Source organism: Uranotaenia lowii, chromosome 1 (assembly GCF_029784155.1).
Source record: "Uranotaenia lowii strain MFRU-FL chromosome 1, ASM2978415v1, whole genome shotgun sequence".
NCBI lineage: Eukaryota > Metazoa > Arthropoda > Insecta > Diptera > Culicidae > Uranotaenia > Uranotaenia lowii.
In genome coordinates, this window is record NC_073691.1 from 182977449 (window position 1) to 183049537 (window position 72089).

At 40.2% G+C, this 72089-nt stretch overlaps 2 protein-coding genes and 1 long non-coding RNA gene across 3 annotated transcripts; 2 read left to right on the plus strand and 1 right to left on the minus strand.

Annotated features, from left to right (window-relative positions):
- Window positions 1-26413: 26413 nt before the first annotated feature.
- LOC129738205 (uncharacterized protein K02A2.6-like) lies at window positions 26414-30290 on the plus strand. The gene is made up of 3 exons (XM_055729396.1): window positions 26414-26717; window positions 26809-28854; window positions 28903-30290. The coding sequence occupies exons 1-3, from the start codon at window positions 26414-26416 to the stop codon at window positions 30288-30290; spliced, it is 3738 nt and encodes a 1245-aa protein (XP_055585371.1).
- A 1814-nt stretch (window positions 30291-32104) lies between these two features.
- Window positions 32105-33093, minus strand: LOC129748330 (uncharacterized). The gene is made up of 3 exons (XR_008737712.1): window positions 32835-33093; window positions 32531-32776; window positions 32105-32473 (listed from the first exon to the last, which is right to left on the minus strand). It is a non-coding gene; the product is annotated as an uncharacterized LOC129748330 (long non-coding RNA).
- A 30145-nt stretch (window positions 33094-63238) lies between these two features.
- On the plus strand, window positions 63239-64297 carry LOC129738207 (uncharacterized). The gene has a single exon (XM_055729397.1). It carries the CDS (start codon window positions 63239-63241, stop codon window positions 64295-64297), a length of 1059 nt encoding a protein of 352 aa, XP_055585372.1.
- Window positions 64298-72089: the final 7792 nt, after the last annotated feature.

Consider the following 72089-nt stretch of genomic DNA (forward strand, 5'->3'; position numbering starts at 1 on the left):
TCCCGGAAAAGCCGTTTTCGTCCATGATTTTCCATAGCTCGTTACGGTCGATCGTGTCGTATGCGGCTTTGAAGTCGATGAATAGATGATGCGTAGGGACTTGGTGTTCACGGCATTTTTGGAGGATTTGCCGCAATGTGAATATCTGGTCCGTCGTAGACCGTCCCTCCATGAAGCCGGCCTGATGACTTCCCACGAATCTGTTTGCTTGTGGCGTTAGGCGGCGGAGTAGGTTTCGGGACAACACTTTGTAGGCGGCATTGAGGACAGTGATCGCTCGGTAGTTCTCACAGTCCAATTTGTCGCCCTTCTTGTAGATGGGGCATATTACCCCCTCCTTCCACTCCTCCGGTAGCTGTTCTATGTCCCAGATCCGGATTATCAACCGATGTAGGCAATCGGCCAACCTGTCCGGGCCCATTTTGATGAGTTCAGCTGCGATGCCATCCTTCCCAGCCGACTTGTTTCTATTCAGCTGGCGAATGGCTTCCTTAACTTCACTCATCGTTGGGAGTGGCTCCCCTTCGTCGTTGGCTACGCCGGCGATGTACCTTCCCCCACCGTCTTGATCTCCTGCATGTGCGCCGTTCAGGTGTTCATCGAAGTGCTGCTTCCACCTTTTGATCACCTCACGATTGTCCGTCAGGATACCCCCGTCCTTATCCCGGCACATTTCGGCTTGCGGCACGAAGCCTTTGCGGGATGCGTTGAGTTTCTGATAGAACTTTCGTGTTTCTTGGGAACGATGCAGCTGCTCCAGCTCCTGGAGCTCCTCCTCCTCCAGGCGGCGCTTTTTCTCCTGGAAAAGTCGGACTCGCTGCCTCTTCCGCTGTCGGTGATTTTCCACATTTCGACGGGTGCCTCTTTGCACTACTGCCGCCCGCGCGGCATTTTCTTCGTCCATCACCCTCCTACACTCCTCGTCGAACCAGTCGTTCCGTCGAGATCGCTCCACATAACCGATGACGTTCTCCGCCGCACTGTTGATGGCTGTTTTGATGGTATCCCAACAGTCCTCGAGAGGGGCTTCGTCAAGCTCGCCCTCTGCAGGCAGCGCTGCTTCGACCGATTGCGCGTAGTCTGCCGCGACCTCAGGTTGCTTCAGTCGCGCGATGTTTAACCGAGGTGGGCGCCGGTTTCGCTTGTTGTTCACTACGGAGAGTTTTGGGCGCATCTTCACCATCACCAGATAATGGTCCGACTCGATGTTGGCGCCCCGACAGGATCTGACGTCGATGATGTCCGAAAAGTGCCGGCTGTCGATCAAGATGTGGTCGATCTGTGATTGCGTTTGGTACGGTGATCTCCAGGTGTACTTGTGTGGGAGGTGGTGCTGAAAAAAGGTACTACGTACGGCCATTCGTTTGGAGGCGGCGAAATCAATAAGTCTGAGGCCGTTTTCGTTGGTCAGCTGGTGCGCGCTGAACCTTCCAATTGTCGGTTTAAATTTCTCCTCCTGGCCGACCTGAGCATTGAAATCCCCGATGACGATCTTGATATCATGTTTTGGGCAACGGTCGTATTCACGCTCCAGCTGCGCGTAGAATTCGTCTTTGTCGTCACCGGTACTTCCGAGGTGAGGGCTGTGCACGTTGATGATGCTGATGTTAAAGAACCGGCCCTTGATTCTCAACCGGCACATTCGTGAGTTGATCGGCCACCACCCGATCACGCGCTTTTGCATCTTTCCCATCACTATAAAAGCTGTTCCAAGCTCGTGTGTGTTGCCGCAGCTCTGGTAGATGGCACGACCATCGGGATACGTTCGTACCGTGGAGCCCTTCCAGCATACCTCCTGCAGCGCTACGATGTCGAATTTGCGGCTCTTCAATTCGTTGGAGAGCACGTGGGTACTGCCCACAAAATTTTGAGATCGGCAGTTCCATGTTCCAAGTTTCCAATCGCTAGTCCCTTTTCGTCGCGTGGGTCTTTGCCGATTTCCATCCGAAATTTGTTGTTCATTGTTCGTTGCTTATGTTTCTTTGTAGTCACAGGCTCGCAAGGCCCGCAGCTAACCCCACTATCTCGCAGGAGGACCGTCGTGATGTTGCTGTTTTGGGTCCCGAACACCACCAGGACGTTGTTGCACTCCGCACGCCGCCCCTAACATGGAGAACAGACGCGTACGAAGCCCCCTAACTCATTCTGCATGCGACCAAAGCATCCACCGGGGTTGGGTACCCGATCTCCGCTAAGGTTGCTCGCACCCCAGCTAGTACCACGGGGAGGTAGAGAATCGGAGTTGCAGACAAGAGGTGATATGACCACTACCCGAGGGTTGGGTGTATGGGGTCTCGAGTTGCACATTGTCTACTTCACTAGCCAAAAATTATCTACGTGAAATCAATTATAATGCCACACTTTGATTATTGCGCTACAATATTGCTTCATGCATCAGACACGCAGACAAAGAGGCTGCAAAGAATACAAAACAATATAATGCGAGTGGTAATACGATGCAACCGATATACTTCTAGTGCTCTTATGCTTGATATGTTGCAATGGATGTCAGTAAAGCAAAGGATTGCTTACAACAGTATGATTTTTATCTACAAAATGAAAAAAGGAATGTTACCATCCTATTTATTGGATGGATACTTCCCGGCAATGTTATACAAACCGTGTGGAGCACATCTCTCAGATTTCCCCTCAGATTTCCCCTTTTTTGACAGATTTAAGCTTTTTTCTTCAGATTTCAGCTTTCATCTCCTATACTCTCAAGGCAAAAAAAGCTCAAATCTGAGGAAAAAAAGCTTAAAAACGAGATTCACCAAGACTTACTCAAAAGATGTTGGTCACACGATACATAGACAAATCGTGTAACGTTGCAGGGATCTGTCTGCAGTACGGAATTGACATACACGGATACAATACAAGGAGAGCCCAAGATTTCAGACTACCAAATACAAAAAAAGAGATGACCAAACGATCTGAGTTCTACAATGGACTGAAACTGTATAACAGCCTACCACGGAGCATCAAAGACAGTTCAAACTTGAATATTTTTAAGAAGCTGACAATAAATTACATAAAACATACAATTTGAAACAAGGACTAATCCTAAAAAGGATCATACAATAGTGATGAAGATCTGACGGAACATCAGATAGAAATTTGTACGGTGATGGACATACGCGGGAGTAAGACGAACAAGTCGTACAGAAATTGACAACATAAGTAAACAATACATATTATCCTAAGGATAAACTGTCCCTCCTTCTTCAAAAGATGCGTATGGGGTGGAGGAAGGACCCAAATGGGCCTGTGTGACCATCACTGATAAAAAAAAACTTTAAGTTAAGTACCTTCTGCGAACTCAAAATTGATCCCTTTTTTTCCTTCAGCGAGGGAGCCAAGCTGAGCTCGACCTTATGAACTAAAAATTAAACTTTCTTTGTTGAACTGAAAACACTTAGCGAGTTCACTTTGAAGTTCGAACTGGAACAGCAATCAACGAACACGACGCAAAATTTTGCCGTTTCGGAAGACTCTGAAGCAACTTCATAATGGAATGTCCACTGTTTCAGCATAAAATTCTGTCCATCATTGTCATCATTATCATATTGTGAGCGGCCTGGAATGTCCGGAAACTTCCGGATGTTATTTTTACTTCCCGTGGGAAGTAACATCCGGAAGTTCTCTTTGAGTGTCAAAACTGTCTGAGGGCTGCCACTGAAGTGCTGTTCTGTTTTGAACCATAACTACTCAATTATGAGTTTAAAAAAAGGAGCGTGTACTTTTAACGCAATACTTCAGTACACGCTAAGAAAATCCTACACAAAAGTAAGTGAAAAGAAGTCAAAACAAACCGTAACTGCAGGAAGCCACTGTTAAAATGATGTAACGAAAAAGTATGTAGGAAGTACTCCCAAGTATGCTAAAATCACAAAGAGTAGGAGAATCATATACAGTAGAAAAAATTCTAACCAGAAATTTAAATACAAGGAATTCTTTCAAATTGAGGATGCTCTATGTATACATTCAAAAGGAAGTTTATTATTTATCGATAATGAACGATAGAATATTATCAACGAGATTTCGCGATTCTTATTTCACTTTTTCCTTCCGGTTTGTTCAAGAGATTCAGCTTTTTCCATTCGTTTGTCTCCGAAATTTCTGTTGAATGGTTGTAGAACGATGGAGGACATGAAAGCCACATTTTGATACCATATCGATATCACTGATTCGTTCACTTGAACTGGTGTCCATGGGATAAAACATGCTGGCCAAACATGAAGTGGATATCCTAATGGATCGAAGAGATTGATATTGAAATTAGTTTTAATTTTTTCGGAACAAGAAGAAATATTACCTTATACTGTCAATGTACTTTATTTTGAAGCCCATAGCTTTAACCGCTACGAATCCGGTAGGAGCAAGACGAGCGGGGGCGCAACGAGCAAGTGGAGCGTGATCTGGCGAACGTGGGGTGCCCGAGAAATTGGAGAACGGTCGCCATGGACCGATTGAATTTCAGGAATTATGTTCGTCAAGTTATGTCGTGAGACGGAATACTATGTAAATAAATAAATAAAGCTTTAACCGCATCAGGTTACGGATTCCCTATACTTCGATACCAATCTTTGGATTCGATGATGAAGTAAATCGGGCTGGCGGTGGACATCAACAATCAAGAAATAATAAAGATTCTGATGAAACACAAACGTCGTAGAGCTTAGTTTCTCATAAACTTACCTAGAGTAACAAAATTCGAAGCAATTCTTCCGTTCGTAAAGTTTTCGTTCATATTTATAAAAGTTCAAAACTTACAATAGTTTAGTATAAAAACCAATTTTAAGTATGTATTAAACTAATAGCTTTATAACTATGCACTGAATAGAGATAAAGCTCTTATTATTTCTGCAAAGTTTCATATTTTAATGATGTCTACAGTTTTGTAGAACAAATTTAGTCTCTATGTCCTCAAACATAAAAGTTAGTGTTTTTATTTTTATCGTAGTTGGCTGTTACTTATTTTTATTTCTTTCACTTTATGGGGAACGGTCTAAGAGAAAGTTCACTGGTGTTGGAAGAAAGTGGTAGAAATTTTGACACTTCAAGCACATTTTGAAAATTTTACAATGTCAAATTTTTTTCAAGATCTGCGGAAGTCAATTTTTCTTACAACACTGCACACCGGTACAGAACATCAATCTAGCGGAACTAAATTAATAGCGCCCAGGGATGAAAAGATAGACTTTTAATGTCTTCGCCAACATTGCATAATTTTGTTAAGCATTTTAGAGCTTTAGTTTCTTCTACAAAACTGTTTATCTTAACAAATTACATAACTTTGCTGAACAAGTCAAAGTCCTACAATTTCATTCTAAGGAGTTACAATGAAATTAAAAAAACCTTGAAAAATATTTTCAATATTAAAATTGGTTCAAGTTCCACCGAGTTCCACGCTAGTTTTATATGGTAATGATTCCTCTTAATACCAAAAATAAAATCCACATTGGCTGATGGTGCGAAATTTGCGCAAACTTTCTTTTGAAAATCATTAATATATTACACTAAATGCTTTCTACAGCGCTTCAGCAATTTCAAAACACATCATAATGTACTAAACGATTGTAAATCTTAACTTTTATCAACTTTGTTTCGAAGACTGAAAATTGTTTTGTCTTACATACAACGTTTCAGATTTAAAAAACTGATTTTTCAAGGTTTTTTTTTATTTCATTGTAACTCCTTAGAATGATATTGTAGGACTTTGACTTGTTGAGCAAAGTTATGTAATTTGTTAAGATAAACAGTTTTGTAGAAGAAACCAAAGCTCTAAAATGCTTAACAAAAAAGTTAGCCTTTTTATCGTGCTATTGGTGGACCCCTCGACTCTATATTTTATTTCAAAGTATGCGTCTTGTAAAATTATGCAATGTTGTTGAAGATTAATTATGTTTTCAAAAATTCTTCAAATTTTTATTGTTTTGTTGGCATTATTTTAAATCAAATTAAAACATAATTCAAAAGCAACCGCAATAAAATGAGACCTGCAGCTCCAGTTTCGATTCGTAATACAGAGATCACTTAAACTAATATCTTTATCTATAAATTTGTGTTAAATCTGTTAATGTTAATCTGTTTCTTTAAGCTTGATAAGTTCTTTGAATATTGAATTAATACAAATTCCCCGCAATTTCCTCCTTCCTTTGCTAGTGCGGACTACGAACTATACCATGAAATATTTTAAGTATCTAAAAAATGTCACATGCCACATTTGGCTCCATTTGTTTGATAAGAGTTTTCGAGTTATGACAAATAAAGTATGGAAAAGAACCAACCTCATTTTTCCCGATTCCCCCCTTGAAAAAGGAGGTTCTCAAATTTTTCGTACGCAAACGATCTAAATTGTAAAATCGTAGAAACATATCACGTAACCAAATACCTTTCCATGCCATATTTGTTCCCATTTGTTGGCTTCGTAAGCATAAATTGGAACTTATACTAACAATTAGTATTGGGCCCACCTCCATCCTCCTATGTACCTACTCACTGGAAGGAAGATGTTGTGTTAAATAATCATAGAATCACACCAAAATGATTTTCCATATTAAGTATGGTCCATTTCTCGGATGATGTAAAGCTTTACGCGATGGTATGAAAAAGGATGTGCTATAGAACCCCGCTTATTCGAATTAGATTGAGGAGGGACCACCTCGTATATATGAAACCTCGGATTAAACGAAATCCCCTCTTCCCGTTGGAGAGAGGGAGTGGTCTCGCAACAATCAAAAAAACATTTCTCATACTCGCATATACCTTCATGGTAAATTTGTTTTTTTTTTTTGTTAGAGCAGTCCTCTAGTAACGCAAAAAACTGTATGGAAGATCTCTTTCATCTTCTTATCCTCACAGTGGAAAAACAGATGGGTCTCAAACATTGTGGAAACTTGACTCGTAGCCTTAAACATGAGAAATTTTTATTATCGAATAATGCAATAAAGTATATGGAAGACCCCCTCCTCCAATCGAAGAGGGTGGAGTCCCAGATAATCATAAAATCATTTCTCGTACCCAAAGAACCACCCATGTCAAATTTGGTTCCTTTTGCTTGATTTGTTTTCGAATTTTGCAAATAATTGTATGGGAAGCCCCTCCTCCTTTTCTATCTCCACACTGGGCGGAAAGAGGAGTCTCAAACCATCTTTAAAATTTTTTTTTCCTACCTATATATGTACCTTCGTTTGCCTAATTTGATTCCATTTGCTTGATTAGTTCTCGAATTTTGCAAATAAGTTATGGAAGGCCTCTCCCCTTTTCTATCTCCACACTGGAATTAAGGAGTAGTCTCAAACCATCTTTAAAATATTTTTTTTACAGATATACATTTGCATGCTAAATTTGGTCCATTTGCTTGATTAGTTCTCGAATTTTGGAAATAATTGTATGGGAGGCCCCTCCCCCTTTTTTATCTCAACACTGGAAGGAGGGAGGAGTCTCGAACTATCTTTAAAATATTGTACCTACCCACATACCTTCGCATGCTAAATTTAGTTCGGTTTGCTTGATTAGTTCACGAATTGTGCGAAAAATAGTGTGAGAAGGAGAGAGGAGTACCAAACTATCATAGAAACAATCCTGGTACCGCAATACACTTCCATGCCAAATCTGGTTTAATTTGCATGGAGATTTTTCGGGCTATGCAAACATTTGTCTTTTACTTGAAAGACCCCCTCCCCCCTTCCAGTGAGAGTGAGGGGTCTCAAACCATAATAGGAACCTTCCCAGGCCACAGAATCACCCATCTGACAGACAGAAATTCATTTTTATATAGATACGCCTGAAATAGAAACAGTGTTGTAAAGAAATTTGACGGCAGCAGATCTTGAAAAATGTTTTGCATCGTAAAATTTTTAAAATGTGCTACAAGTGTCAAAAATTCTACCACTTTCTTCCAACGCGAGTGAACTTGCTCTTACAAGTAAATGTTGTTAATACACCTAGCACCTGTGCGTGTTTAGGTGATTGATCGATGGCAGAAAGCCTATTACAAATATCCCTCGCCCTCTATCTGCTCAGGTAGTACACTGGTTAAGATGTCGGATTGGCAGGACGATAGTAAAATAGTATTGTGAGTTCAATTCTCATATCCGTACGACACTTAATTTGTTTTTTTTTTAAATTTTCTTTTATCTGGGATGAACTATCCATTAGGATGAAAATCCAATAAAATGTTTTTCTTTTTTCGCTTAAATGTAGCCGTCATGCATCATTCTGCATGGGAGCTCGAGTCTTTAAACTGTTTTTAAACTGTTTGTTAACTCCTGAATATTTTTAATTTCTTCGCAGAATACCCTTTGACTAATCTCATGGCAGGCCTATGGCTGGGTAATTGGAGGGGAACGTGGATAAAATTTACGAAAAAAACTGTGGATTTTCTACAGCCAATAAGGATTAAATAAAACTTTAAAACAAAATGTTTTAGTAGGAACATTATTCAGCAAATTATCATTCATTTGACGAGTCCTTTGAATGGAACCAAAATCCCATCGGTTATCTAGAAGATCGGATTAGAACGTATTGTTCCACTGCAACAAAGATTCTCGGCTCATCTCGCTTCCAGATCAATAACCTCGCCCATTACTCATACCAAGCCAAGCAAACCGCCCGCCGCCACGCTCAGACAGTTAATTTTTCGTTCGACAAAATGCAATTATCCACTTTGCAATTGCACGCATCGGCTCCATGCATCAGACAAGGGGAGCGCCGAGCTATGAACAGCTCAAAATACATACAGTTGAGGGTTATGACACCGGAGACGAGGAACCAGGAGGACGACAACAATGCATTACTGGCTGATTGAACGATGATTGATTCCGTGTCCGATAGTAATGAGGAAAGTACACAGAAAGAGAGAGAGAGAGTGAGGGTGAGAGCCAGAGGACTACGACTGGTTCAGGGACTTCACAAAGGTCTTCGGTAGCACCGTGAGAAAAATTTGGAAATAATTTGTGGTGAAAACAATACATATCGGAGTTTCCGCTTATTCCGAGAAAACAAGCTTTTAAATTGATTTGTTTGGCCATTTTCCATATATTTTTTGAGAATTTGCCTTTTTCTATCGAATATAAAAGTATGTAAGAAATTTCTAAAAATCCGAAAAAATCACCAAATATTGTTTGAAATGTGAAGTATCGTTTGGCATCATTAACTCAAAATCGAACATTTTGTCACTTGTACCCCTTAGGCTCTAAGAGCCTCACATGCAATGAGGTTGCGCTGGGAAGACAATGCCAGTTATTAGAAAGCTTGTTCATGAAGGTCCGGCAAAGAATCTTATACCGATAATTCCACCTGCAAGGAAGTTCATTATTGGAGTAGAGTCTGATATATGGGTGAAAAAACCAATGTTTTGATTTCTCAGAAGAAAATTTTGTACAGTGCTCCCCTGACACTTTCGGTAATAAGCCTGCGAATAATGGTCAACTCATATCCGAGACTCTTGGCAGAGAGTTAATGCAGTTTCATGTTCTTGAGTAAGCTGCCAGCTATTTGCGTGGTAATTAACAGGTTGAACATTTGTATTCATGGTATGCAAACGACGCAGTGAGCCGGCAGTAAAACTGCTAAGCAGAATAAAAATTTCTAGCTCTGAACAAGATTCGATCAACTTTACTTCACAACTAGAAAAGTATGCCTAAATCGTAGCGTCGTCGTTTGAATATTTAAGGAATCGCCGTTATCAACCACAGCATTATTGTGAATTTTCAGTTTTTCATTCATTCCATCAGTTATAATTAATGGTTCCTTCGAATAAACCGATGAGAGACAACTGGAAGGGAGACGGCAGCGTGGAACTCATCAATCATCGTTGGCTCTACCTTCGGAAAACATATTTTGAAATTTCCCCCCTCTCCCCTTTAGTCAGTTTGTTGTGTCACTTGCCCGTCACAAATTGCCTCGGATAATTAATTTGTCGATTGGTGTCGATGCAGATGACATTTGAGGGAAGTTCTATTCTAGAGTCAGTAACAAAGCCATTTCCCGGAATGAATTTGTTTGATTTCAAATTCTCCCCTGAAAGCAGGGAAACCGATTCAATTGCCAGGAAAAATACGTCGCGGTCTTTTCCATGATTCTTCAGTTACACCTTACATCTCGATTGATTTCGATCTCCGAATTATGATGGTCTCTAAGGCCGAAACAAATTTCATATAACTTTTATTTTACTCGGAGTTGGAACATCGCGAGGGGAGGGGAGGGGTTTATAATAAAAAAAAAATGAGAAAAACAAATAAATTTGAATAAATTTCACGAAAGCTTGTATGAAACAAAATTGCCTACTATATGATTGCACAAAACCTATAAATTAAGTAATTTTTTATCGAAAAAATTCAACAAAATTAAGAATACAAAAGGTGAAATAACCCTTATTTACCAAATTTTGTTTTTTGTTGTTCTTGTAGTCTTTCGGATATTTGATCATTTTTTCGAAATTTACATAAAATACTTCAAAATTTATTTATTTCCCCCTTCTGGTTTTTTGAAAATTTCGAAGGGGGGGGGGGGGGAGGGTGACAAAAGCTGAAATAGATATTTGTTCCAGCCTAATTTACGAGGACTTTGTGCTACATCATCGAAGTTTGTCAATATTCCTGTCCAGCATGGAGAAAAAAGTCGACAGTTTTTTTAGCTTTTTATACCAATCATCAAAGTTTAGTTGATTTTTCGCATTCAACTATAAACACAATAGATTCAACTACAAACTTCTGATTGACCTTACGCAATCAACTATGATTATAATAGATTCAATTATAATGGTATAATTGATTTAACTGTAAATATGATAGATTTAACTACAATTGGAAGATAGATTTAGGACATTCAACCACAAATATAATAGATTCAACTACAAACTGCTGATAATCTATGTATAATTGAAATATTTATATAGTTGATTTTATTTACAGTTATTTTTTAACTAAAATTTGAGTATCCGTGCATTAGACTGTAGAGTGTGCCCTTGGTAGAGAAAAATAACGTGGTTCAAATTCGCTGAAACGGGTGGAACGGAACAGACGGAACACAAACATGGATCAAAGTCGACGAAACCGGACTGGTGTGAAAAACATAGAAGCTAACAGCTTAGGAAGAACGACAACTACGAATCGACCAAATCCATGGAAACGCATTGGAAAACAATCCTCCAGCTCCACAAAAACAATATTCGTATTTGTGTCCTTTTTCTTCACCTGTTCTCTGGTGAAGAAAAAGGAACACAAGTTACTCTACCACCGCCGAAAAATGGCAGAAACAATTCATGATTTTAGTGAAGCAATGACAAGCGATTCAAGTTCATAGAGTTGTAAATTATTGTAAATCACTACTAGCCATATGTATGTAAATGTGTATGTAGATTGATGTATAAAAATTTAATTGTGATAAAATCAAACGAATACAGAAAAAAAGAACTGTGAATACAGTGCACAGTGGTGCAGAACATCAATCTTGCTGTACGAAATTAATAGCACCCAGGGATGAAGAGATAGACATTTGATGTCTTCAGCAACATTGTTCAGTTTTACAAGGAGCATATTCTAGTATCAAAATTTTTGCCGAGGGGTCCACCGATAGCGAAATAAAAATGCTAACTTTATATCTACTATATCTTTAGTTGAATGCAGAAATTCAGTGATAGACTATAGTTGAATCAACCTTTTTTATAGTTTAATGTAAAGAATCAATTATACTAATATAGGTGAAATTACTATACTTATGGTTGAATGCAAGAACCAAAGGTCATGAGCATATACAAATCAAAGTATACGCGAGTATACAAAAGGCAACCTGCCTAACTATCTGAAATGCCGTTAGATCCCGTTTCCAGTTTCCAGTTTCCAGTTTTCGGTGGTTTTCGTAGGTTTTCTAGGAAATAGAGGTGCACTTAAGCTTCCTAAAATGACAGAAACTTCTTCGATCAATTAATGTTATCATCCGTAACGAAGTTGGAGACACAGTGTCGAAGTTGATTCTGCTGTTAACACCACTTCTTGAGATAGTCAGATGGGCCGCGGAATAAGCTGAGCATGGCGGAGAAGTATAACCTTATGGGTTTGTTAGCCTGCCCAGCACCAATGAGAACCCCCCTCTAGAAGCCTCAGGGCCGGCTATCCGCGTTCTAGCTTGCAACAAGAAAACACTGTGCTTAGTAGAAACGAACTTTCCCGTTTATTGTAGTATTGTCGACAAAATGGTTTTATTTCACCCGCACTTTCAACCGAGACGAATCAGGGATTTTTCAGTCCTACCTTGGTTAAAGCTGATCGGGACACCTTGGGCTTCTGACTCCGTACCTTCCTCGCTTCCGCTCTCCTTTCCGGACTGTACAGCGCGCAGCGGCGCGTGGTATGTTGTTCGGTCGGTCTTCGGCGCAACTTCCTCTTCTCCTTCCCGCACGTTCTGCAACCTTCGGGCCACACGGCGTTGACGGCTGCCTGGATGTGGTAAGTATCGTTCCCGGTTGAGCTGAGGCCTTCCGGGGCTTGCCTTGTGCAGCGGTAGGTTTGCCTCCGGTTTCTTAACGCCTCACGTCCTCCGAACTCCAACGAACCAATCGGTAAAACAAAAAGGGGTCCTGTTGGCGCAATGGGACAAAATAAGAGCGGATTAGGTTTTTATTCCGGAGGGCCTGTCCATGGTTCTATGGATTCCGGGGCAGCGATCTCTTCTCACCTGGTTACAATGTGCTAGTCACTACATATGCACTTACGAGAACACAGTACCGTATCGTTTGGTTGTTCTTTGTGGAGTGATCGCATTAGCTGTCGGCCATTGCCCCGGATCCGGACTTTCGGCTCCATCCTGGAATTCCGCCCCATTGCGCCTTTTTCGAAGCCCGCCTATGGCTGCCCATTTGTGCGTTCGATCAGCGTACTGCCCGTCCATTATTTGCGTATGGCGTCGGTGATTTAAGGTACGGTCCGCCTCCACTCCACACAGCGCTTCCTGTGTACATTTATAACTACTACGTTGATTCTCACTGATCTTGGGCTTCTCACACAACGCACTGGTTACAGAAGGTCGAGATCGGTTTGTGACTTTGAGGAATCACCGTCTGCCACGAAAAATGCCATTGCAAAATAGGGGTCGACCGACGAATCAAGATCCGGGACCATCAGAAAGTTAAACGACGATTCTTTGGGGACCCGGGAGAGGACAAGTACCTGTCGAGTGGCGATGATGACGAAAACTAGATTGAATCCCCACCCCAATCCTTGCCAGACAAACGGGGAACTAGCTGATTCAAAGAATCCGGTTCGAAGGACCATGGTAGCTTAACGTCGACCCTATGAATTAGTTGGTTAACATGAAGAAGAAATCCGAACTGGAAATTGGAAATGTTGAGTTGAGTTGAGTTGTTGTAAAAGGAGATTCTTCAACATATTGGATATATGTACACATATTGATTGAATTCAAGTCGTGGCTGATGACCTACCAGAATCCCCTAGTTGGTTAGCGTGAATATGCGATTGATAGGAAGGTAAATGTCTGACTGTTTCTACCGGTTGGAAAGGTGAGTATGAAGGATTTAAAAAAAAATTCTCACAACTTGTCCTGCTCCTCCTCGTTTCGGCCATGATGGTGGTGATAAAAAACGACAAAAACAAACGAATATTTCGGACAACAATTTGCAATTGTGTCCGGTGCCATATTTGACGGATTCGGGTAAAACTTTACCGAACGGCCGGTATCAGACCTGAACCAGACCAGTTAAATCGTGTGCGTCACGGTGAGTTGCGATCCCCCCCCCCCTCCCTCCCCGGAGAATGGCGGGTGGGTGAAAGGAATAATGAACGAAATAAACACAAAAAAAAACAACAAAGAGACGGGTGCAGACAATATCCTGCCGTCAGGATCTGACCCACGACACGGGAGTCCAAGAACGACAATCAATCGCAAATGGCTACCATGGTGGCGGCAGCCCAGAACAAGAACACATTCTATTCGGGACCTGGAGCGGATTTACGGACAAAATTCGCACCGTGGGCCCGGTGAGTGACGGATAATTTTATTAGAAACCCAAATTGAAAAATTGGAAATTTTATTTCAATTTGATTCTTTCTGAATACTCTTAAAAAATCTTAAGGAAAATTCTATTCATTGAAATTTAACCCACTGTGTAATCGTTGGATTCGAAAGGGAGACTATTCAGTGGCGTTCGAGGGAAAAAAAACTTGGAAAAAGTAGACAGAACTCCCGATGAAATGCAATTTAAATTTGCATCCAACAACGCGCTTCCCCACACGGTCAGAATCTGTTCATTTTCAGCAGCAGATCCACCAATCGAACTTTACCGGTTCATATTGACAACGAGGCTAGGCTAGGGGTTTAAATTTTCCCAATCACCTGCTGGAACTTCCGGTACACTTCTCTCTGTTCGAAAATCACTACCAATTGATCAGGACCGATTCCGGATAAAACAATGTAGATGCTTGTTTTATTGAGTTTTGAAAATTTATATTGCTTGTTTCGAATTCGGAACAGCAACACTTACCATGGTAGCCAAAAACAAATATATGTACATACCTAGGAACATTATATACTCGGACACTACGAAGAACTTGACGGGAGGGGACTTTTGAGGATGGGAATGGTTAGTTATAATAGTTAGAAACCAATTCTCCTCTCTGGAAGGGAGAGAGGTTTTCCCAAACAAAATAAGCATGTTTGCAGACTTCGAAAACTGGTCAAGAAAATGTTATCAAATTTTGGCATGGGAAGGTTTTTGGGTATCAGAAATGTGTCTTTAAGAACATTTGTGACCCCACACCTTCTTCCGTTGGGAGAGATAAGAAGCAAAAATTGTCCATTACAAGATTCGGAACTCTAGCGAAAATCGACGGACAAAATTAAAAAGCGCCACCATCAAATGCTGCGGCAGAAATGCAACTATTTTGTAAAACACGCTAAGGAAAAAAAACCAATTTATCTTACACGGTCGGAAATAACAAGCAGTTTGAGGGTTCATTTGCACGACAAACACACTGAGGACTTTCTCTACGTGGTCTTGGCTCTCCAGCATTATCACGGTTTTTCGGTATCAGAGTCTTCAATCGCTATTCAAAGCTTTTTTTCCTTGGGGGCTGTTCATATACCACTTGGACAGAAAAATGAGATTTTAAACCCCCTTCTCCCCCTCCGTGGACAAGCGTGGAAATTTGGCAAACCCCTACCCCCGTCCCCGGATGTGCACGGGGACAGATTTTTATTTTTTGTTTCAAATATTATTTGAGAGTTAGAAAGCACTACTTTTTGCTTTTTTGTTATTGAAATGGCTGATTTGAAAAAAAAAACGAACCTAGCACTTCCTGGTATAACATATGTAATTTTAAAAGTTTTAAATTTCTAAATTATAGTATTTATCACATGCTTTCAAGTGGCTACTTGTTGTTTAAACTTAAACTGAAAAGCTTTGCAAATTTAAGATTTTGATTTAAACATAAAAATTAAACTAGATAAAATTTGTCAGCATTTGAATGGATAAAACTAAATTAAATTAAAATCTTGGGAAAAATCTGTTATATATCATAAATCAGGATCCCAATCAAAATAAATGCTTGACCACGTCATTAAAATCCTTAATCGCAATATCCTCAGCACTGTTCCGTGGAATTTGGAATCAATGATCAGGCTCAACGAGATATGCCATACAAATTTGTTATCTGTTTTGATTGAAGATTTTTTTTTATTTAGGAATCTGAATGCGCAAAAACGAGTGAGGTTCTCAATCAAATTGAGTCGCATAGCTTTTCTTCTAAAGCTTAGTTCTTTTAGAAATGGGACACTTTCATTTGCTAATAGCTCGTTAACTAGTTATTGGATTTTAAAAATTTTAACAACATTTTGTTGCCTGTAAAAAGTACTATTTGACCAATTTTTTCCAAAATTTAAAATTTATGCGTTTTTGAGATATGTACGATGCAAGAGAAAAAGAAAAAAATAATTTTGCACAGTTTCCTTTAAAATTCGTCATTATCAAATTGATAGCTGACAAAACCGTTGATTATTCAAAGAATTACTGAGTTTTTGTGGTGGATAAGTATGCAAACACTGTCAATAATGTCCACAAAGTTCAAATCAAGCAATGGAGTGAAGCAGATGATCGGCAACAACGGTTAAGGATCATCAAGGAATGCAAGTCTCATACCAGCATTTTTAATTTTCAATAAACGAAAAACCAAGGGTAGATCGCTGATATGTCCAAAACAATTTTCTCCGATAAGCTGAAAGTGTTGCCTAGTGATGACTCATTAAAATCCAACCTCAAACAACCATTTTTTGATAGTTCCAAAGCTCTTAAGCTGTAAAACCGGTACCGAAAAAAAAACGTTCAAAAATGTGGTCAAAAATAATCAAATTTGTTCATTTCGAAACAACTGTATCCACTAAAATGCTTCCAGTTTCCAGTTTCCAGAGAAGTATTGGACCAAAAAGTATCAGAAATTGAAGAAGGAAGGTGAAGCCACCTAAAATATAGATTTTACGAAGTGTAAGTTGGAGAAACTGATCAATACCATGACTAAACAAAGTGTGCGCCGGCCAATGAGAGATACCAAGAATAAAGTAGAAATTTCTTTAACAAAAAACGGTAAATATTTTTTTTCAAATTTTTTCATGAAAGATCATAACATTGCCTTCTTTTTCTTCATAGAAAGTATTTCGTTCAAACGAATGGTTTTTGAGATACAGGCATTCGTAACTGTCCCATTTCTAAAAGAACTAAGCTTTATAATTGGTGAAAGTATGTCAGAGTGCATTTTGCAAATGTATTCTAAAATTGAACAAAAGCATATTAGAGTGAATTTTAAACCCCCCTGGAACGAGGGGTACAAGTGAAAATTTCAATTATCGAGAAATGTTGACCTTTTCTGTCAGTAGATGGTGTTAAGGTTTGTTAAAAGATTGTCCGTTGGTATTTATATGCAAAATTTCAAGAGCTAGGTATCTTTGAATATATTATTTTTGTAAGAAGGAAGGAGAGGGGATCCGTACAATTTTACTTCAGAAACTCCTTCCAACGAATAGATAAGAATAAGCGAGTGGGGCTCCCATACAATTCGAGATCTTATCAAGCAAATGGAATCCTGGAAGGGCATTTGGGTAAGAAAAATGTTCCTATGGTTCGATATACATTACTTCTCACTCCTTCCTGTGGGAATAAGGAAAAAAGGGGCTTCCATACATGTGTTTTGGACACAACTCAAGGTACAATCAAGCAAATCAATCAAAATTTGGCATGGGACGGTATTTGGGCACTAGAAAAGTTTCTAAGAATATTCGGCAAAAACTCATGGCATATAGTTTTGCTTATTCATTTCACATACATTCCCTAATACTAATTTCTGAATAATATTCCACCGCAGAAACTTACACTATCCACCACCGAATGCAGGGTCATTCCAGCTTCAAAAAGTTTTCCCCTAGCGCCAAATTCTATTCCGCTAGCTTAAATTTGAAACTTCTAATAAGTGGATGGAAGAAAACGCTAGCATAATCCTATCCCATGTCCTGTATTCTCCAGCTTCCAGCTTCGGCTGCGATGTGCCAAGGTAGCGAGATCAGGAAACAAACAACGTCGGTGAAAATCAACTTTGCCGGTCGAAATTAAATTGCATTACTAAAAGTAGGTACCAACAAAGTTTTCCACTTTTTCCGCCAGCTTTCCGGACTTAACCATATGCCGTATGTTTAGCGTTTCTCTTGTTTGGCTTGAAGGCGGTCGGGAAGCTGATGGTTGATGGCGGGGGCAAAAAACACCAAAAGCTTCCGAAAGATTTCCGCCCAGTTAGCAGCCGCACTAGACGGGCTGTTTCCGGGTTTTCTGAAAGAGGGTAGAACGGCAAAGAGGAATAATATCTGTTACTTCCGGGTGCAGAAAGTAGGAAGCGAAACAATTCAAGACATATGTACATATTAAACACTGTGTTTCGATCTGAAAAATAACTTTTTTTTTTATCTAAATGCATTTTTCGAGATTCTGATTTGTGAATGTTCGCTGCTACCTTTTATTGCCCTTATTTTGATAACTTCATATCAGATCGCTATGTCAAAATTTTCTTGTGGACCAAATTTAAAAAAAAAATGAACTTTATTCGAGCTGTATTGTTATTCAGGTGGATTTTGTATGGGACCCTCCTGTTTTAAATGTAAGAGGTACCTTTCAACTCATTATGTCAAAATGATTATTCTTAGTCAAATTAAACAAAAAATAATAATTTTATTTGTTGAATGCTCTCCCACTTTCTTTGCAACTACAAAAAAAGGTGACAGGAGGAACGTTAACAATTATCGCGGTATTTCTGCCCTATGTGCGATCGCCAAACTGTTTGAGCTGGTTGTATTAGATCCATTTTTCTCATATTGCAATTTTTATTTCTCTAACGAACGACATGGATTTATGCCCAAACGCTCTACGACTACAAACTTGTTGACGTTCATATCTTCCGTGCAAGACAGTTTTGCCAAGGGATCTCAAACCGACGAAATCTACACCGACCTGACCGCAGCTTTCGACAAGGTAAACCACAAAATAGCTATAGCCAAACTAGATCGTATCGGTATTTGCGGCTCTTTACTGGAATGGTTCCATATCTACCTGGTAGGAAGGAAACTTATTGTACGAACAGGTGAATCATTTTCCAATAAATTCCCTGCCTCTTCTGGAGTACCTCAAGGGAGCCACCTAGGACCCATCATATTCCTCATCTACTTCAACCACGTGCTGCTGCTTCTCGATGGACCAAAACTGGCGTATGACGACGACTTGAAATTGTTTCAATCCATCAACAGCCCCGAAGATGTCAACGTTTTGCAGAGAAAGTTTAACATCTTCACCGCCTGGTGTGATGTCAATTGCCTTCCCTTGAATCGCAACAAATGTACGGTAATTTCGTTTTCAGGCAAGCGGCTACCGCTATCGGCTAATTACTTTCTGGAACATGAGGCAGTTGCACGAGTTGAGCATACGAAATACCTCGGTGTGATCCTGGACAAACGGCTGGGTTTCAAGATCCACACAAACTACATCGTCGATAAAGCTTCCAGATGCCTGTGTCTTTTATTCCGCATGACATAAGACTTTAAGGATATTTATTGTCTCAAGAGTCTTTACTGCAGCTTGGTTTGATCGTCCCTCGAATATGCCTCGGCTGTATGGTGCCCCTACTACCAAAATGGCTCGGAGCGTATCCAGAGGCGTTTTTTGCGCTTCGCTCTCCGGAACCTGTTCCGACTTCCCAGCTACGAAAGCCGCTGCCGCGTTATCAACATCGACACGCTGCAGGCCCGCCGGACCGCTCTGCACTGCTAGAAGCACTCCAACTCAGCGTACGATCCCGAGGCTTGAGGAATTGTAATCTCCAGCTCTTTGCTCCTCTCCGACAGAACAACTACGGAGCTAATACAGCGCTAATTGGTACAATAAGGACATTTAACCGCTTCTCCGATCATTTTGATTTTGACGTTTCGAGGGAATTATTCCGAAGAAGAATCCTTAGTGCTTTAAGTATAGTATAGGGTAAATTCTGTGTAATTGTAGTTTGTCTTTAATTTTTAACCTATCATTTGGATCAATATGTGATCTGTTGATGAAAATAAACAAATAACAAATAACAAAAATTGAAAGTAAAAGTATTCGAGTATTCTATTTTTTGAAGAAGAGATTCCATACAGTCCAGAGTCGAGAATGGGGTAAGTTTTATTGCATAGTTTTAAAGAAAAAATATCAAGCTTAAGAAACCATATACTACATGAGAGGTTTTTTTTTTCAAATATTGAGGACCGCTTCTTCTTCCAGAGGACAAACGGGAAGAATGAAAGTATGTATAGCTCGAAAACTTATCAAGCAAATTGAGCCATATGTGAAATGTGATGTTATTTGGTTACGAAAAATGTTTTTATGACATCCCCACAATGCTGGGGAGAAAGAATTATGAAAACGTGTTCTTAATATCAAATTTAAAACCATTATTAGAAAAACAATTCCAGATCAAGTTTAAAATAAAATCATTCCAGATAAACTAATCTTTTTTGGATTCCAATAATAGTTTCATTATGAAGATATCAAGAATTTATTTATAATGTTTTTTTTACAACAATTTATTACTTTTTAGAAGTTGTAGCAAAGCAGACCGGGTCAGCTAGTAGATATTGAATGAATATGAATGTTATATATGATTCTTGTGTTATTATTGTTGAATGTAAAAACCAATTAGAAAAGTATATTTAAGTATATCATATTTTTAAATTGAATTCAAAAATTTAACCATACAAATGTAGATGAATTTATTATATTTAAAATTAAATCAATAATACTAGTATAGTTGAATCTACTATACATATTTTAAAATGCTTATAATCAATTATTCGATAAAAGCTGTTTCTTTTGTATTTATAGTTGGATAAACAAAATCAATCATAGAAGTGCAGTTGAATCTTTTATATGTATTGTAGAATGCACAAGATTAATCAGACGATCTATTACATATACAATTAATAGCTTAATATTTATAGCTGGTCGAGAATCAATCAGAAATATGAATGAATACAAGTGGATTATGGTTGAAAATACTATACTTTTCTTTCCGAGTTAAGTCGTTCAAGTTGGCATCGGGCAAGCAACTCCACCACGAAAACAATCGCTGCCAGACCTAGTCCAATCGCATGGATTTGCCATACCAGTAACAAATCGAGCACACTAATCGAAATCGATTGGTTCGTTTTGACAAACACCGGCTTATATTCTTGGAACGTTTGCTTTAGCCCTGCTTCTCCGTAGATGACGTTGACTAGTTTTTGGAAAAGTTGAGCCTCGAAGATACTTCCTCCGAAATAACCAAGCATGGGACTACGCACCATTTCGACATTCGAAATCGCGTAAGCCAGCAAATTTTCCTTGTACTCTTGAGAACTTCGAATTTGGTCAGCTTCATACTCTCGGGCTAGGCTACACAACACTAGTCCGTAATCCGTATAGGTAAGAACATTGACTGATTGAAGGTATGTATCCAAACAACCGTGATATTTGAAATTGTAAGCCAGCAGCAAATCCCGAGACCCTCGATCCTCCCAACAGCAAGTGTCATTTATTTGAGCTAACGTTAGTTCTGGTTCATCACGAGGAGAGAGCAGAAAGGAAATCACCAACGATTGGTAGCCAGCCATCAAAACCACATTGAGCAGAATGAACCATCCAATGGCATATTGTTCCAGTTTCTTGAAGTACTGTATCGGTTGTCCGAAAACAACGTTGTTAAAAATGTCCATTAGATGGACCAGAATCGAACGGATTGCGTAATTTCGCGATAGGACCACTCGAAATATACTACAATACAGTAATAAAGTAAGATATATGATCCAGGTCGACTGGTCGAAGGGATCAATCAGGACAGATACTAGCGATTTCCGTTCACTTTTGGGAACGATCATATTGATCGAATCGTACTCGTTGACAGCGAGAAGATAGTATTGCGATATGTTCGGCGGACCTATAGACGGATTTGGTTGCATTACGGCTAAAAACATATCGTAATCATCATCGGTAATGTTGATTACAGAATACATGAAGTCCATAATTTTTGTATAAATACTGTTGTATTCTATCACGAATAAGACTCCACGATTCCATAAATCACCTAGCTGCAACTCTCGCGGATCACTTCCGGACGGGATCCATTCTACCAGAAGTCGTTTTTGCCGATTGTAGTAACACCATCGCGTGTCGAAATCATTGTTGAAAGTCAAGTAAAGAGCACTGTACAGATTTTGGGCGAGAAATCGTTCCAGCAGCGTCGGAAACGCGTCAATGGCAACCACTGCCAAAATGGGACAAGAACCCAAACGATGATGCTTCAGCTGTGTGTGTTCCCAGAAAATCAAAAAACAATCAGCACTCGTTGAATTCACCAGTGACGCTGCATCCAGTTGGAAGTTTCTGTACTCAAAACTTGCCAAGGAGAGAGCATTCTGCATGAACAGTTCCATATGAGAGCTCATGTTTGACTCATGCAGTACCCGTATGTTGGGTAGCGTTTGACATTGCATTTGCATGGTTGAGGCAATCTGCTGCGATATTTCACCGATGAATTCCGTGGATTTATCGTAAATTGAAGCTGCCGAAGATGTAAGCCGACAACAGTTTACGAACACTAGCGCGATGAACATCGTCAAACCTGCTGCAGCTCACTTTTTGTACTGTTCGAAGGTTTATCAAAGCTTATTGTAAGTATTATGCATGTGCCATTAATCAAGGGATCTGGGCACTCTAATACTGGTACCATTCATTATTAATTGATTTTGAAAGCTCTTACTTTAAATTAAATTCTCCGGTGGAAATGTTCACCCGGATCCAGACGAGATCTAAACTGTGTGCTAGGCTTTACATTTAATTTAAATCGAAAGTGTACGAAAGGAACGAAAAAACTTTAAGGTAGGAAACAAATTTAAAACAATAAATCGGTTAGTACTGATAGATGTGTTAGAAGGGCTGGAATTAATGACACGATTTCTCAAAGGTTTAACACTAGGTTTACGGTAACCCGTCAACACGAGACCCCATAGTGGTCATATCACCTCTTATTCACAACTCCTATCTCTACCTCCCGGCGGTGCCGGCTGGGGTGCGAGTAACCTAAGCGGAGATCGGGTACCCAACCCCGGTGGATGCTTTGGTCGCATGCAGACTGAGAAGGTGGCCGCATGCGTCTGTTCCCCAGGTCAGGGGCGGCGTGCAACAACAACCGAGCGTCTGTTCTCCAGGTCAGGGGCGGCTCAAACAGCGTCTGTCTTGCAGCAAGCGGCTGAATTTATGAAATGCGGCTCCCGCCAGCTAAGTCCAAGATGGCAGCCCCATCGCGGGATAGGGACTTTAGGCTAACAACCTACTGCTCCCGATTCATAAATTGTTACGGAATCCGAAAGAAATGACCGACCTGGAACTTTGGCGACGACTTTTAGCATGAAAACACGGACACGAATTGGAACTTGGAATGTTTTAACCCTTGCTCAACAAGGCAAGCTGGCTCAACTTGCTAGAGAGGCTAGCCGCCTCAAGCTTGAAATTCTGGGACTGAGCGAAGTCCGTTGGCCTAATACTGGAGAACACAAGACACAATCCGGGCAAGTCCTGCTTTACTCTGGCATACGAGGAGAACATGCTACTCGGGAACGAGGAGTTGGTTTCCTGTTAAGCCCGCAGGCCTACGCGGCCCTCATTAGATGGGAACCGATAAACGAAAGAATAATCGTAGCCAGATTTAGAACACGGGTTAGAAACCTTACAATGGTCCAGTGTTATGCGCCAACTGACGTTGCCGACTTGCAGGAGAAAGAGCAGTTTTACAGTCAACTGAACAGCGTGGTTGAGAGAATTCCGAAGGGTGACATTCAAATCCATTTGGGCGACTTCAACGCAAAGATTGGCTCCGACAATCAGGACCTTGAGCGCATCATGGGGCGCCATGGCCTAGGACAGATGAGCGAAAACGGAGAGCTGTTCGTAGAATTTTGTGGCAACAACAACATGGTGATCGGTGGATCGCTCTTCCCCCATCGACCAGCACATAAGGTCACTTGGGTATCCCGAGATGGCCGAACAGAAAATCAAATTGACCACATCTGCATCAGCCGAAAATGGAGAAGGAGCCTTCTTGATGTCCGCAACAAACGAAGCGCAGACATTGCATCTGACCATCACCTCGTCCTTGGCGAGATACGACTGAGAGTTGCACGTGTCCAACGGCGCGAAGAGAAAGTCGGGTGTCGATACGACGTCCGCCGGTTGGAGAATCCAGAGGTAAAAAGGGCATACGTTGAACAGCTAGAATCCCGAGCCTCGGAGCTGCCGACAGACGGAACAGTCGAAGAACAGTGGTGTGGAATCAAGAATGCCTTTATCACGACGAGCCATGGTACTCTCGGTAAAGTTTGTGGAAGAAGGAGTGAATGGATGTCGGATGAAACTTGGAGGATGGTCGATGATCGGAGAAAGGCGAAAGTCGGAATTGAGCAGGCATGTACCGGGTCAGCCAAAGCAGCCGCCCGCTTACGATATGCGGAGCTGGAAAAGGCAGTTAAACGAGCTTGTAGACGAGACAAGAGAGCCTGGACAAACTCCATAGCCGAAGAGGGAGAAAGAGCCGCCGCCAATGGAGATATCCGATTACTTTATGACATTTCTCACCGCCTCAGTGGTGCTAGGACTAATGCAAGAATGCCGCTAAAAGACCGAGCAGGTCAGTTATTGACCGATCGAACAGATCAGCTCAAACGATGGACTGAGCACTTCGAACAACTCTTCCGAGTCACGAATAGCGATGGCCAACAGAATCTGCAGCTCGAAGCGCCAACAGTAAGTCGCATAAATGGCGTCAACTCGGAAGCGCCTTCGCTGGCTGAAATAGAAGCGGCAATCAAAAACATGAAATCCAACAAAGCACCTGGGATCGATTGCATCCCTGCTGAAATGCTGAAAGCCGACCCTGCCCTATCAGCACAAATGTTGCACCGTCTTTTCGCTGACATCTGGGATACTGCAACATTCCCGGCCGACTGGATGCAGGGTATCCTCGTAAAGGTCCCGAAGAAAGGAGACCTGACAGAGTGCGGTAACTGGCGAGGCATAACGTTGATCTGTACAACCCTCAAAGTACTCTGCAAAGTGATTCTGAACAGGATCCAGGAGAAAATAGACGCTACACTCCGACGGCAACAAGCTGGATTCCGATCTCGACGATCATGTGTGGACCACATCACAACGCTACGAATCATACTGGAACAAATCAACGAATTCCAGGACTCTCTTCTGCTGGTGTTCGTTGATTTCGAAAAAGCATTCGACCGACTTAACCATGAAAACATCTGGGCGGCTCTAAGGCGACGAGGGGTCCCAGAGAAACTAGTCCATCTCATCGAAGCACAGTATGAGGCATTTTCGTGCAAGGTCTTGCACGACGGTGTCTTGTCCGAACCAATCCCGGTAACTGCTGGAGTGAGACAAGGATGTATTCTATCACCGCTACTTTTTCTAATCGTAATGGATGAGATTCTGATTGGATCGATTGACTGTGCACCGAACCGAGGATTGCCGTGGAATCCTTCAATAATGGAGCAACTGAACGACCTTGACCTGGCTGACGATATTGTTTTGCTCGCCCAAACACAACCAGATATGCAGAGCAAACTCGACGACCTCACCGAAAGTTCCAAGGCAGCAGGTCTCAAAGTCAATGTCGGAAAGACCAAGTCGATGGAGATCAACACAGGAAATCCCTCCAGTTTCATGGTAGCTGGGCAACAAGTTGAGAAAGTGGAGTGCTTCCAGTATCTTGGTAGCCAGATTACGCCTGATGGTGGTACCAGAAAAGACATCGAAACACGGATCAGAAAGGCCCGATTTGCGTTTGCGAGTCTCCGAAACATCTGGCGGTCACGCCAGATCTCTCTACGAACAAAAATCCGAATCTTCAACTCAAACGTCAAATCCGTATTGCTGTACGGGTGCGAAACTTGGTGCACATATGCGGTAACGACGCGAAAACTGCAAGTATTTGTAAATCGCTGCCTGCGGAATATCATCCGCGCTTGGTGGCCTGGCAACTGGATCTCGAATGAGGAACTACATCGCCGGTGTCATCAAAAGGCGCTAGAAATCGAGATTCGGGAACGTAAGTGGAGATGGATTGGGCACACGCTGCGAAGAGATGAAAACGAGATTTGCAGAGAGGCGCTAGATTGGAATCCAGAAGGTCATCGAAGAAGAGGCAGACCCAGAAATTCGTGGCGGCGAAGCCTAGCCGCTGAAATCCGAACTGTCGACGAGAATCTTGACTGGGACCAGGTGAAGACGCTGGCTCCGGATCGTCAACAGTGGAGGTCTTTTACCACGGCCCTATGCACCGGAGGATCGGCGCGGGATCATTAAGTAAGTAAGTAAGTCAATCAGTTATCTTAATCGTCAACTTCAATATGATGTACAAAATGTTCCTCAAGCTCCCCCTTTATTGCTGTTTCGAACTTTTTCCTTAAACTGATGTAAAACCTCGTTTTCACTTCAACTTACTGAGTAAGGTCAAAATCAGCATCTCTTGATGGGGCAATTCGGACACCCTCTGCCACATAAGTAGTCCAACAATAAAGTTATCTAGGAGAGATTGTAATTATATGTATGTGCAGTGTATTGTCTTATATATAACACAGCAACCAGCGAGACCGACCGAGGCGACGAAGAGTAAAATGGCATAATCGAGAGAGAACGGCACCAGTATGAGAGAGTATAAATAAAGCATCCCGTTTCCCAATTAGCTCAGTTTAATTCTCATCGTTCAATAAAGCAGTCACTAAATAGTTGTAGTAAACAACACTCGTGTTTTTATTTTGTACACCACAAATTGGCGACGAAAGGGATTTCGAAATGAACGTCAAGCCTCCAGAGTTTAATATTGGCGATTCATGGTCCCTATACGAGGAACGGCTAAGGAGATTCTTCGTGGCCTATGGAGTCGAGGAGGAAGCGGACGAGCGCCGCTCGGCATTTTTGCTCACAGCGGTGTCGATGGAGGTTTACCAGACGATTCGGAACCTGTTTTCCGGACAAGCCGGAAACAAAGCAGTTCGACGAACTTTGTTCGTTGATGCGCCAACGATTTACCCCAACGTTGGTGACTTTCCACGAGCGGACGAGATTCATCGAAGCGCGCCAAGGCGACGGCGAAACGGTGATAGAGTGGTCGACGCGTCTCAAGAAGTTGGCCGCTGACTGCGAATTTGGGAACGACCTTCCGGTTTTTCTCAAAAACATTTTTGTAGTGGGTCTGAAACGTGGCCCAGTATATGAACGAGTGTGCGAGGAGGATCCTGACTCAAATTTGGAAGCCCTGGTTAAGGTGGCGATGAAAAAGGAGTCAACTTTGCGCCAGCGGGAGTCCTTGGAGGTTAACAAGTTCCAATCCGACCAAGGAAACAAGCTGAAGAAATCGGCGAGCCCCAATTTCCGTTGTTATGCGTGCGGAAAGGGGAAACATAATTTCCGAAAGTGCCAGTACAAGTCCTATGTGTGTAAGGTGTGCGACAAGAAGGGGCACCTAGCCAAAGTTTGCCCGAATAGGAAAGATGCAACGAAAGAGGACCGGAAACCGAAAGTTCACCATTTGGCGCTGAACAAGTTGGATGCGCCCCCTCCAATGGTTATTCCTGTCCGTGTGGGCGGACATTTGGTCGAGTTCGAACTGGACACTGGGAATCCGGTTAATGCCATCTCAAATGCGCTGTACAGTCAATATTTCAAATCAGTGCATCTTGAGACTGGCGGAAAGGAGCAGTTCGTCTGTTACAACGGGTCCTGTTTCCAAGCAACAGGAAAATTCGGGGTGGAGATGAAATTCGAAGGCCACAGGTCCAGGGAGGAAATTTTCGTCTTCGAGGGTGACCGGCAACCACTGCTGGGGCGTCAGACGATGCAGCGTTGGGGACTGAGGATCAACTTTTGCCATTTGACGGAGAGCATGAAAGAGTTTAAAGCTCCGTTGAATGTGCTGCTGACCAAGTACCAAGAAGTTTTCGAGGGTGAATTAGGCTGTTATCGATACGGCAAAGTTCACCTACCATTGAAGGATGAAGCTGTCCCCAAGTTTTTCAAGCCGCGCAGGGTACCGTTGGCTTTCAAGGAGAAGGTCGAAGACGAACTGGATCGATTGGAGAACATCGGCATTATCTCCAAGGTGCCATCAACCGAAGCGGAATGGGGCACCCCCCTCGTCCCAGTTTTGAAGAAGGATTCATCAATACGTTTGTGTGCAGATTATCGGCTGACCGTTAACCCGTGGTTGAAGGACGACCACCACCCTTTCCCGATAATTGACGACATTTTCGCAGCGCTACAAGGTGGTAAGCATTTTTCCAAGCTGGACCTGAAGAATGCCTTCAACCAACTGGAAGTGGATGAAGAAGCAAGGCATCTGTTGGCGTGGAGTACTCACCGTGGTGTGTACTACGTGAATCGATTGCCGTTTGGGACCAAAACGGCGTGTGCAGTGTTTCAAGCTACCCTAGAACGAGTCCTGCAAGGTTGTCGAGGAACGATAATGTACCTGGATGACGTGCTGGTAACTGGACGAACAGTGAAAGAAAATTTAGAGAACCTGGAACAAGTGCTTAGTAAGTTGAAAGAAACAGGTTTTGTGCTTAATAAGACCAAGTGCGAGTTTTTCAAAAGTGGTGTGAGTTATCTTGGACATTACATCGACAGTGATGGTCTACATAAAGATCCTGAAAAAGTGAAATCAATAATCCAGTTGGGAGTTCCAAAAGACGTCAAGGAGGTTCGTGCCTTTGTGGGACTGGTCAACTATTATGCCAAGTTTTGTCCCAGTTTGGCACAACATCTGAAGCCTTTGTACCGGTTGCTGCAAGAAGAGGTGAAGTTCCGTTGGTCCAAGGAGTGCCAGGAGGCGTTCAAAGCGGCGAAGCAGCTTTTGGCGGATGACACGATCCTGGCCCATTATAACCGTAATCTGCCGATTAAACTCTACAGTGATGCGTCGAAGGAAGGCATTGGAGCAGTGATCGTACACGTCTTCCCAGACAGCAAGGAGCGACCAGTTTCTTTTGCTTCCCGAGTTTTTAAGAAGCACGAGTCCAACTATTCGGTCATCGATCGGGAGGCGCTGGCGATCTACTACGGTGTCCAGAGATTCAGCAGCTATCTCTCTGGGCGTCGTTTCATTCTGATGACAGATCACAAACCACTGACCGGTCTGTTTTCGGAAAAAGGCATACCGGAAACCGCAGCAGGGCGTTTGCAGAGATGGGCAGTCTATCTGTCCAACTTCGATTTCGAGATCCAACACATCAAAGGTACATCCAACGTCGTAGCAGATTTTCTTTCTCGCTTTCCATGCACAGGTGACCGAGACGAGAAGGCAGACGAGGAAGAAGCCATCAGTTTTCTCAACTTCATCGAAGTCGAAACCCGCTCATTGGTGGAGCAGAAGCAGATCATAATCGAAAGCCGGAGGGACAAGGTCATTAGTCGAGTCGTGGAGTATCTAAAATCGGGCTGGCCTCAAAACCTTGAGGACGGCGAAATCAAGAAGCTGTTCCAACGACGAGACGAACTAAGCGTGGAGGAAGGCGTCCTTCTCTGGGGTTTCCGCATCGTCATCCCGGCAAAGCTTCGGAAACCGTTGCTGTGTGAACTCCATGTCGTACACATAGGGATCGTCAAGATGAAGTCCCTAGCACGGTCATATTTCTGGTGGCCATCATTAGACAAGGAAATCGAAGACTTCGGGAAGAAATGCGAATTTTGTCTCCAATTGCGGCCGGAGAGGAGTGATCCAATTTCACCGTGGCGGTTGACATCTGCCCCTGGTGATCGAGTTCATGTCGATCACTTTTCGTTCCAAGGCGCCGATTTTCTAGTCCTGGTGGATAGCTACAGCAAGTGGTTGGAAGTTTACCCCGTTCGAACGTTAACTTCCAAGCAGACATCGGAAAAGTTGGCCGAATATATTTCCCGATTCGGTCTAATCAGCACTTTGGTGTCGGATAACGGCACTGCCTTTACATCGGAAGAATTCCAGGCATTCTGTTCTTCCCGTGGCATCAAGCACCTGACGACAGCACCGTATAGCCCGTGTTCGAATGGAGCAGCCGAGAACGCGGTCAAGACGGTCAAGGCGGCACTGAAGAAGCTGGCGAGTGACCCCTCGTTTGCAAAGAGGCCGATAAGTGTCCAACTACATTTATTCCTGGAGATGTACCGAGCCACAACACACACGTCGACTGGGGAAAGTCCTTTCAAGCGAATGTTTGGAAGGGAAATGCGCATCAGATTCGACAACTTGAAGTCCAGGTCTACAATCCGGCAGAAAGAAACTGTCGAATACCAAAACCGAACCAAGAAGGATGTCAGCTTCAACATCAACGAAACGGTCTACGTCCGGGACTACCGCCAACCCAACAAGAAGTCCTGGGTTCGTGGTCGCATCGTGGCTAGGCTAGGCTCTGTGCTCTACGAATGCCACACTCAAGAGATGGGAACTATCAAACGTCGCAGCCACCAGATAATGAAGTACCCCTACGACGATTTTGATGGTAACGAAGCTGACGGTGCCACCCCTGGTCCTGAGCCGATTGATGACTCAATCTACGAAGATCCAATGGAGAGCCTACCGGAAGAAGAACCATCATCTGAAGCCTTTCCGGTTCCGTCAAGCGTTGGTCGTCATCAACCGGATGGTACCTATGTTACGAGATACAATCGAGTGGTGAAGCCGCCTCGGAACTAGGAGAAGGAGTAGTTGCAGTGTATTGTCCTACATATAACACAGCAACCAGCGAGACCGACCGAGGCGACGAAGAGTAAAATGGCATAATCGAGAGAGAACGGCACCAGTATGAGAGAGTATAAATAAAGCATCCCGTTTCCCAATTAGCTCAGTTTAATTCTCATCGTTCAATAAAGCAGTCACTAGTTGTAGTAAACAACGCTCGTGTTTTTTTTTTTTTTGTACACCACAGTATGCATGTAAATGTGTGATTTAATGCATGGATAATGTGTAGGGATAAGTGGAAGTATGTATGTGTGCTTGTGCTTTTCAAACACCTAAGGCTAGTCCAGTTTTTTTTTGAAGGGGAGAGCCCACTGATCTATTACGCTAAAGTCTGTTGCACGTAGAATCTGGTCGCATCTTTTCATTTACTGCAGCGCTCCTAGTTGTCACATCGCGAATCTATTGATAGTGTTTTGATCCGGATAGTTTGTTTACTTAGTGGTGAAAATTTCATCAAGATTGAAGCAGTCAGTCAAAAGTTATCGACGATGGAACGCGAAAGGTGAGAGAACCCTTACGGGAGACCCTTACGGTGGATCGAGCAAAACAAACCAGGCATAAAAGTGGAACATATGACCGGAAGCTGCTAGCAAAGGTAATTCGATCAGTTCACAATAATCCTGGAATCTCCTTGCGTGATTTGGCGAAAAAGTTCAAGACGAACCACAGTACAGCTCGACGAATTTGTTTGCGAGAAGGCTTGCGGTCGTATCATGCTAGCAAACACCTCAACAGGACGCTGAAACAAAACCTGGTTGCCAAAACCAGGACAAGGAAGTTGTACGAGAAAGTGTTGACCAAATACAACGGGTGCATTTTGATGGAAGACGAAACTTACGTCAAAATGGATTTTGGACAAATACCCGGTAACAAATTTTACCTTGCGAAGCGTAAAGGGAATGTTGCGGGTAGATTCAAGTTTGTTTTCGCAGATAAGTTTGCTCGTAAGTTGATGGTTTGGCAAGAGATCTGCCATTCATTCGTTCCCACAAAGGTCCGGTGAAGTTCTGGCAGGACCTGGCAAGCTGCCACTTCAGCCGGTATGTTGTTAAGTGCTATAAGGAGAACAAGATCGATTTTGATGAAAAAAGTATCAATCCACCAAACTGTCCGGATTTTCGTCCCATCGAGAAATATTGGGTTATTGGGGCAAACTGAAGAAACGTGGCAGAACCATGATAAAAACCGCTCAAATGGAAAAGTGGTGGAACAAGATGGCGAATGAGGTTACCAGCAGTACTGTGCAGAAAATGATGGGTGGTATCACAAAAAAAGTTCGAAAATTCATTCGAAAAGCTGACGAATGATTTTTATGTTTTTTTTTTCCTTAAAGTGCAATAAAAACCCTACAAAATGACATTTTTACTGTTGTTGTATGTTATTTCTTGGCGGAGAAATGATCTATTTTATCCGACCAGATTCTATGTGAAACAGACTTTAATTACCCCGCGTTACTGTATGCTGTCAGACTCACCTGCACTTTTGACTGGGAAGAGACGACACGCTCTGCTATGTTGAACCATTAATGTTTGAAAAATAACCATAATGGCAGTTTTGTGGGTTAAGTCATTTTATGAGTTTTCCCTGAAAACTCATAAAATGGGATTTCAAGGAGAACTTGCATTATGGTTATTTTTCAAACATGCTCTCGCAGGCAATAATGGTTGAAAAACAACCGTTTTCAGAAAAAAGGGAACCAGATTCAATTTTCAAGGAATATAACGAAAGTTTTTCAATTGAATTTCAATCTTAGACGAAAATCTGTCATATAAATGTTATCAAATTTATTAGTTACTTCGTAGTATTAGTATGAGAAATATTATTTCATAATTAAATGTAATAAAATGAGGATCCGAAATGGAGTCTTTCGTATCCGGCTTGCTCTGAGATCTAGGAAAGGTGTCGACGAAAATATGCATCGATGATTACACTACAGACGTCCAGAATGACTTCCTGTGCACCATCCAAGCCGATCCGGGTGTCGGCAAATCATCAAAACTCGCTTTGCACTCGCCTTTACATTGTAAATTTTCCGGAACAGCTATTCCCAATGTATTATACTACGTAACTGCCGGTTCATGGATAAGATCCAGGTTTAATATAAGCTGACGCTTATCGACTTTATCGGAACGGGTCATCTGGAATTTAGAACGGGGTTAGAATTTGAGACCAGAAATTATTAATTTGCGAATTACCTCAGCAAATGTACCTATTTCCTGGAACCCCACCTCTATCATAATTGTCAAGGATCCGAATTTGTGGGCCTCTTCACTACCATCGGTATACCAACCGGAACCCTGTAGCCTGGATTTGAGCAGCATTTTTCCACAGCTGGACTGCTGGAGCCAATGGTTCAGCAGTTGGTGTATATTTTGTTCTCGGAGATTTTTATTTCCTGTTACCACACGGTTTGTATTGCGATCAGAACTGGAATGTTTGACCTAAATGATGATTAAATCGGTTATGAGAGGTTATGTTAACAGTATTTGTTTTTCTTACCTTCCGATATTAACATTTGTTCCGCCGGATCTGATGGGCTCTCGGATTTATTTCTCGATTGCGAACTTTTTCGGTATCAGCAGCGGGTAGATTAAAAGACGGAAAATAATCAAGCCCGAATATTTCATACGCTATCAAATGTACAAACTCTTTTGAAATGTTTGGAAAACAACAATAGTGAAACTTTTTCCCGTTCGAGTTTAACCGTTTTCTGCGATCTCGATTAGAACTTCAAAAATGGTTAAAATTCAACAATTGGTTATGGTTGAAAAATAACAATTTTAGAAGTTCTTCAAGCAAAACCATAAAACGGTTCAAAAACAGGCAAAAATGGTTAGAAAAAAATGAGCGTGGATGTCCGGTCACGAGACGATGTCCTGTGTAAGTAAATACTTAACTCGTGCTTACTTAAGTTCAACATGTTTTCAGCAGTGCTCCAATTACTTGGCCGCCGTGCCAACTGTTTTCCGATTCGATGATCCAATTCTTGGCCACTAGCAATGTGAAATAGATCTTTACCAACAATGCTTAATTGATAGTTAACAGAATAGTTGGCAATTCTGAACATAGGGCCACTGATAGAATGACGTCAGCTGAGCCTAAAGTTCGATGCGCGTAATAAAGTACAAACAATCATGAAATTCAGTATGCACAGATTTGAAACAAATTATTCTCTTCGTAATGAAAATATATTCAAAATTTTTCAGCTAAATTTGGACCTGAAAACATGAAAAGACATGTTGGCATGCCAAGAAAAGGACCATGCCAAAATAGGGCCCACTTACCTAAAATTTTTTTAATTATCTAACAATTTGCGCCGAAAATTTGGTTTATTCTAACGACTTGAAAAAACAAGTATTTTTCAGATTTCTATCATTTTAATTTTTAGAGTTAGATTCAGTTAGATTTTTTTTGTAAACAAGAGTACTTATCAAGGCAGGTAAAAAAACATTATTTTTACGTGCTTTGTAGAGTGTTTGCAGAAAAGCATGCCCAGTTTGCACCAGGTCGCTATCAGTTCTGTACATTTTTCTGTCATTGTTTTATTTATACGCTCAGTTTTGCATCGATAGTGCCCAAGATTTGACGGTGGAAAATTGAGGTAGCAATACACTGACGACGAATTATGCTCATTTTTTATGTTAGAGTTCAAAGCTGAGCGAATTGAAGAATCGAATACGGTATAAGTATCATATTTTTAATGTCATATTACCAATAAGGAAAAATTTTAATGCGTGTTGATGTGTTAAAAAACATGTGTTTTCAAGTCGTAGAAAGGTACCAAATTTTCAATTTTGGGGAAGATCTGAAGACCCCCGGCGCAAACCCCTCAGATAATAAAAAAATCCCTCCTGAAAACACACATTTTCGTATTTTACCTCTCCCATTATCGGGTAATCTGGCTAATCTAGACGAAAATACTGCTCGATCAATTTTCTGCTCTGGGTCCGCTGGAAAATCTGAAACCCTAACGTATTCTGAAGAAATGAATAGAAAAAGATAATTAAATCGAACTTACCGTGAAATCTGCGGGATTCGTGTGATGGTTAATGAATGAATCACGTTCACTGGTTTTTGCTTTGATTCAGTTGCCTTCATCTAATGATACTGTGTGATGTAGGGACTTTTCTGAGTTTGCTTCCAATGGGACCTAGAAAGACATTTTATTGATCAAATCAACCAATCAATCAAACAATTTCGGAACAGGATCAAAACTCTCCATAAAAAAGTTGTCTCGTAACTGGTGGATGCGGACATCAGGTAATCTTCATTTTCTTGATGTTTTCCTCCAGCGGTGAAGGAACAACAAAATCCTTATTCAGCTGCAGATCTTGTCCTTGCGATGCCGGAACTACCGGAAGAATCTCTTGTCCATGGTTTTTGTTGGCACATAGTCACTGTTTGTTATTGAAATTTTTAGTCGTTTTTTTCTTTTTTCCACTGCTGCTGCTGAACTACACGCTTACGCACAAACACCTATTTTTTGGTAAAGTCTAAAGGGTGATACGGTTAAAATTTGGTCAATATCAACTTACAATTTAGCATTTAAAAACCTGAACACCCCTCATTTTGAAGGTATGTGTGTAGAATGTTGCTCCTATTTTGATTTTGGAATTCACTCTTCAGTTGTCAAAATGCCGTCCAAGGAAGAAGAGCAGCGTATCAAAATTTTGCTCGCGCATCGCGAAAATCCGAACTACTCGCACGCACAGCTGGCAAAATCGCTAAAAATTGCCAAATCAACCATTAAAAATGTAATAAAAGTGTTTGGGGAACGTTTGTCGACTACAGCCAAGAAGTTTGGATCGGGAGAAAATTGAAAACCGGAAGCCGCTGAGACGGCAAAGAGAGTTGCCGGTAGTTTCAAGCGAAACACTAACCTCTCTCTCCGAGATGGCGCAAATAAGCTGGGTGTATCGTCTACAACCGTGCATCGAGCCAAAAAACGAGCTGGACTATCGACTTACAACCCGCATGGAGCAGTATTATACAATAACGATCCCCATTATCTTCTTTCCAAGACACCCAAAAGATTCCCTTAATGGTTTTGGATTATTAATGAACGATTATGCTAATCGTTTTTTCTTCAAATGGAATCGTTTAGACGCAAATAACGATACAGGGAACGGGTTGTTAAGTAAATAAACGATTCATTTTTTTGCTTTTTTCTAGAGAGATTTTTCTCGAAAATGTAGCAAAACGATAGATGTAATCGTTGTTATATCATGCATTTTGAGTTTTTATAACGATAAAGTGTATCTTTCAAGGATCTTTTTTCGATTCGTTACAGAATAAAAAAACGATTCGTGTTATCATACTATTTTATTTTTAAAGTATCGCAATAACCTAAATAGACATAGATTTTAGTCATTGAGACGTTTGGCAATACAATTTCTTACATATTACATATACATATATGTGAGTGTTCGGAGTTCCGCATCCAAGAATCGCCCGATGGTCCACAGCTGGCTTCACATGCTCACCTGACACAAACACAAGTGTTCTCCATCACGGTCCAATGTACAATGCCGCGCGATGCATTTGATGCTTTCAACGGCACCTATAGTTGGCCGTAAGTGAGATAGCATGTATGATAGCTTGCATAGTGGCTGCGTCCTCGTAGCTATACCCGATATATATCTAATCCACCTTGTATCCAAATCCTATATCGCACATCCCCCTTCTTCTCCGGGAAAAAGAAAAGAACGAAAATAATACTACAACGTCGTTGCCGAGGATGAATAAAAAAAGGGACGGCTTTTGAAAAAAAGCGAAGATAATAAATAAGATAAATTCCCAAATTAGTCCTCAAAATTATACTTAAATCATTTTCAATTTCATGAACAAAGGATACGAAATTTTATACTTTCGCTTTTGCCAATGTTTCTTTTTTCCTATTTTGAAAACTCCCTATATTGGTTTATGTTCAATGATCGATAAGAGAATCCCTAAGCATTTGTTCAAATTCTAATTACGAGTGCATCGCAAGGATTGGGGATTCACAAATCAAAGTTTCAACGGATTAAAACAACTTTCTAGAACGAGCTCTGCAAAGTTTTGTGTTTCTTCAAAAATAAAAAAAAATCATCCTATATTTGTTTGGTTACATTGGTGAACATCAAAACTTTATTGAAATTAAACACATAAGCCACTATCTCAAATTTCGCTTGCTAAACATGTTACTTCGATCATACACAAATACAAAATATTTTTATTCATACGTCTGTATATAAACAAAACAGAATTGATGTAAGATTTCAATATTCGTCTTATTTTAACTACTAGCTCACTACTAGTGTGAACTTTAAACGAACAAAATAGTTTAATTTTAAAAATCAATTCTGATAACCTTTTATCCATTTATTTGAATTTTGAGGGTGATTTTTTTTTCCCGTGTCAATTTAATACCACTTTGAGTTAGCTGATGACTATTCATGTTGGGCCTGCTAAAAGTTTAAACCTTGCTGCTCAGTCTAACGGACAGTCCCATAAGAATGACTGCTGATTAGTGTGCGGGACGAGAAGAAGCTGTTGTTATCTCACTTTTACACATTGATATGCAGTGAATAAGAGACGGTCCATCGCAAATCGTGATTGTCGATTTATCAACGTGCAAGTATATATCTGCCGCCGAATTGTATATCTCTGTTTCACTTTCCCATAAATAACCTGTATAAAACAGACTATCTGAGCATTTTTGGTAACTGATATTTGCTCGGCTTTCTAAGACGTTGCTACATCCTTTTGAGTTGGAGTTTCATTACCGTATCTTCATCAATTTAAAGTTGGCCTGACTTGTGGACCTTTAATCACGGTTATAACTTTCCTGCTGCGAGTTTGACACACAATATCGCGGGTTCACTTTGAAGACATTCGCTGCCGCTGCCATGAGAGTCAATAAGAAATTATTATGGTTTAAAAGTTCGGACGGCAAGTAGTTAAATTGTCCTGAATAGTTATTCAGTTTATAATTACTAACATTTCTCTTTTTCATTCTAATTTTAGAAACGGAGATAGAAAAGGCAGTAAGGTGTTATTGTTCTCGCTTACTCCAGTGTACTTAATCATATTCCCAGTCGATTTCGATCACGATAGATTCCGTCTCACGTATCATTTATAGCTATGATGTCACTGACGATTCTATATAATTTTTCAAGTGATTTATTCACAGAAAACCTGCTCTCTTACGGCTAACTTATCAATTGCTTTCCCAATCAAGTCCATTCCATCGTTCACTTCATTTCCCAAGATTCTCAAAGTCCTTAAGCCGATGCACTCTTCGAGCAAGATAGGGCTATAACTTAACGAATTTCAAATCGAGATTTCTAAACCAATGGACAGAAGTCACATCTACCGCCGCAATCCATGTTGGTAGTCTTATCTTCGTTGTATGTTTTCATTGACTTGTATTCATCCTTTCTCGTAGAAGCTAACCAAATGATCCAATCCATTCACTGGTTCTTCTAGAACTTTGATATGTCAATGCAGTTATCAGTTCATTGGATTCAACTGTTTTCAAGATCTCATCGTTCAACCAATAAGTTTCTTATCCATCCAGGTGCCCACAATCAGATTACAGTCCATATTACTTTCCTATTTTTCTCATTTCCTTTTTTGTCAGCCAGTAAAGTCAAGCGGACATCATTCTTTAAAACTCAACTCTCAGAGAATCATCAACTAAATCATGAATAAAATGCACATTTCACTTATCAACGGCAGCTCTATATAGAAAAAAGCTGTGTAAAAACTACATTTACAAAACCTGTCATTCGAGCCAAGCTGCAAGAAATCGTTTTAGTCAATAAATGTTCAAACAAACAATCATCGAAACCGGCATCTATGTAGGTGTATGTTTCGATCCATTGGAAACTATGTTAAGCCGCAGGATAGAAATTAAAAGAAGCTGCATTCCATTTGCAAGCTGCTCCAAGTCGCAACAAGCCGAAATCAGTTGCCGTTTCGTTCAAGCGAGCTGTGCTAAGCCACAACAGGAAAACATCACTTTTTTTTAATTCTTGCAAGCTGTGCAAAGCCGCAATCTGCCGGATAAGGCAATATTAGTTGCCATCGCATTCTTGCAAGCTGTGCTAAGCCGCAACAAGTGAGCAAACATCTACCATCTCGCTCTAGCAAGCTGTGCCAAGCCGCAATAGAAAAAAAACATCGATCTCTCTTTCATTCCTGCAAGCTGTGCGAAGCCGCAAAAGGCAATATCAGTTGCCACCGTGTTCGTAGCGAGCTGTGCCAAGCCGCAATAGGTCAACATCATTTATCATCTCGTTTCAGCAAGCTGTGCAAAGCCGCAATAAAGCAAATGTCACCGACCATCTCGTATTTGCGTGCTGTGCTAAGCCGCAGAAAGGTAGCATCAACTTGCCACCTCGTTCTCGCAAGTTTTGTTGAGCTGCAAAACCTCCATGCACCTCTCATCATCCTCGTATCACCAAACAACAATTCTATAGAATCCTGAAAAACTCACCTTCTATAAAATCACTCAACTTCTATAGGTAACATTGATTTTCATCTAAAATGAAATCAGCCTTGGAAGCAGAAAACTTCTAAACCCGAAATCTGGGAACACCATTTTGATTTTTTTTCACTCTCATAGTTTTCTCACTGTTCGGCGCAATATGTTTTATTTCACTCATATTTTCGTTGATTGCGAACCACCGGGCGATTCCGGAATCTCTGGCCATCATGGCCAGAACCTGGAAGGATCGCCATTGTGAGTGTTCGGAGTTCCGCATCCAAGAATCGCCCGATGGTCCACAGCTGGCTTCACATGCTCACCTGACACAAACACAAGTGTTCTCCATCACGGTCCAATGTACAATGCCGCGCGATGCATTTGATGCTTTCAACGGCACCTATAGTTGGCCGTAAGTGAGATAGCATGTATGATAGCTTGCATAGTGGCTGCGTCCTCGTAGCTATACCCGATATATATCTAATCCACCTTGTATCCAAATCCTATATCGCACAATATATATTTTTACAATTTCGCTTAACTCTAATTATAAGCTTCGGAATCTTTGTTGTAGACAATTCTTTTCAGGTCCTTGACGGAATCCGGACTGGATCGGCACATCGTTCCCATAATGTGCTCGGAAAGGCCACTGTCTGGAAGCTGGAATGGCGGTTGCGGCTTTATCGTTGTCGATCAGCTTTTGAAATTCCTTAAGGACCCTAAGTTGAACAGAAGATGTCCTTTGTAGTGATCCACAACACGTGTGGCAGATTGAATTTTTCAGCAGCCCCGCGACCATCTCCGCGTCTTTTTTCATGAGCATGCTCAAGGAGGGGAGGGTTTTCACCCACCGTTCGCATTCGTGACCTACCGAACGGCCCACCTTAAGAGACGGATGAAGGGAGTCGCAAAACGTGCCCGACTATTCGAAATGGTGCCGTTTGACTTGAAGAATATGTAGAGGTACTTTGCCGGGAACTCAAGGTGCACTGTGTGAGCTGGCGGATCCTTTAGTAATGCAGTGCTTGTTGAAGGCTGGTGCCACACACGAACATCCGAGAGTGTTGCTTTCATGCGTGGGTGCTGTGGCCGTGTTTCCAGTTGCGCCCAGACCGGACAAACGCAGCTTAACTGATGAATGGCTCCACACAAATGTTGGAGAAAGAGGTGTTCTGCCTGTTGCGGTGTGGAGAATTTTCATTTTCGGCGAGCTGCTGCTGATGTCGGTCGTTCTCGACTGAGGGCATGGTGGATCCAGCTCGGTCAGCAGACAGCGTAGCGTTATTTGTTTTAAAATGTTGTTTCAAGTCGGTCGACTGGTAACCGCAGGCTGTAAAGTTACCGAATATTATAAATTACAAATTTGAACCAGGCTATTCAAAATAAAACCTTACCACTATCACTGATGTTAGAAACTTTCAACTCGAGCAAAGAGCAACTCTGTCTGGTGACGATGTTTACAAACCGATTCCTTCAGCTCGATCCAGGTTTGACACAGCTTCTAGGAGTTTGAATAACAGATACGGGAATGGAGCGATTGCTTCAGCGAAGGGAGGGTTTTGCTTCTCCTAGTTGTAAACTCTGTTTTCTGTTTCCTGGGCCATGCCATCGTTGCTGTTCCATCCTCCAGTCATTTCCTGGAAAATACAATTTTTAAGTCAGCACAATTAGTCGAGATGTATGATTAAAAGGTACCCACTATCACGCACCGATCCTCTCAAGTATTTTTTGTTGAACTAATATAACAACCTCAACTGTAGCATCGATGGCTGGCACTTTTTTAAGAGTGTCCGGGAGTTCAATGATGACGCTAAAGCCGTGCCTACAGAGCTTTCTGTTCCTGTTTGAGCCGTTTCAGCCGTATAATTTCGTCACGCCATTTCCACTGGCTCGAATTCAATAGCATGCTGGAATGTTCGGATTCATTTTGATTGTGGCACTTATTTTTCCGGAGTATAATTTCAAATTGAAGACACTGATTCCGTTTGGTCCCAGCCAGAATTTGGTTACTACCACGGCACCATTTCAGCTTCCCAGACAAATAAACAAACCCAGCCAGAATTTGCGCATTTGGTTATGGTTTCTTCCGGAGTGACGGCTGCTGCTGGGAATTTGTTCGAACCTGTTCGAACGAGAGTAATTTCTTCTAGAACCGGCACCAGTATTGGCTTTGCCAATCCAGATTACTGTACCTGCAAAACATCGAAACGAAATTTAAATTATTCTTTATAGAATAGTATGTTATTAAATTATTACCTTGAATCCATAAACGTTCAGCGCCTAGAAGAAATACTGTAGTCTCCATATGGTGGCTTGACAATCGGAAATTTCTCTCTGATTATAGTGGCTTCCACTTTCACACGGCACTGTGTTCACCATGGTTGGCGCTGCTCCGGTGTTTGTCAAGCCTGGTGGTGGAGTTTATTGCATCTGTTGTATTTTGCCGAGCTGTCTACGGAGGGTTGAAAAATTTGAAAATTTTAGCCTAACAAAACAGTTTGTTCACTCACCTTCATCGCTTGCGTTGTTGTCGGCCTCGATACGCTTATTTTCCGGTTCTGATACGGCTATCCATGGTGTTTCTGGCCAAATTCGAAGGGTTTTTTTCGGAACCGTACGGGTTTTCATGCTTACGTGACATCACAGCAGCAGCGAAGACACTTTACATTCAGATGCGCGCAAATTCATATTTTGTCTGAGATGATTCATCGTATATCTTTCAGAAATCATTTTTTATCATTCTCAGCAAAGACGCCATAAGCCAAGTCGCAAAAAAATCATGACTATTAATGTAATCAGAAACAAATAATTCAAAAGATTCAGTGTACGGTATTGGATTATGCGGGAAGAAGGTAGTGACTCCAAATCGCGATGATAAACAAAGTACGACGGCATAAGCGCGATCCCGGAGGCTGTACACGACGATGCTGATGAAGTTTGACTGCGTAGTAATGGACGACGAAACCTACGTCAAAGCCGACTACAAGCAGCTTCCGGGACAGGAGTTTTATACGGCAAAAGGAAGGGGAAAGGTAGCAGATATTTTCAAGCAAATGAAACTGTCAAAGTTCGCGAAGAAATATCTGGTTTGGCAAGCCATCTGTACCTGTGGCTTGAAAAGCAGCATTTTCATAGCTTCCGGGACTGTCAACCAAGACATTTACGTGTAAGAGTGTTTGAATAAACGTCTGCTGCCTTTCCTGAAGAAACACGGTTGTTCCGTACTGTTTTGGCCGGATTTGGCATTTTGCCATTACGGTAAAAAGGCCATGGAATGGTACGCCGCCAACAACGTGCAGGTGGTTCCCAAGGACAAGAACCCCTCCCAACACGCCAGAGCTCCTCCCAATTGAGAAATACTGGACTATTGTCAAGCGGAACCTAAAAAAGACCAAAAAACTGCTAAGGACAAGCAGCAGTTCAAGGCAAACTGGCTTTCTGCGGCGAAGAAGGTGTACAAGGTGGCTGTACAAAATCTGATGGCAGGGGTTAAGCGTAAGGCCCGGCAATTCGGATTGGAAAAGCAAAAGCCTAACTGAATATTTTTCCTGAATTTTGTACTAATTAAACTTGAAAAAGAAATTTAATTTGATTTTTTAAATAAACGATTTCACCGATTTACACGCGTTTCCCTTGACCAAATTCTGACCGTATCACCTTTTAGCGAGGTATAGATTGGTACCCATCTACGCAAAGCGAAAAGTAAACAATCATCTGATAGCCTTCGTGGATCGCTCAAAATTGAAACATATCAGTTGTGATTCCAGGAGGTTGAAAATCATCAAGGAAGGCAATCACTATCGAGACGCTCGAATGGCTCGAATACTGATAGTCTGCATCCTTCCCTGCCATAGCTTGTTTTTTTTCAGGAGTTTTTCAAATATAGAAGAGTTCGTTGTCATGCATAATTGTTTCTATGCTTTGGTAGGAGAAAGGAAAATTGACTGTTACGTTTTTTTTTGTCTCCGAATGCAGTCAAGCATGGCTCAGTGAAAATGAGTGAATTTCGGAACATTGATTTAGAGTTGAATATCTGAAATGAATCATACAATTATAGTTAAACCTTTCATATTTACAGTTAAATCAATTATACCATTCCAGTTGAATCTATCATATTTATAGTTAAATGTGACAGGTAAACCAGAATTGTATAATTGAATCTATTATATTTATAGTTGAATACACAAAATCAATCATACAATTGTAGTCAAATCTAACATATTTACAGTTGAATCCATTTTATTCATAGTTTATTTCATAAGATCTGTAGTTGTCATGTAGTGTAGTCTATTATATTTATAGTTGAATGCGAAGAAATCAACTACTCTTTGATGATTTTTATAACAAGCAGAAATAATTGGAACAACAGTCGCCTTTTTTCTCCGTGAAATGTTAGTAGCGAGGTAAGAGAAGTTATTGGAACAAACTATTTTTAAGGCGGAAGTTCTGACAATTTCCTTTGGAAATTGCCTGTGTTACTACTTGCTAAACTTTAATCATTCATTCATTTTTCCTCTACTTCTGTAATACCTACCAGACGCTCAACTACCCAAAGCACTCATAGAATAACCCGAGCAGGACACAATTATTAAATCAATTCGCCATAAGCTGAACCGCACCGCACAAAGGGGTTGCAAAAAAACACGACAAAACAAAATCAACAAAGCAAAAATTGTTCATCTTTTAACGGCCCGAGGCCATCATCCAGTGTTCGTGGTTCTAAAAACGAGAGGAAAATCCCCGAGTCCGATCCACCTTCAGGAAAGCATGGAAAATTAAATAAACGTTTTGGTTCGCTGGGAGCTTCAAAGCAGGTTGCTTCATTCCACCACAGTCAGCGAACGACAGGACCGAATGACTTGCGGTAATAGGAGAAATAAATTGTGTCCTCCCCCTGAATGGGGGGCAAAAAATGGACGAGTGCACTTTGAAACAACCGCTCCGGATCGGAGGGTACATTTTTCCCTTTCAACATGTGTACATACCTCCGCTGTTTTGGAAAATGTAAAAAGTTTTTCCAGGACCTACATACGTCGTTTTCAGTGTTTTTGTTGCTCATCAAACGTCAAACCGGCACGTGCTTCCTCGCGAGCACTGAACCACCATGAAATGGTTACTTGCAATTTTAATGACGTTTAACGGTAGAGATTTAGGAAATCTTTGTTCGTGTGTATAGCTTACAAATTTTAATGAAGACGAAATAAAATTAGAACTGACAAAAAAAAAATTTTCTCCAAAATTTTCGTACCATAAGCAACGGTGCGCGATTACTAAAAAGGGTCCGTTCCAGCATTTACATTTCTGCAAGAGTTTTGTTTGATGAATATCAGCTTAGAAACGGAGATGCATTGAACGAAAATAAATATGTGACAACATACATATTCTGATTGTCTGTCTGTTCCCCCAAGACTCGGAAACAACTGAATCGATTATTTAGCGTGAAACTTGGCAGATGGAGCCTATGGAGGCCGGGGAAGGTTCTTATATTAATGGTTTGAGACTTCTTCCACTCACCAAAAGAAAGGGAGAGAGCCTTCCAAACAAAAGAAACAAGATTTTATAACTCGAGATGCGATCATGCAAATGGAATCAAATTTGGCAAGGGAAGGTATTTGGGTACGAGAAATATTGATGAATGAAATCAAAACTGACATGGGAGAATATTTTGGTGAGAGAAATGTTTCTCTCGTTAATTTGTAAGTCAGGAACATACATACCTTCGCAATATAAGCCTCTAACATTGAAACCCACACCTCAGAGATGGCATCCTTCAGCGAATCGACACTTGGGTGAGAGGATCCACAGGTCTTCGCTTGAACATACACCCCTATTAAATAGTCGAGGTGGTTCAAATCTGGACTGCTCGGAGGCGAAAGATTCTTCGATCGAAATTTTCTTATTCTCCTTCAGTCAGTTTTTGGTCCGTTTCGAGGTATGACATGGGCTCCATCTTTTTGGAAAACCACAGTCTTGTGTAATTCGAACTTTGCCCGAATACACGGAAGCACCTGATTCTGAAAAAGTTACATGTAGACAAAAAAAAATGATTCTATTTTCTAATTGGTATACCCTTGAACTTTAAAAATTTTTCACTTCGTGGGAATGTTCAGCTTAAACATTTTCCTTCACCGTTTAATTTTAAACATATAAAAACCATTTTTTTTTTCATTGCTAAAAAATATACAGAAGTTTGGTGTTACGATTACATGGGGGCAAACATTGAACATATTTATTGTTCTGACGGAGTTTCTATTTCTTCTTTTCTACGTAACATGAGGTTGCCTGCCAGATTGTCCGGATTTATCCTGGTGAGCCCGGATATTTAATACAAAATTTGGAAACAGTCCGGCCCGGCCCGGTAGCCTAGATTTTGTCCGGATTAAATCACTTTATTTGCCTAATCAAACCAAAAACAATAAGTTGTGTTGTAATTTTTTTTTATTTATGCTTCCAAAACGAATTTTATTGAGCAAGTTTTATAAAAATAATCATGAAATACGTTTTAAAATCTGTCGATGAGTTTTGATAATTTTTTTTCAGTGTTTTTCTTGATTATTCTTGAATAATTTCTGGGTTTTGTCAAAATTTGCCCGAACACTGCCCGGGTTTTTGGTCGTCAGTTTTGAAATCAAATGCCCGTTTTCTGCCTGGTTTTTAGATAAAAACGCTCGGATTTGTCCGGGCCGGATATGTGCTGAAAAAAATCTGGTAATCTTAACCTAAAATAGGATCATTTATTCCAAACAGACAAACCAGGATGATAAGTTTCAGAGCAACTTTCAATAGCTATTTCGGATTGAAAAACACATGGACCAAAGATTTTTGACGCTATCAAAATGATAATTTTTCAAATAATAGGTCTATTTCCAGTTTTCATATTTTAAGCTTTTCTTAGATGTAGTTTTTGACAACTGCTTGTCAAACAGTTGCCGTTAGTATGGATTGTTGGATTAAAATATTTTTAGACATCATACGCAAAAACTGCCAAAGTAAATGATTGGTTTGCGTTTAATGCTGATTTTAGTAAATCATCTCTAAAAGCGGGGTTGTGTTTTGGAGGTTAGAAAAAGTTCAAACGTTATTTTTAGTCAATTTTCGACCATTTGTAGTCCTCCTTTTATTTTTTTTAACATGTTATTGATGCATTTTGCACTTTTCTTGTTTTGTTTATAATGTTTGTTGTTATTTGTCATATTTGCTGTTTTTGCTTGCTTCTTCATCATTTTTAAGTTGTTTATTGTTATTTTTAGTGTTTTGTTTGAATTTGTGTTTTAATTTTTTGAATTTGTTTTTGAGTTCTTTATAAATTTTTCAAAAAACTTTTGTTTTCATTTTTGCATTTAATCACCATTTCAGAACATAAAAACGTATTTATAGTGTTTGTCCAAATTATATTGGTTCTACTATAACGAAAACTTAAACGTAATGTTGTTTCTAAAAACCGCTCGATTTTGGCACATTCATTTCATGTTTTTTTTTTATTTTTCGTTAAAAATCATTTCAAACAGTTGCAAATCATTTGTACATCAAGAAAAAAAAAAGATTTTTTACTTTTTTCAAACATTACCTAATTGTTGCAAATTACATGCACGTATTTTTCAGCACTTGAAAAAAAAATCTGCTTTTAAATGTTTGGAACTCCAAAACTTCTGCTATGCTTATGATATCATAAATTCATCCTTCATTTTATAATATTTTAATTTTTCAAAAATCGTTTCAATAAATTTAGAATATTGTGTCCTTCTAGAAACAAAAAAAAACAATTAGGCCGGAAAAACTATCAAATTCTTCTTTTGTCACCACTCCTCCATCCCCTTCAAAAAATTTGAAAACCCCGAAACCAAGTTTTAAGAATTTCATAATTTTTTGATTTTATGAAGAGATTAACCACCGTAATTTTTGTTTGTTACTTTGATTTATCGGCCTAGCGGTGAAAAGTGATGTCCTTTTTAGTAGGGACATCTAAAGATTATGAAATTTTTATACAGATGGATAGAAGGTTAGAAGAAATGAAAGATGGTGAAAATGAGCGGGTAGAATTTGTCTAGAAGCATTACCATCACATACCAAATTTTTGTTCCTCACGAGCCTACTACTATGAAGTGGTAGATACAGATAGAGTTGCATCTACCACCACACATTAGTAGGCTTAGCGTGGTCCGCCCCACAAGCGAGAATTTGTAGTGCGGACGAACAAAAAGATGGTATGTGATCGCTCAGATAAGCTCCCTTTAACTCAGAAACGCATCTATCGATGTTTAAGTCTTCTCAGTTTGTTATCTTCGCATTCGTTACATGCGGGGTTTGCATGCGAAACGGTACGGTCGATAGTCTGATAGTGACCAACCACCGATGCTATGATGTCGTGTTTTTATTTCTTTTTGGCCAAAGTTATTTAATTTTATGAAGAGATTAACCACCGTAATTTTTGTATGTTACTTTGATTTATCGGCCTAGCGGTGAAAAGTGATGTCCTTTTTAGTAGGGACATCTAAAGATTATGAAATTTTTATACAGATGGATAGAAGGTTAGAAGAAATGAAAGATGGTGAAAATGAGCGGGTAGAATTTGTCTAGAAGCATTACCATCACATACCAAATTTTTGTTCCTCACGGACATAATTTTTTGGAAATTAATGGAATTTTCAAAATATTTCATGGACTCCAATTTTGGATTCTATTTGATTGGGATCGTATGCAATTTTGTTGATCGAGAATGTCTCAACTCGAAGTGACAAATGAGGGACTTCACATTTGTTCCGACCTTTTTCACTTCATTTATACATTCTTTGTTGCAAATTTGTAGCTAATGTTGACCAAGGATTGAAAATTTCACATTTCATTCGTTGCAGAATAAATAAAAATTAAATTTAGGACATTTTATTATTTTATTCCAGAAATAATTAAATTTAGAATTAAATTTTTCCGACCACAATTCGCAATGAGCTTCCGAATTGATAAAAACAACACAGTATTTCCCAATCACTATTCTGAAAATTAAAGCAGAAATATTTAAAAAATATATCAAAATTTTGGAATCAGTTTTAAATTTATAGCACGTGTTGTCAACAGCTTATCTCAAATAATATTTTTTTCAAACATATGGTTGCAAAATTAGAATTATTAAAATTCCTTTGTGATTACCTTACGCCAGGGCCGTAGGAAGATCCGACTCATGGGGGGGGGGGGGGGGTTTGGTGACTTATGTTTACCTATGATTTTTTGCCTTACAACATACGAAAAAAAAATTAAAACAAATTATGTTTGTAGTTATATGATTATTCATTTTTAAGTTCTCATTAATGGTTCAAGGAATGCCACAAGGATGGAAAAGTGTCTTTAATAAAACCTTAAAGAAGTAACTTTAGAAAAGTGGTCCTTAGCCTAAAGGGAGAGCTTAATTTTTTTTTATGACTAAATATGAAATTTGCTTTTATCGATGGATAAAATTTTTAAATTTATTTAGATCAAAGTTATTCGATTAGAGCATTAAATAAGTTATTTTTAGGGTAGCTTTCAATTTCTTAAAAAGGAAATTATTCAATACTCAAATAAAACAAGCCGAATCTTCTAAGCTCTTTTGCAAATTCCAAGATTCTAACCTTTGATGAAAATAAATACAATTTTCCAAAAAAAAAACAGTAAGAGATATAAAAATTTACGGATCAAATTTGCTTGATGCAAACTTGAACTAAATTTATGATTTAAGTTTGGAATTTTTCTTTAAAAAAAAGCTGCAATATTAGTAATTTTAAACAATACACCGAGAAAATAAAGAATTTCTTGCAGATTTTTAAGTTGAAGATCAGGTACTTATTTCTTAAACGGGAAATATTTTTCATAAAGAATGAATTCCATACAAAAAATCCTGTGGATGATTTTTTTTAAATATAATTTGGGATATTCAAATATGAATTCAAAAATTTACCTTTGAATCTGTTTACGAATTTCTAAACTATTTCCGAAATGTACAAAAAATACGATTCCCGAATCTTAATTCCAGATCAGAATTTAATGAGCCAAATCTTAGAGCCCTTATTCATAAATCTATTATTTAAATTCTGTAGTGTAATTCATTATTTCAATTATTTATTTTTAATCTGTTTTGTGAATCTGATTTAAAATAAATCGAAATCTGATTTACAATTTTGGATCGCCCCTTAGAAGCTTTTAATGTTGAAATTTTGTGTTAGAAAAAAATTTGAATTCAAAACTAATTTCTTCTTTTTCCATATTCAGAAAACTAGTATCAAATTCTTGAAAATGCATTTGATCTTCGAAAAACATGATTCAATTTTCATAAAACCGAGATCGAACAAGATTTCGAAAGCAGCTTTTCATAATTTCTTATGATTATTCGAACTGAAAATCAAGAATCCTAAACTTGATACCAAATAAGTAATACGAAAATATGGAAAAATACAATTTTGTTTATAGGAATATCGAATAAGAACCTCAAAAATGGGTTTGATTTAAAATTTAATATTCATTTTCTTGATAAGGCTGCCAAATTGCCTGGTTTTAACCAGATTGGCCCGTATATTTAATATTAAATTTGGGAAAAGTCTGGTTCGACCCTGTTACCAAGATTTTATTGGAAAAGCTAGGATTTTTTCTCATTCGCATTCTTAAATTAAACTTAAAAAAAAACAAATAGTGTTGTAATTTTTTTTTAATGCGTCCAAAATTTTTGCTGCAAGGTTCAAAAAATAATCAGAAAGGTTTTTGAACTTTTATTCTAGATTTTTGATGAACAATTCCTAGGTTTTGACAAAAATTGCTCGATTTGCCTGGATTTGGTCAACAGTTTTTAAATCAAATACAACGAATTTGGCAAGGGTTTTATATCAAACATTTGTCCGGCCCGGTTACGTGCTGAAAAAAATCTGACAACCTTATTCTATGAACAAGTTAAGTTAATTTTAAACTTGAAATGGGTTTTTGAGGTTTTTGTACCTATTAGTTTTTAGTCCAGATAGTTACTCTTCAATATCTTTGCTCTACTATCATAATTTGATTATGAATTTATGATTTTGAGTGTAGAATAGAATACCTCGCTTGCTTCTTTGGACACTCATGGGGGAGGGGGTTGAAACCCCCAAAGCCCCCCTCCCCCCCCCCCCCGTTCCTACGGCCATGCCTTACGCTGATACTCATTGAAAAGATAATTCAAAAGTTTCAGAAAATTTCTTCTATTCATCATCAAGTGTATTATTATCATTTAGCAAATGTCAGTTTTCATCAGAGATTCCTAATTGAGCTCATAAGTCAATCATTTTAAACTGCCTGGTATACAAAATTAGAAAACCCGCTTTTTTTTTCAAGATGTTCTCCAATGGAAAATTATTTATTTGCAGATTGAAGTTGTATCAAAGGATATCGAAATAAGTTTATATAGAAAATGGGTTAAAAAATTCTAAATTCTTCTATAATTTTGAAAAATTTTCAAAACTCTTCTGAATTAATTCAATAAGATCGAATTGGTTGAGAAGGGGAAGTTTGCAGCACCCTTTCCCTCATCACTCTTTCAAAATGAACGTTTTTTACAAGATATTCAAGCTATTTGGATATGGGAAACATGTCTATGATGCTATGAGGACCCTCACTTCTTCTTTTATTGGAGAGATCGGAAAAGAGGAGGGGTCCTCATGCGTTTTTTTATATCTCGAGAACTAATCAAACAAAAGGATATTTGGGTATAAGAAACGATTCTATGACTGTTTGAGATCTTTCCATCGAGAAGGTTTTTTTTTGGTAGGATGGGCTCCCATACAAACATTGTTTATTCCGAGAACAAATCGAGCAAATGAAACAGAATTGATAGCATGGTATTTGGATATGGGATATATTTTAATGATTAACTGAGCCCACTCCCTTCTTCTGTTTGGAAGATAGTGAATGCAGAGAGAGCTTCAATAGATAATTTTTTTTGGTGATCCCGAGAATAGATCGAACAAATGGAACTAAATTCGGCATGGAAGGGATTTTGCATACGAAAAACGATTTTATGAGGAATAGAGATTCCTTCGTCCTTGCAGTGGGCGATAAGAGCGACGAAGTAAAGTTCTCATATTATTTTTTGGAATAACTCGAGAACCAATCAAGCAAATGCAATTCGTTATTAGGGCGGTTGTTTGGGAGCAAGAAATGCATCTATGATTATTTGAGACTTTCTCGTCTTCTCTTGGGAGGATATCAATCTTATGAGACCACGGATACAATCATATTCAAATTATTGGAATCATTTGATGTTCCTTTTCAGTTCCTCGTAAATAAAGATGCATGATTTGAATTGGTGTAAAATTGTTTTTTTTTTAAATTGCTACTATACTATTTACTTAAAAGTAACTTTTCAATGGATAGTAACTTTTTCTCGAACAGTAATTTTACCATATTGACTATAAACGGGCTTGTGATATAGCTTAGCCGGCAAGTCAGTTGTCTCCAGAACGGATGTCCGCGAGTTCGAGCCCAAGAGTAAACATCGAATTCAGTTGTGCTGGATAAGTTTTTCTATAACTATCCACCAACTGTTAAGTTAATATAAAGAAGCGAATCATATATGGTAAAACAAATATAATCGAAACACATACTGACTGTTTGACTTAGAGTTTTCTTGGGGATTTTGTTGATTGTAATGCATCTCACAGATGATTTATCATTGAAAAACATTAACTGCTGCATTTCAAATAGTGACAACCTTATTGGCGGCCTCGAAATTCCAAACAAGTGCATACTCAGAGTGTTTGATATGCGGAATTCAACTCACATCTAATTACGCTAATGGAGAGCACTCGGTTGAGTTAAAGGCACGATAGAGTTTACTCATGGCAAAACAGTTGCTAACCCTTACATCAAGACCTGCAGATCAGCATCCGAAAACATCTTCCAAGGGCATCTCCGTGTTAGCGAACAAACATTTGTATCTGTGCGTATGTGTTCTTGCGTTCACTCGAAGGCACATACATATCTACAAGGGCAAACAAGTAGTTTGGCAAATATTTCTGTAAACTGCTGCCTCAACACTCTACACACAAACTGGGAAGAGAACTAATTCAATTACCGATTGACAGAAAGGCAAACAAATCAACCCCATGCCAATGGGAAATAAAAGGCGCTGATGACGGCTACATGGCAGAAAATCAATTATAATTGGCAGGTTCATTATTCACAAAGTTTGCATACTGCATGCCCGTGTGTGAGTGTACGTGTGCAGCGTTATTTGATGATTGCATCAGCCCAGCGCACCTTCAAGTGTGTAAACTGATGTAAAGTTAGAGAGAGAGATTGTACATTTTGCTACTCATCAGCATATGAAATCGACCCGGTTCTATGCCGTGAACTGAACTCGTTCTGCCGCCGAAAGGTAGGCAACCCGGTGCTGACAGGAAACGCAATGCAACTCGTGCTCCGGAAGTATTTGTTTCAACTACCTTCTGCAACGGGAGTGAAACGCAACAGAAGGGTTCAAATCCTATCCATGGTGCAAGCAAGCTCATCTTTCTTTCCGAGCGTACCAACTTAGTGTACTTGTTTTACATGTTTTACGGTTTCCATTTCTCGTTCAAAAGTCTTATCGTTTGCTTCTTTTGTTTTCGAAGACGGGCGGGGGAAATCCCCCAGCAAAAAATCGGACACGAAAAAATGTGAGCTCTTAGATTTTGTTTTGTTATAATGCTGGAGAAGAGATAAACCCGGACAAAAGAAAACAGTGGAAAACTGTTTAATTTGTGTAACGATTTGATTTACAGTTCTACCATAGAAAACTGTTGACACAATTTATTAAGAACTAGCTGATCCCGTACGAACTTCGTTTCGCTTTAAATCATTGGTACGTCAAAATGAGTTTAGAAAATAAATTCGAAACATTCTTTCGACAATTTTGGGGAAAAAATTCAATAGTGTTTAAAGTCGCTACTATTACTATTACTTGAAATTCAAATTAAACGGTTGATTGGCTTTTTATTAAAATTTATGTGAGGTGAGAGTGTTTTCTTCTCGATCGGTTGCAAAATCTAGACATTATGGCAGAAACATGTACTATTTGTTTGTGTGCACGACTCTTTTACTTGACCTTCACACTTAAATTGGTATCAATTAACTGCCTCCAACAAAATTATTGCACAAAACACTGAACTTTCAATGAAACCCTTTTTTTCTGTCTCATGGCCCGAAATTCGATAATTGAAACCAATTTTACGTTACTCAAAACTCCCTTGTGCTATTTTTTCTTTTCAAATTATATATGAAATTACGTCAGGAACTTGAAAACAGTGATCAGTGAATATAGACGCCCCTTTCGCCGACCCTTGACACGGAACATGCTACCTGGAGTCAATTGCTCATAGTTTATAATCCTCATCTGAACATTTTCATCTCAATCCGATGCATGATCACGACAATATCGCGAAAACAGTGAGCAACTGACATGGACGGCCTTTTTTTGACCACGATTCAAAACTTGACACCAGAAATCAATTATCTTTTCTGTTAAACTCCCATGTGTCAATTTTCATTACAATTCTATGCTCAATCAAGAGAATATCGTAAAAACAGTGAATAGATAATAACCCCTTTTGCCGACCTCTGAATCAAGATTTGAAACCTGAAAGCAAAAGAGCGTCTTTCAAAACTGCTATGCGGAAATTTTCATCTCAATCCAATGTAGAATAACGTCAAAATCGCAAAAACATTAATCAGTTGATATGGACGACTCGTACAGCCGACAATTCAAAACTTGAAATCGATTGCTCGTCTCTCAAAACACTCATGTGCAAATTTTCATCACAATCCGGTGTATAATAACGCCAATATCGCAAAAACATTAATCAGTGAATATGGCCGACCCCTGACCTTAAATTTGATAACTGTAATCGATTGTTCGTCTCTCAAAACACTCATGTGCAAATTTTCATCACAATCCGATGTATAATAACGCCAATATAGCAAAACCATTAATCAGTGAATCTGGACGACCCCTTTGGCCGACCCCTGACCCTAAATTTGATAACTGTAATCGATTGCTCGTCTCTTAAAACTCTCATGTGCAAATTTTCAACACAATCAGACGAAAAATAACGTCAATATCGCGAAAACATTATTTGTCTTGTATGGACGACCCCTTTCAGAAGGGGTCATCCAAAAATCTGAAAACATTTTTCATCCTTCCTGGACCTAATGAGTATCCATGCCAAATTTCAGACCTCTAGCTCTTAAGACGGCTGAGTCTATAGAGGACAAACAAACAAACAAACAAACAAACAAACATACAGATAATTGCTTTTTATATATATAGATTAATTATAAAGTACTGTGAAGCTTATGATTCATGACTCAAAATTGTCAAGGTATGGTTAGTGTTCCTATCCTATCGTTATCTTCCGATTGTAAGTTAAAAAACCTTACCGGAAGGCCAAATCAAAACAAACAATCAGCAGCAGCGGCCTTAAAAATCTGCGCTTCCTATGCAAATTCTGTCTTTTTCCACCGGGAGGCAAAATCAAAACAAACAATCGGCAGAAGCTGCCTTAAAAATCAGAGCTTTCTGAGCCAATCCTCCTTTTTTCGCCGGAAGGCCAAATCAAAACAAACAATCAGCAGCAGCCTTAAAAATCTGCGCTTCTTGAGTCAATTCGCCTTTTTTCATCGGAAGGCCAAATCCGAACAAACAATCAGCAGAAGCTGCCTTGAAAATCTGCGCTTTCTAAGCCAATTCCGTCTTTCTTCACCGGAAGGTCCTATTTTGGCATCACCGATTGTTCGAGCGTATTGCCAAAATCGGATGGGGCCTGTACTGTTATATGATTATTATTTTCTGTAAGCAATGATAACTATTTGAAACTGTCCTAATTTTTTTGGTACCATTCTTCTCCCATGTTGCACTTACTCAAGCAAATTGGAGGAAAGTAGCAAAGATCAACTTTCAGAAAACTTCTTTTAGAGTCTTACCTACGCGTTTCTTCCGAAAGATTTCTCGAACCCGAGAGAAGAAAAAAGTCTGTCTTCAGAAAAGCAAGCAATCCTGGAATTCTAGACATCTTAACAATAGTTCTAGCGATCCCTTGCCGATGTTTAACAAGTTAAGAGAGATTTATGTTGGTATTGGGTGACTACATGCATTTTTTATACATTTTGTAAAGATAATTGTTGATGTGCCTGACATAAAAACAATTCGATTGTAATGTATGATTTATAACAATAGATTTATGACAGTCGAAAAAACTTGTGATGAGGGATTTAAACCACAAAATCAAAATGCATCTTTCGATGGTGTTGATAGTGATTCCCATAATTTAGGTTTAGATTTTCGTTCTTTCGAATTTGCATAATGAAAGGTATGTGTAAGTTCGCATTTTTTATGGCACCTTTCAGTATATTTTTTCTTCAAGCTGGGCAAGCCACTCACATGACCAACTAAATTCCCAGAAATGGATACGACCAACTTTATCCGATACCATATCGAATTGTTGTCCCATGATTTATGTTTGGTCGAACTTCAGCTTTAGGATTGCCGACAGATGTAGTGCCACTAAATTTCGGTGCATTTTTGGGTTCCACCTAATAATCTTGGCCACATGCGGGTCCCTATGTAACGCCATGTGGTGGACCATGAGGTTGCAAATGCAAAATGAAAAAAAATCGAAAGTCCTACTCCGGATCAGTCGGTCTTCGTCGCCGACGACGGTGTAGAATGAATGGACCATTAAGTACGCAAATTTATGTACTCTCGTTGGACCCTTATGGAGACATAATGGAGTCTCGATTTGGTTGGGGAGAGACTTCCAATATATGTATGTATGTACCTTTGGGGCAAACTCTGACATAAGTAATGGATGCTTGTGCCAGGGAGTGACCAGGTTCAGTGCACGTGCCAAAACCACAGACAGACAGACAGACAGACAGACAGACAGACAGACAGACAGACAGACAGACAGACAGACAGACAGACAGACAGACAGACAGACAGACAGACAGACAGACAGACAGACAGACAGACAGACAGACAGACAGACAGACAGACAGACAGACAGACAGACAGACAGACAGACAGACAGACAGACAGACAGACAGACAGACAGACAGACAGACAGACAGACAGACAGACAGACAGACAGACAGACAGACAGACAGACAGACAGACAGACAGACAGACAGACAGACAGACAGACAGACAGACAGACAGACAGACAGACAGACAGACAGACAGACAGACAGACAGACAGACAGACAGACAGACAGACAGACAGACAGACAGACAGACAGACAGACAGACAGACAGACAGACAGACAGACAGACAGACAGACAGACAGACAGACAGACAGACAGACAGACAGACAGACAGACAGACAGACAGACAGACAGACAGACAGACAGACAGACAGACAGACAGACAGACAGACAGACAGACAGACAGACAGACAGACAGACAGACAGACAGACAGACAGACAGACAGACAGACAGACAGACAGACAGACAGACAGACAGACAGACAGACAGACAGACAGACAGACAGACAGACAGACAGACAGACAGACAGACAGACAGACAGACAGACAGACAGACAGACAGACAGACAGACAGACAGACAGACAGACAGACAGACAGACAGACAGACAGACAGACAGACAGACAGACAGACAGACAGACAGACAGACAGACAGACAGACAGACAGACAGACAGACAGACAGACAGACAGACAGACAGACAGACAGACAGACAGACAGACAGACAGACAGACAGACAGACAGACAGACAGACAGACAGACAGACAGACAGACAGACAGACAGACAGACAGCCAGACAGACAGACAGACAGACAGACAGACAGACAGCCAGACAGACAGACAGACAGCCAGACAGACAGACAGACAGACAGACAGACAGACAGACAGACAGACAGACAGCCAGACAGCCAGACAGACAGACAGACAGACAGACAGACAGACAGACAGACAGACAGACAGACAGACAGACAGACAGACAGACAGACAGACAGACAGACAGACAGACAGACAGACAGACAGACAGACAGACAGACAGACAGACAGACAGACAGACAGACAGACAGACAGACAGACAGACAGACAGACAGACAGACAGACAGACAGACAGACAGACAGACAGACAGACAGACAGACAGACAGACAGACAGACAGACAGACAGACAGACAGACAGACAGACAGACAGACAGACAGACAGACAGACAGACAGACAGACAGACAGACAGACAGACAGACAGACAGACAGACAGACAGACAGACAGACAGACAGACAGACAGACAGACAGACAGACAGACAGACAGACAGACAGACAGACAGACAGACAGACAGACAGACAGACAGACAGACAGACAGACAGACAGACAGACAGACAGACAGACAGACAGACAGACAGACAGACAGACAGACAGACAGACAGACAGACAGACAGACAGACAGACAGACAGACAGACAGACAGACAGACAGACAGACAGACAGACAGACAGACAGACAGACAGACAGACAGACAGACAGACAGACAGACAGACAGACAGACAGACAGACAGACAGACAGACAGACAGACAGACAGACAGACAGACAGACAGACAGACAGACAGACAGACAGACAGACAGACAGACAGACAGACAGACAGACAGACAGACAGACAGACAGACAGACAGACAGACAGACAGACAGACAGACAGACAGACAGACAGACAGACAGACAGACAGACAGACAGACAGACAGACAGACAGACAGACAGACAGACAGACAGACAGACAGACAGACAGACAGACAGACAGACAGACAGACAGACAGACAGACAGACAGACAGACAGACAGACAGACAGACAGACAGACAGACAGACAGACAGACAGACAGACAGACAGACAGACAGACAGACAGACAGACAGACAGACAGACAGACAGACAGACAGACAGACAGACAGACAGACAGACAGACAGACAGACAGACAGACAGACAGACAGACAGACAGACAGACAGACAGACAGACAGACAGACAGACAGACAGACAGACAGACAGACAGACAGACAGACAGACAGACAGACAGACAGACAGACAGACAGACAGACAGACAGACAGACAGACAGACAGACAGACAGACAGACAGACAGACAGACAGACAGACAGACAGACAGACAGACAGACAGACAGACAGACAGACAGACAGACAGACAGACAGACAGACAGACAGACAGACAGACAGACAGACAGACAGACAGACAGACAGACAGACAGACAGACAGACAGACAGACAGACAGACAGACAGACAGACAGACAGACAGACAGACAGACAGACAGACAGACAGACAGACAGACAGACAGACAGACAGACAGACAGACAGACAGACAGACAGACAGACAGACAGACAGACAGACAGACAGACAGACAGACAGACAGACAGACAGACAGACAGACAGACAGACAGACAGACAGACAGACAGACAGACAGACAGACAGACAGACAGACAGACAGACAGACAGACAGACAGACAGACAGACAGACAGACAGACAGACAGACAGACAGACAGACAGACAGACAGACAGACAGACAGACAGACAGACAGACAGACAGACAGACAGACAGACAGACAGACAGACAGACAGACAGACAGACAGACAGACAGACAGACAGACAGACAGACAGACAGACAGACAGACAGACAGACAGACAGACAGACAGACAGACAGACAGACAGACAGACAGACAGACAGACAGACAGACAGACAGACAGACAGACAGACAGACAGACAGACAGACAGACAGACAGACAGACAGACAGACAGACAGACAGACAGACAGACAGACAGACAGACAGACAGACAGACAGACAGACAGACAGACAGACAGACAGACAGACAGACAGACAGACAGACAGACAGACAGACAGACAGACAGACAGACAGACAGACAGACAGACAGACAGACAGACAGACAGACAGACAGACAGACAGACAGACAGACAGACAGACAGACAGACAGACAGACAGACAGACAGACAGACAGACAGACAGACAGACAGACAGACAGACAGACAGACAGACAGACAGACAGACAGACAGACAGACAGACAGACAGACAGACAGACAGACAGACAGACAGACAGACAGACAGACAGACAGACAGACAGACAGACAGACAGACAGACAGACAGACAGACAGACAGACAGACAGACAGACAGACAGACAGACAGACAGACAGACAGACAGACAGACAGACAGACAGACAGACAGACAGACAGACAGACAGACAGACAGACAGACAGACAGACAGACAGACAGACAGACAGACAGACAGACAGACAGACAGACAGACAGACAGACAGACAGACAGACAGACAGACAGACAGACAGACAGACAGACAGACAGACAGACAGACAGACAGACAGACAGACAGACAGACAGACAGACAGACAGACAGACAGACAGACAGACAGACAGACAGACAGACAGACAGACAGACAGACAGACAGACAGACAGACAGACAGACAGACAGACAGACAGACAGACAGACAGACAGACAGACAGACAGACAGACAGACAGACAGACAGACAGACAGACAGACAGACAGACAGACAGACAGACAGACAGACAGACAGACAGACAGACAGACAGACAGACAGACAGACAGACAGACAGACAGACAGACAGACAGACAGACAGACAGACAGACAGACAGACAGACAGACAGACAGACAGACAGACAGACAGACAGACAGACAGACAGACAGACAGACAGACAGACAGACAGACAGACAGACAGACAGACAGACAGACAGACAGACAGACAGACAGACAGACAGACAGACAGACAGACAGACAGACAGACAGACAGACAGACAGACAGACAGACAGACAGACAGACAGACAGACAGACAGACAGACAGACAGACAGACAGACAGACAGACAGACAGACAGACAGACAGACAGACAGACAGACAGACAGACAGACAGACAGACAGACAGACAGACAGACAGACAGACAGACAGACAGACAGACAGACAGACAGACAGACAGACAGACAGACAGACAGACAGACAGACAGACAGACAGACAGACAGACAGACAGACAGACAGACAGACAGACAGACAGACAGACAGACAGACAGACAGACAGACAGACAGACAGACAGACAGACAGACAGACAGACAGACAGACAGACAGACAGACAGACAGACAGACAGACAGACAGACAGACAGACAGACAGACAGACAGACAGACAGACAGACAGACAGACAGACAGACAGACAGACAGACAGACAGACAGACAGACAGACAGACAGACAGACAGACAGACAGACAGACAGACAGACAGACAGACAGACAGACAGACAGACAGACAGACAGACAGACAGACAGACAGACAGACAGACAGACAGACAGACAGACAGACAGACAGACAGACAGACAGACAGACAGACAGACAGACAGACAGACAGACAGACAGACAGACAGACAGACAGACAGACAGACAGACAGACAGACAGACAGACAGACAGACAGACAGACAGACAGACAGACAGACAGACAGACAGACAGACAGACAGACAGACAGACAGACAGACAGACAGACAGACAGACAGACAGACAGACAGACAGACAGACAGACAGACAGACAGACAGACAGACAGACAGACAGACAGACAGACAGACAGACAGACAGACAGACAGACAGACAGACAGACAGACAGACAGACAGACAGACAGACAGACAGACAGACAGACAGACAGACAGACAGACAGACAGACAGACAGACAGACAGACAGACAGACAGACAGACAGACAGACAGACAGACAGACAGACAGACAGACAGACAGACAGACAGACAGACAGACAGACAGACAGACAGACAGACAGACAGACAGACAGACAGACAGACAGACAGACAGACAGACAGACAGACAGACAGACAGACAGACAGACAGACAGACAGACAGACAGACAGACAGACAGACAGACAGACAGACAGACAGACAGACAGACAGACAGACAGACAGACAGACAGACAGACAGACAGACAGACAGACAGACAGACAGACAGACAGACAGACAGACAGACAGACAGACAGACAGACAGACAGACAGACAGACAGACAGACAGACAGACAGACAGACAGACAGACAGACAGACAGACAGACAGACAGACAGACAGACAGACAGACAGACAGACAGACAGACAGACAGACAGACAGACAGACAGACAGACAGACAGACAGACAGACAGACAGACAGACAGACAGACAGACAGACAGACAGACAGACAGACAGACAGACAGACAGACAGACAGACAGACAGACAGACAGACAGACAGACAGACAGACAGACAGACAGACAGACAGACAGACAGACAGACAGACAGACAGACAGACAGACAGACAGACAGACAGACAGACAGACAGACAGACAGACAGACAGACAGACAGACAGACAGACAGACAGACAGACAGACAGACAGACAGACAGACAGACAGACAGACAGACAGACAGACAGACAGACAGACAGACAGACAGACAGACAGACAGACAGACAGACAGACAGACAGACAGACAGACAGACAGACAGACAGACAGACAGACAGACAGACAGACAGACAGACAGACAGACAGACAGACAGACAGACAGACAGACAGACAGACAGACAGACAGACAGACAGACAGACAGACAGACAGACAGACAGACAGACAGACAGACAGACAGACAGACAGACAGACAGACAGACAGACAGACAGACAGACAGACAGACAGACAGACAGACAGACAGACAGACAGACAGACAGACAGACAGACAGACAGACAGACAGACAGACAGACAGACAGACAGACAGACAGACAGACAGACAGACAGACAGACAGACAGACAGACAGACAGACAGACAGACAGACAGACAGACAGACAGACAGACAGACAGACAGACAGACAGACAGACAGACAGACAGACAGACAGACAGACAGACAGACAGACAGACAGACAGACAGACAGACAGACAGACAGACAGACAGACAGACAGACAGACAGACAGACAGACAGACAGACAGACAGACAGACAGACAGACAGACAGACAGACAGACAGACAGACAGACAGACAGACAGACAGACAGACAGACAGACAGACAGACAGACAGACAGACAGACAGACAGACAGACAGACAGACAGACAGACAGACAGACAGACAGACAGACAGACAGACAGACAGACAGACAGACAGACAGACAGACAGACAGACAGACAGACAGACAGACAGACAGACAGACAGACAGACAGACAGACAGACAGACAGACAGACAGACAGACAGACAGACAGACAGACAGACAGACAGACAGACAGACAGACAGACAGACAGACAGACAGACAGACAGACAGACAGACAGACAGACAGACAGACAGACAGACAGACAGACAGACAGACAGACAGACAGACAGACAGACAGACAGACAGACAGACAGACAGACAGACAGACAGACAGACAGACAGACAGACAGACAGACAGACAGACAGACAGACAGACAGACAGACAGACAGACAGACAGACAGACAGACAGACAGACAGACAGACAGACAGACAGACCCGAACCCCGAACCAAAATACTATTACTTTTTTTTTATTCAAAAATCCGCCGAAAAACGTCGAAGTATTTCATCTCATTTTTTTTAATAAAACTAACCACATTCCTTTCATCAAGTGCGCAATTTGATTTTCACCACGAGTAAGGTAGATTCATGATTCAAAGCTAGCAGCTTGATAAATTAAATGAAAAAATCGAACTGACGGCTCCTGGAATTTTGGCAACATGTTCCTATTTGGTCCTTTGTTTAGAACTATTCACTGTTTGATTGCGTCAAAAATTGCGATAAGCCTACACTGAATGAAGCTCAAATGAATACAGGATATTCACCTTCCGTCCAACATTCATGAATGGGCAGCCGGAACCATTTTCGATGCTGATGATGATTGGCATTGGACGGAAACGAATTTGACAATCGATGTGCGGTCGACTGCCGGATTGTTGCATCCGAATTCCCATCCTACTCCTATCGCCGGTTTGATCCTGATATACTTAAGGGATCCTCCATCGATGAAGGCAAAAAAATTGGTTTTATTTTGTTAACTTTGCTATCTTTCAGAGTCAACTACTCCAACAGAATCCCTTTTCAACGTTTAAAATCTGAATACGAAAGTTCGTTTTTTCTGACCGAACTCTTACTACTCTGCACCCGTTAGTTGATGAAAATGGGTGAATTTAATCAAAATTCCTTCTACCTAAACATACGACTCCGTATGTCTCCGGCAACCACCCACATCGCCGGAAATCGCTTTATGGAATGCATTTACCGTAAATTTGTATGAATCAGAATTACTTCTTGTTTCGGGGTAAATTCTACAAGCAAACCTTCGGCCTCAGCATGGGAAGTAAATTATCCCCCCTACTGGCTGAACTCTTCATGAGTGACTTCGAAACAGATCTCGAAAAACGGGAGAAACTTTTCCCTCGTGTTTGGTGGCGTTATGTTGATGATATCTTCGCCACCGTAAAGGAACGGTATCTCCCGCAAACGCTTGAGGTTTTGAACAACCAGCATAGTTCGATTAAATTTACCGTCGAAAAAGAAGTTGATGGGAAACTTCCATTCCTCGACCTGTTAATTTCTAGAAAAGAAGATAACACGGTGAAATTCGGAATTTACCGTAAACCCACGTCAACAGATCGCTATATTACGGTTGATTCAAACCATTTTGGAGCGCAAAAGCAAGCTGCCTTTCATTCGATGGCCCACCGTCTGTACAACATACCGATGGAGAGCCATGAATTCGAACTAGAAAAGCAAAAAATCTTGCAGGCTGGTGAATTAAACGGATACGATCAAGAATTCGTCAGCAAAATCCTCCGAAAACACGAAAGAAAAAAGCTTCGTAGCAACGCAACCACATTCAAACCAGAAAGAGATGAATCCCAAAGAGTCAGCCTGCCGTACCACCCACTACTGACAAATAGTATCTGTAAGATTCTCTCTAAACATGGTCTGAAAGTGGCTTACAAAAGTTCAAACACTTTGAAAGATCGACTGGTTTCTCTAAAAGACAAAGTGCTACCGGAAGAGAGATCTGGAATTTATGAGATTCCATGTCAAAACTGCCCGGCCGTCTATATTGGGCAAACCAGACGGAAATTCAGAACCAGAATCAAAGAGCACAAAAACGCAGTAGATAACAACAGGAGCAACGAATCAAGTGTAGCTGCCCACGCGTCAGAACTTAATCATCACATAGATTGGGGAAAGGTTAAGTTCAAAAAATGTGTACGCAAAGCGTCACATTTAAACGCATGGGAATCCATGTATATCACTACATCGGAAAGGCCACTTATGAACGAGGATGAGGCTCCAATCATATCACCGCTTTTCAACCTGCTCAAACCAAGTTTTCAACAACCCGACCACCCTTCGACGAATACTATTGGATAGTATGAACATGTATTAGTGTTTTTCCTTCATCTAGTCAGTCGGACATCGTCCTGTAGATGGGCAACATCGAGCCCGAAACCGGTCGACAAAAAAGGTAAATTTAATTCCTTTTTCCGTTAGTAAAAACGTTAAGTGTCGTGTCCTGTAATACGTCGTGTGTTATTTGTGTAGCATAAGTTTTTACGTTTAGCACAACCAGTAAAATGAGTCAAGCTTTTTATTGAATTCTTTCAAAGGCATAGATGCAATATTATTTGTTGAAAAGGTGTAATATTCAGTTACTTTAGTCATTATTTTTCATTTTAAGCAAAGTTAAAATTGTATGATGAAGTTAAATGTTTGTGTTCTTGATTAATTCCGTAAATAAGAAAAGTTTTATAATAAAGACTGGGTGCACGATTAAAGATTTGTAATCGACATGACTTAGCGAAATTTAATTCCTCAACAAAAACAATACCTATAATTCTTTAATCCACCCCTAAAAGTTTATAACGGGCCTCATTTTTGGTGCCTATGTTTCAATACCTTATTTTACGGTCTTAATTTCAGAACATTTCACAAATTTTGTCTATCACTTCTAGTTTTGATTGATTGGATTGATAAATAAAGTTGCCAGAATTTTTTCAGCACGTACCCGGGCCGGACAAATCCGGGCTATTTTATCTAAAAACTAATTTTAAAATATCGACCAATAATCCGGGCTATATATTCGGGAAAATTTTGTCAAAATCCAGGAATTACTCGACACAAATCAAGAAAAAAAACTTTAAAACAACCTTTTTTTTCAACAGCAGTTTTTAAATCGTATTTAAGTCTTTCAAAAAATTTCTCATTATTATTTTTAAGTTTTATATGTCGTTATGGATGCTAAAAATAAAAAAAAATTACAACACATTTCTTTTTTTTTTTTTGTTTTGGAAAATAAAGTGAATAAATCCGGGTAAGATCCGGGATTTTTTTTAATGAAATCCGGGCAACCGCGCCGGGCCGGACTTTTGTCAAATTTTGTGTTAAATATCCGGGCAAACCTGGATAAAACCGGGCAATCTGGCAACCTTATGATAAATATAAAAACTTACTTAAAAACCAAAAGCTGATTTTGAATCAATTTACTACCCTTCATTCAATCAAGCAAGTCGCGAATGTCATAAAAATGGTAAAACGACTATAATCGAAATAAAAAAAAATCAATCAAGCACACAGATATTGCCAAAGTATTCTAGTATCAGGGATACATCGCTTTCAAAAATTGAATTCCACAATATATAGAATTACTAAAAATAAGATTACAACTTCTTCTGACATCATTAAAGAAAGTTATTGAATATTGAATATTTAATATTTTAACTCATTCAACAACTTTGTTGAAGACTGCGAAATGATTTGACTTTCGGGTTTAAAAATATCCAAAGATTCAATTTAGATTAATTTTGCTTTGAAATCTCATCAAAAATGCCGTTTTTTGCAGGATTGGAAAAAAAAACAAACAGAAAACTTCCATTACTTTTTTCTTAGAATTAAAATTTACTTGCAGTCTTTGGGAAAGTTGATCATTAAGTCAATAAGTATTTGTATTTTAAATTAGTGTTCAAAAAGTACACAAATTGAATAACTTATTTTCTACCTATTTTTTGAAGTTATCTCGAAAACTTGAGCTCACAAAAAAAAATTGAATATTGGGATTCAGCGCCCTTGAATGAATCAAAATCAGTTTTGAGATTCCTTTCTCCATGGAAAAATGTGAATTTTGTTGTTTTATGTTATTTATGATGTGTTATTCAGAAATTTCTTATGGATCCAGAAATTTCGTATGGAAATCATGCCAATCATTGATTAAATTGAGTGATTTTACTTCAAAATTATCAATCAATATTACCAAAGTCATATGACTTTCATGATTCAGCCATAGCAAGCCTAACCAAGAGGAATCCAAATTAAATTGATAAAATTTATGAAATCTGTAGAAAAATTCCAGGTTGAAAAATGTAAACTGTAACATTGAAAAATCTGATTAAAAAGAACTTTTCATGATTTTGAAACCTTGCTCAACATTTCAATGTGATGATTTCATACGAAACTTCAAATAAAAAAAATAAAAGTTACCTTTTATAAAACAAAATATAGAGGCTTCACGACAAAATTTAAATAAATTGTAAAAAAAAACATTTCGAAAATGTGCACAGAAAAAACAGCCATGGTTAAGCTCCATGAAACTTTTAAATGGAAGTGATGACAAACCGCATCGTTTCGAACAAAAGAGGGATTTTCTTAGAAAACTGTTGAAGTCTTTTTACGAACCATAGAAAGACTTTCAAAATAATTCGTTATTAATAAGTAAAACGAAAGTAATTGTTTTTTTTTTTTTTTTGTTAAAAAATCATATTCTGTATACTTTTCAAATCAATAAAACAATTAAATCATTAAAGAATTATCAAATTGAGTGATGAACCTATTCAATTTCGATTAGCTTAATCACCTAAAATTAAAACAAATGTTTATGCAAGTACATGAAATCGTTTTATTTATCCTTTTCCAGTTTTGTTTTTGTCAAAAATTTGTAGTTATAAAAAATTGCGTAAAGCTCTGTAAACTATTATTACCTAATTTTATTATAATGCGGCCCGCGGAAAGAATTTCAAATTCAAAGTGGCCCGTTGCTTCAAAAGGTTGCTCACCCCTGGTCTACGGCCACGAATAATATCCATCAGAAGCTGTTGAAATCTGTTTCATGAAAGTAAAGCTAAATTGTGTAAAAAATTGATAACAAGCTCGCACATTTTTTAAATTTAAAATTTAATTCTACACTGATAAACAATTTCATACATTTTTTCCAAACTGTTTCATACATTTTTATCAAATATATTGGAGATGTCAAACTGCACTGTGATTTTCACACACCATGCAAATTCTAAATTTAATCATTATCCAAATTAGCGGATAAAGGGTGTTTGTTCTTGTAATCAATATTTCCAATATTAATGAATATTATCATTTGTGAAATATGAATAGTGGATAGTGTAGTAAAAGGTTTAAACAAAGTTCAGCATAATATGTAATTACTGTGAATTTTTAATTGTATTTATAAATAAAAAGATTTAACTGACAGAAACATCAGATATACATTAACCGATATCTGACGACAGAAATGGAAATCTTACACTGTAGTTTTACATTTTTTCGGAGCTTTGTCACAGGTGCCAGGTGTCCTGATTTTTATAAATTTGTACTGATTTTTATTATTTTTAATTTGGGTTTTTAAGCCCTTTTTGATTTATTCATAAGATGCACACAGTTCCATACATAAAGCAGTCCGAGGCTTGTGATATAACTGAGTTGACAAGTCAGTTGCTTCCTGGGCCGATGTCCGTGAGTTCAAGCCAAGAGTAAAAATCGAACACCGTTGTACCGGATGAGATTTCAATAACTGTCCGCCAACTGAAACGTTGATCTGAAGTCGTGAATGCCATGAAGATGGTAAAACGACTTTAATCGCAAAAACAAAACAATAAAGTAGTCCTGATTTTTGAAATACCATCCCGATTTTTGATAATATGAGTTATAATGATTTATAAAAAAAATCTCAATATAGATCATATTTATGATAAAGTTATGAGAAAATTGAATAAATAAAGCAATAAAATAGTTAAACCCATTTAACGGACTATAATCTTTGGTTCAGATAATATTTGAATGGTGTTGTTCGATATGAACTGCAGTCCAGCCAAGGAGATGCTCATTTTGTTGCATATTTTTAGACGTTTACAGCACCTGCATTTCGCCTTTGTTTATGCAATCTTATCTGTCCTGAACAATTCAGAGTTTTTTTTTGCGGTGTTCTGATTTTTTACACCTGGCACCTATGATGGACCTTGATGGACAATCGCAAAAATCAGGATGTCTACAGCTAGGGTGGAAACGGAGCGCTTTTTGACAGCCAGTTGTTCGTCTCCACTCTAATTCTCCTTGACTCAGATTTGAAGGAAAACAATTCAAAATGCGCCAAAACTAGGAAAACTCAAATTTTGATTAGAGCGGCAAAACTCAAAACTGAATTGTAGGGGTTTTAGCGAATTCTGAGTTGTTTTTGTTCAGGGTGGTTTAGGCTTGTTCATGGATCGACTGAATGAAAAAAAAATCAAAAATTTATGAAATTTTGAAGCGGTTTTGAATGGAATTTCTTATTTCAAACAGGAAAAGACGAATGTGCGGTGTATTTAGAAGATGAATTCGTGCATTTTTATCCGGTCGGCTTTATTTTTACCACAAAAAAATTAATGCCACCGGGTCATTTGACCGCATCCAGCCGGTGGAACTACGTGCTGTTTCACTTGATACGCTAACCCGCCGGCACACTCTATCTAATTTGACCTGATCTGAAAAGACAAGGAAAAAGAAAACACCATTGGTGAAAATCATTTACACTTCAAAATTATGAGAAAATTATACTTACAGTTGTGAATGATGGCTTCCATAGAGATTTCTTGAAGAAAAGATAAATTTGTTAAATTTTGTCTTTATCCTTTCGACACCACTTAATTTCTAACTCAATAGTAAATGTAATTAAAAATTGTACTCACCTTGATTATGGTGATAAATAATTTCGTTTGTCTCCGACCATCGCATCCAAACAATCAACACTGGTTTTTGTAACTCTCTGAGTTGTTTTAATCTATTTTGTTCGAAAACATATGCGTTTTCGCTAAGTTCCAGGATTTGAAAGTCAATAGATGAAAACAACTCAGAATTTTGATGGATTCTAACTCAGTTGTTTTCATCTTCATATATAATGCGACCGCTGGATCGAAATTATATAGTCTCTGAATAATCTAAATTTACCGTGTACCATGCCTCATTACGATTACCTGTCACAAGAAGGTCGATTCCGTGTTTTAGTATTTTAACACACCCGTAGCTGTAGGCACCCTGGCAAAAATTGTTGATTAGGGAGGTCGTCCGAATAAATCATTTTCACTTTAATTTACGAACAATGAAAATAAAAAAGCAATCTGATTGATTCGTCCATTAAGATCGTTTCGTCGTCCATTAAGATGCACCTATTGCTGTTGTCCAGAATCCGTTCGTAAAGTTTCCGTGCCCTTGTTTTAGCTCGAGTTTGTAGCTCTTCTGAATTCTTGGGTACCTTTCGCTTCTTGTACTTATCCGAACAATTTGATTGTACAATACTTTTTAGGCATGTAGACAAACTATTGCTAACAGGCACACAGAAAAAAGTTCACCCGTTTTTAAGTAAAATAGTTTTAAAATTCGCTAATAACCTTTTGATACAGTTCTTACACACCGTTTAATACGGTTAGTAACTAGCAAACTTAATTTTTTTTTGCCACAGATTTAATGTCCTGAAACTCAAACGTTAGGAACATCAATAATAATTAAAGCATTCTAAGAAGAGCTTTCGTTTCGTGCATATCGAGGAATGTCAAAGAACAACCTTATTAAATCGCTAAGATCAACGACATTAACGGTACTTATCTCATATCGTTAAGCTGTGCCAACGAGCGCACGCTGAATAAGATTTGCGGATGATGTCTAGAACAGTAAATGAGTAAATGATAATGATGAATGCGGCAGATGATGTAAGGACACACGCAGGTTCTGTTGAAAAATCTTCTCAAAGGAGAACACAAAACTGAACCCAGTTATTCCGTTTGCAGTTAATGAGTCCAACCCCAGTGTCGGTGAAGGAACAAATAGAGCGAATACAATTTAAAAAAATAAAATAAATGGGGGAAAAACCTTGAGACTGCAGATCCACCATTAACCGCAAACCGGGCCAGGAGTGGTCCGGATTCTTGATGCAGGTTGCGGTTCGAAAGAACGATTACGTTACGCAATAAATACAAACCTCAACGGTTTGTTCTTCTGGTTCACACTTTCGCTTCTCATTTTCAACTTTGTGGTGCAACTTAAAGAAAATATCAATGAATGAAGGCAGAACAATAAGTTGTCTGTTACCGGTTCTTGTGGTTATCAGAGCAAATAATGAAGGAATATTCATTCAGGAGATTATTGGCTTTTGAAGATTCTCTGGCAGATATGCATGTCCACAAAAAAGACATTGATTCAACATTTAAAATGCCTTGAAAATTAATTTGAAAAACTTTAATCTACAGAATTTAAGAAAAACCAAACCTCTTCCATTCTGAAAATACGGTCAGCCGTCATGTTGCTCCCTCAGCACGGAACGAAATGATTGATGGTGAGCCAAATACCGACGATCGGCTGGATGCCACTGAGAGAGCTCATTTGTTCCATGCATCAGCCAGGCCAGGGTTGCGCTATCCAATGTATTGATTTCTGATGCCCGAAATTTCCTGGTCCAAACTGGCTGGACTTGGAAATGCATTTTCACGGAAACCATCTGTGCTAGATTTCGTTTCGGTTTGGACCTAAATATTTGAAACGTTTCTGGACTTCTTGCAGCCATCCCGAGCAGACTTTGATGCCCAAATTGATAGCAAGCTGAGACCTTATGAAACTGTCAACAGCAAACTGATAGCATCCTTTGCTGTTGAATTTTGAGTGAGAGCTAAATCAGGCATAACTTAGGTTTCAACTATTTTTCCTGATAGCAAATTTAGACCAAATCTAGGTATCAACAGAAAACTTTAAGCAAAACTTGATTTAGAATTCATACTGAAAGCAAAATAAGGCATCATCAAGGTATCCAGTTTTCAATAAATAATAAGCATGGGACCAAAATTAAAGCACCATTTGTTATAGGAAGCCATCGTTTTGGTATCCTTAAATCCAAATCTGAAATCTAAATTATAGCATTTGTATAACATCTAGCATATACCTAACATGGTTAGGTATATGATAGAAGTCTCTGATCCATCCGTGCTTGAAAACAGGGATGCCAGGTGTTAAGGTTAAAAAATCTGGGCAATTTAAAAAAAAGTCTCGTTTAACTGTGCATAAAGAAGATCACAAATTTGCTACCAAACAAAAATGTTGACGATGCGTGTGAGGAGGGGGAGGAGATTGTGTTGGCGATTTTTTTTGTATTCGGGTTATTTTCGAGTTGAGAACTATATTACAAACGCTGTTTCCTACCACGTACCATGCCGATCTAATTTTAAAAAAATAACTTTTAATGAATGATTGGTGAAAAACCAAGGCATACAAGCGAGATTTCTATAGAATAATCAGGCTTTGACGGATCATATCCAATGCGAATTTTGAAAGTCTGTAAAATCTGAGCAAAAATCAGGGCAAAATCTGTGTCTGACCATCTGGACGAAGGGTCAAAAGTCTGTGTTTTCCAGACAAATCTAGACACCTGGTAACCCAGCTTGAAAATGAATCTGTCACACGCTCCCGATTACGAACTTAAAATTAGGTGTTATTACTCGAAATGGTAGTTCTTTAGATCCCCTTGACTGAATGTGAGTTCTCACAATTAAGTTCTTCAAGTGAAAAATAATCAATTTTGAGGTTATAATGCAAAAAGTGTTTTTATATTTCAAACGCAATTGGTGAAAATTTTAGATCTTTTGAATTTTATTTTTCTACTGTTTTGTTCGAAGACAAAATCTTAATAAAAAGGTTTTGTGTCGTTCGCTCCTTTGATTTTGCTGGCTTATGTTTAAAAATTAGCTTTTTTAACCCGATATAATACAGCTTTTAATTCAAATTTAGCTTACTGTTTGACAATTTATTCTGATTTTTATTTGTGCAAACACTTACAGCATATTAATTTTATTTTTGTTAAATATTCGCAATTATGTAAAGCTGGCAAAACAGTTTGTTTTGACCAAAACATGTTTACGTT

Bases quoted from the DNA above. Each gene is read 5' to 3' on its own strand.
- LOC129738205 (XM_055729396.1), top strand. From the start codon at position 26,414: ATGAACGTCAAGCCTCCAGAGTTTAATATTGGCGATTCATGGTCCCTA. The intron at 26,718-26,808 runs GTGATAGAGTGG...ACATTTTTGTAG, and splicing joins GCCAAGGCGACGGCGAAACG to TGGGTCTGAAACGTGGCCCA. The intron at 28,855-28,902 runs GTACATCCAACG...TTCCATGCACAG, and splicing joins CGAGATCCAACACATCAAAG to GTGACCGAGACGAGAAGGCA.
- LOC129738207 (XM_055729397.1), top strand. From the start codon at position 63,239: ATGGGAAGTAAATTATCCCCCCTACTGGCTGAACTCTTCATGAGTGAC.